Consider the following 72089-nt stretch of genomic DNA (forward strand, 5'->3'; position numbering starts at 1 on the left):
GTGCAGATGATGTCTACTAGGTTGAACAACTAAAGCACAATATTTTGAGTGTGGCACAACTCAATGACAAAGGATACCCACTAGAGTTTAAAAATGGTATGTGCAAAATCTTTGACAACAAAGGTGAATTGATTACAACCGGGAAACAAACTAAAGGTAACCTGTTTCACCTTAATTCTAAAGTTAGCAACTATTTTATTGCTAAAATAGATGATAGTTGTCTTTGGCATAGGATATTTTGTCATATAAACTTTGATAACATTGTTAAAGTGAGTAAGTCCAAGACAGTGAGAGGTTTGCCTCAGTTAGACAAACCGGTTAATGCTCTTTGCAAAGAATGACAGTTAGGAAAGATGAATTCTTCAAATTTCAAAAGCAAATCCTTTTCAGTAGAGCACTTGTTAGATTTGGCTCATATAGATCTTTGTGGACCAATAAGAACAAAAAGCAGTCAATGCGACAAATATTTTATTATTCTCATTGATGATTGCTCAAGGATGATGTGGGTCACATTCTTGAAAGATCAGACTGTGTTGGTAAACAGATTTGTCCTTTTCCTAAAATTGTAATATTTGTTCTCTCTGAACAAAAATATAACTCTTGTACGCCCCTTTATGAAAGGAAACAAATTACCAACAGTTGGATGAATTAATTAAAATCCATCCTCTGCATTAGAGGGTAGCTCCCTATATGATTTGCAATGAATTTAATACACAAATGAAATGTTGACACTTTTTACCAGAAAGTGTGGAAAGGCTTTAGCATTCATCCATCAACACAAAAGAATGCCTTCAAACTGAAACAAAGAAAATATTCTGAAAATTAAATAAGAGCTCACAGACTCTGATTCACACACATGTTCACTTTATAAATTCAGAGCATAGCAAATGCACAGTAGTATTGATGTCTAATTGATACTCTCTCATGCCTCACAGGACAAGGGGGATCAGCACAACTCAATCCATAATGAATCTGCGAACAATTAATGGTAACCATGCATTCTAAAAAACATAGAAATAACTGATCATAAAATGATATCATGCCCATAGCATATTTCTCAAGAAAGATTGCTAATCTTTAAACACACAGATTCAAAGACTGCACATCATAACATTTTATTGATAAATCAGTCATTCCAATCTAAAGCAATTCATAGAAGAAAAAAAATGGATATTGTCTGCTGCTCCAAAAAATCACAGTTTTTTGAACCTTAACATAAACAAGCTTTCCCACTTAAGTAGCCTCCAGGCTCATAGTTTTTACATAACAAATTTAAACTTTACTTTAACCAAAGGTTAAAGAAACCGTTTGCTACAATAGGAAAGAAAAACTAAAACAACAGCCACTGTGAGGCTGACAGCTCATTCTTGGATTAATCATGCTTCCTCTGTGGCATAAGAAGTTACTCATCTGTCCTGCTTTGCCGCAGAACCATGCATTCCACACCATTCCAAGTGTGCCGCCAAGAAGTTCAAGATGACCTAATAATAAGGAAGTTTGAAGTGCTGAATTGCTTGCTTCCACACCTCCTTGTCCATGTTCACTTGTACCACCCTTGCCTTGTGTGCCTCCAAATGATCACAATAGACCGTGAGCATTGATTCAATCCTAGCCACCTTTGAGAAGTCCTCTGTGGTCAAGGATTTTCTCATCTAGATAAATTGTACTCTTTCCTAAAATATTTTGGTCATATCTCTAACTGCTTCAATTGTCTTAGCATCATCTTTCATGAGCTGGATGTCAATGCACTTGAGATCCTTCTGCATTGTATCAATTAAGTCTATCAATCCTTTAAGAAGTTTAGTGGACTCTTCATGGTCATGTTTAATGATTGAGTTACGTCACTCCACATTCTTCTTTGATACATACAATATATTATCATCTAGATTTTCTACTTGTTTTTCGGCTAAGAACTTCATCACTCCATATTTTTGTATGTCATTCATCTGTGCAAGGACTGCCACCCATTTGATCCTTCCTTTCTCCCAAGCCACAATCTCTAGCTATAATTCCTTGATCACGGTCTCGGAATCCTTATAAACCTTCACCAGATTGATGATGTAGTCCGATCCCTATTGCATTATAAGATCCAACCATTTATTGAACATCTCCATGACTATTATGTTCCTTTGAACCTGGTCCAACATTTTCTGATTGGCCAGAGATTTGGGATCAAATGATCTAGGTACTTGTGAAAAAGGTTGGGGATTTGGATTATGAATGGCATTGATATACTCAGCCATCTGAGTGACGACTTGCTTCAATTCCCTTTTATCTTTCTCGTCTTTCCATGTTCTAGAAATTATCCTTTTTGTGGATGACTCCAAATGCTTAACATCTACAGCACGCAAAGCAACTCCCAGGTCTATCTTTTCAACTGTAAAGTCCTCCTCAGTGGCTTTGTTTGCATCTCTCTCTAGAATTGGTTTGGCCATCTCAGTCGTCTAGTGACCTATTGCTTCATCCACTTCAAGCATTGTCTAAGTCTTGAGTTTTTTCAGCTTTGATGCCTTTCCCAAACATTTGTTGACCATGTCTTCCATAGGGATTGTAATCGGCACTACACTTCATTTCTTTCAGCTTCCAACCATCGTGGTGTGTTCGCAGGCTCTTTAGGTGGAGGAGTTGTCTGTATATCCGGTGAATTGACAATAACCAGGGTGTTCATGGGGTCTTGTTTGCTCTCCACTTCTTTACCCATGTCCATTTTCTGCATCACAGGTTCATCCAAATCATGTTGATCCATTGTTGCCTCTATCTCTTCACTAGGGTCTAGGTCCACAACAATCTATTTCAAAATGGGCGACCGAGTTACTCGAGCGGCTGTGGAACTTGATGGTGACCTCTTTGATCTCCTAGGTTGGATTTTCTCAATAATAGGACTTGAAACACCTGCAACATTAACAATTTCATTAGTGGAAGAAATGGAAGATTGAGTCACAATGTGTGAATCAACTCTTAGTTCATGTGAGGATATGAGCGATCCCTTCTTAAACTTTTGATTTCTCAACCATCTATCTATTATTCTCACAAAATTGAAAGTTCTAGCTTGAACATTGTCATCCTCCTTTTTATTCCAATCAATCTCTAGAATTGGCTTTCTTTGAACCTCTATGTCGAACTCAAGGTCTAAAATATCTTCCCCTGTATCCTCCTATACTCCAGATATATTGATTGAAAGCTTCATGGTGATTATTTGTTGCAAAGTGAACCTTGACCACAGTCTTCTTCTTACCTCATATTCGTCACTGCAATTCTCCCAGTAATCCTCCAACTAAGGTTCATGACAAAAATGGTTGTCCACATTTAGATTTTTAATGGCATAACCTCTGCTATCAAACTTACATCTTGCCACATATGGCTACAGGTTCATCCTCTTGAATTCCAATTCCAGGTTTAGAGCGTCAGCTATGGATTTACAGTTGTAGTATCCAAGTTCAACAGGGAATGCAACTCCAGACTCACCCTTTGCCCCCAATCTCTTATCAATGTAAGCTAATTGCCTACTCACCTCTATAAGTACATAGTTGTCGAAGGCATACCTAGGCATCTTGAATGGTTGACCCTCAAAACCACCTACCCGTAGGTAAGTGAACCTAAGAAATTGAATAAAGAAGCTACCATATATGCTTATGAACTCCATTGCTTCAACAGACATTCTCCTGTTCACATCCCCCTAGAGCTCAAAAGCAAGTCTTCCCGTGAAGACACCATTCCATCTATCAATGTTCTCCACATGTTTTTGCTTCTATAACAGAGGGTAATAATTATACACCTTCATCCCATCTACCCAAGGTTCATTAAGCAAACCAAGCCAGTCCCTTGTACAAGATAGTATGTAGAAAAGGTAAGAAGACATATAAAAACCAGACATTCCCACATAGTTACTCAAGCCTTCATGAAGCCTTTCCGGAATTACCTGAGCCCAATCAAGATACATATCACCTGATAGCAACACCTAAATGTAAAAGTACATCCAATCTTCCCAGTAGAAAGAATGAGTTTCCCTTCACCCTATTCAGAAGTATTACAATATCTCGTACTTATGTGATGAAGTGCTCTCTAGTCAGGGGCTTTGGTAGCCATGACCCTCCTTTCTAAACTTTTAGGAGCCAATTCCTAGCAATCACACTCCTATACATACTTTTCTTCTCTGAGAAATGGGCATACGAGTTCCCAATGGTCCAATCCTCATATAACTCCTTGTGCGAGATTCCCATTGCCGCCATTACTGTTTCTCTATTGATACTGACTAGAATCTCACCATTACTAGTTCTGATGCATCTATTCTCGGTATCATACCTATTCATGCAAGCAATCACCAAATTTGGACATGGTGCAACAAGCGGAAATGCAGTAGCTTCAACAAGACCGCTTTTCACTATTTTCTCCATCATTGAACCAGTTTAAGGGTTCTTGGCTCTCTCTAAGAAATTTCCTAAATCAACATGAGCCAAGGAAGTATCTTCTAGCTCTAGTAATATGCTCACCAGACATGAGGTCTGACCAAGCTTCAGCAATATCAACCCCATACTTCTTATCTATACTTCTAACCAAGAAATTCTAAAACATGGCAGAATTCTACTCTAACAATTTAAAGATTTTCTTCCTATACTGATAAATCTTCAGAACTTAAAGAAACACAGCGTAGGAGGAATCATCTAAACTTACCCGTTACCACCATGAAAAACTGGAAACCTTCTCAGAAAATCAGAGCTGATTTTACCTTCAGGGCCTCTAATTTGCTCAAGTATAGGGGTTGCAACCCTTACAAACTATGGAAATGAATTCATACATTCCTTTTGAATAGATGGGAAAATATCAAGAAAGCCACACAAGCTTCATAATGATTCACTTAAGCGTGCAAAGTGAAATGACTAAAAATCTGACACCTTCTTAATTACCCATCACTTCCGCACAAATAGTTGATGCACTCATGATTACTTTCCATATCTAGAATTTTAAACTGTTGAATACTGGGAATATTCCTTCTTGCCACACCACTTTCATTATCAAAAAAAGCCTTAGAATTAGTTTTGAAGTGAACTTATGAACCTTGAACCATTTCACAAAGAGTTCAATGCTTCAAGTTCATTTAGGAATACAACAATGAACAAGCGGCACAAAACAATACCGGGAATGAGCAACAACAATGATTATTAAGTAGGAGCCTTGAACCATTGAACCATTTGAACTGTTGAAAATTGGTTCAAAGTTCAAGTTCGTAAACTGACTTAAAACATATAGACATCCGCTCGTTATACAACAATACATTTCCGCGACTCACAAAAGACATTTTGAACCTTGAACCAAAAAAAAAAGGTTCACAGGTTCAAATTTCAAAACGTATAACAATAACGCGCTTGCTTTTGTGAAGACAAAGACCACTAATGACTTTTTTCTAAAATGCGCTTTGAGCCTTTAACCTATTGAACTTTTTTTTTTTAGAAAGAGTTCAATGACTTAGGTTCAAAGACGAAGGAGAACAAAGAACCCGACAGAAATAAAGGCACAATAAAGCAACCCGCAAGTATGAACATTCAAAATGGAAAATTGTAGGGGAGGATAACAGAGTGAAGCTTTTGGTAAGCTCAAGGCATTCAGGGCCTTAGCTGAGAAAGAGAGTGATAAGAAGAAAATGTCGAGGACAGATCAAGGTGGTGAATTTACTTCTGAATAATTCACTAGGTATTGTGAAGAGAATGGTATCAAACGGCAGCTTTCTGCACCGAGGACACCACAGTCAAATGGTATCGCAAAAAAAAATAGCTGATCAGTTGTTGAAGCTGCTAGGACAATATTGATACAAGGAGGTGTAGAGAAAACCTTTTGGAGAGAAGTTGTCAGCACAGCTGTCTACACTATGAACCGGGTTCTAATAAAGAGAGGTAAGGAAAAGATTTCTTATGAATATTGGTATGGAATATCACTTGATGTTAGCTATTTTAAGATATTTGGAAGCAAATGTTTTATTAAGAGAGGTGATTACATTAGCAAATTTGAGGCTAAGAGTGATGAAGGCATATTTCTTGGCTATTCCATCAAGAGAAAGGCCTACAAATATTTTAACAACCGGACACAAAGAATTGTTGAGAGTGTTGATGTTCCAGTGGATGAATTTCCTGAAGTCTCAGAAGGAACCAGTTCAGAGAAAAAGGATGGAGATCCTTGCATTTTGTTTTTGGAACCAGAAACTATGAAATCTGAAACTGGCAAAGCAAATTATGATGCACCAGTCCAACCAGAATAGATAAATTCAGAAGAAGATGTTGACAATGAAGAAGCTAAACCTAATTGTTATTCCTAGATATGTGAGACTGAATCATAATCCTAAGTAGATTATTGGAGATAAGGATGTTGGAGAGTGCTAACCAGAAGAAGAATGAAAGAGAATTCTTGCATGATCTCCACCATTGAACCAAGAACTGCTAAGGAGGCATTTGGTGATGATTATTGGGTTAAATCTATGGAGGAGGAATTGGATCAAATTGAGAAAAATAACACTTGGACCCTAGTACCCCGACCGGTAAATAAGAATGTTATAGGTACTAAATGGGTATACAGGAACAAGTTGAATGAAGATGGTGTTGTAGTTCGCAACAAGGCAAGATTAGTTTGCAAGGGTTATGCGACAAGAAGAAGGAGAAGATTATGGCAAAAATTTTGTACTAGTAGCAAGACTAGAAGGTGTCAGAACTTTACTTGCATTTGCAGCCCATAAAAAGTTCAAGGTATATCAAATGGATGTTAAGTTTGCATTTTCGAATGGGATATTGGAAGAAGAGGTATACATAGAGCATCCAGATGGTTATGCTTTGACTGATGAGAAAGACATGGTATGCAAATTGCATAAGGCTTTATATGGATTAAACTAGGCACCTAGAGCAAGGTATGAATGGCTTCATACACATCTAATGAAGATAGGCTTTCTGGGAACCAGTGATGATAGTAACATATATCTCAAGTCTGAAGGAGATGAAATACTGGTCAGTGAAGTATTTGTTGATGATATTATATTTGGAGGTAATGATGTCATGAGCAACAATTTTGCAGATGAAATGAAAAATGAGTTTGAAATTTCTTTAGTAGGGGAAATAAAAAATTTCATAGGCTTGCAGATACAGCAAATGAAGAATGGTATTTTCATTACACAGTCTAAGTATGTGAAAGAGGTTTTGAAGACATTTGGCATGAGTGACTGTAAATTAAAATTGGGACACCAATGGTTATATGTTGTAAGTTGTCCAAGGAAGATGAATCTAATTCTGTTGATGAGAAGGAATACAGGTCAATGATTGGCAAATTGCTAGGGCAACCACCTCTACCTAAAGATGACCACAAACTGGTCCCACGTTAGGCTCAAGTAACTTAGTCCTATCTTTGCCTTTTTGTTCATCCATCAAGTGAATGCTTCACCCACCAACTAGTAGGCTCCCCACACCACCTTATTCACCTCTAACTAGTTCCTAATCTCAAATAAGTATTTCTCCATTTCAGTTAATCAGGCCTATATAGCATCTCCTGACACTATACCATAAAATTTGAGAGGTGTCACTTTCTTCATATCTCTAGAAAATTATAATGCAAGCTAGTGCATCATTTCATTGTGTGCCTTAGCATCTGATTGGTCTTCCCTATGCTCACTTTGTGTACTATGTTCATGTCTACTTTCATCCCCTCACTCTTGAGTTTCTTCTTCATTATCCCCATGTCTACTCTAACCCTAACTTTTTGTTCTAATATCACCAGTCTATCAATAATTGAACATTAACATGGTCAATTTCTAATTCATCTTAGCCATAGGGTTTTTCAAAGGGAATGGATTCTACCTAACTCCCTCCAGCACTAACCATAGTGTTAACCATGTCGTTTAATCTCAGCACCTGATTGCAAATTAAATATTTATTAGCCACAAAATTTAACTTTGCATTTTAACTCATACATAATTTATAACATTTACAAGGTAATACACATATTTTTACAAAAATGGAACACTTTTATTATAGTTTATTCTATAACATTTGCATCATTACTTTGTACATAGTTTTCATAATTCAAAAGTTTACATATCACTATCACTAAAGGTCTTTGGGAACTTATTGCACATCAAAGTCGGATATTATAAAATACGATGTTGGACGTACAAATGGATACTCTTATTTTCCCTTTGGAAGGGGTTTCACAATCATGCTCCACTAGCATGTCATGATGAACAATTAGTTTGATTAGAAAAAGTGGGATCCGATATTTTCTTTGTTTCCATAGGTCATTTCTTCCTTTCACTCTTCAGACATTTTATGACATTAGTAAGGATATTAGTATTGGATATGAGGGCACATTTTGAATAATCATAAATGGTAGTGCGTTTCTTGTTTATCACAATCTTAGATAAATTCTTACTGTAAGAATTTGTTGAAAATAGCCAAGATCAAGAGCACATTGAATAGCACAAAAGAGAGACAAAATATTTGATAAGAATAAATTGTATTTTAATCAAGAGAAAAATATGATCATCTAGATCATTAAGAATTACATACAATGTAGATGAGCCTGCTTATAAAAGTAAGACTAAGAGACAAGAGAGAGTACAATGATGACATGTGGCTCAATGTGAAACAAGGGTAGGTAGGGGTAGGTAGGAGAAATAGTAAAATAATCCACATGAGGTGGATCACCCACCGAAGGTGGAATTATCACTCCACAATAAGTGGATATGATAAAGTAACAACTTGATCACACCATAAAAGGTGGAAATTCTCCTACATACACACTCCCAATGTATGCACATCTCCCTAAGTGTCTCATATGTAAACTACAATGTTATGCATGTACCTAAGTAAACTTAAGTAAAGTGTAATTATATCCAACATGAATAAATAATTACACCAACACCCCCCCTTAAGTGCAACTTAGGGGAATGCACTTAAGTCTACAATGAAACTAAGCAATGCAAGATGGGTTCCGGCTACACGGCCATGTTAGGTACCCATGTACAAATGCAAATGCACATAAACCAATGCAATCTCTCACAAACGGAGAAACATAGAAAAATCCAATGGTAAAAAACCCTCCCCAAAAAGAGAGATAAAAACTATACAAAGAACTCGCAAAGAAGTATGTGAAGGACAAAACCCCATGTGAGGAAAAAGTCCCCCCCCCCCATATGAGAGAAGAAGAGAGACCAAATAGCCCCCCCTCAATGTAGAATCTGTACCAAAGGTATAAGCTTGAAACTGAATGAAGAAATTGCTCCACGATCGTCGAACAACGTTCCTCCCCTTGGGAAGAAACAAAACCAAAGGTGTATCCATAAAGTCTCCCAAATCATGAAGGGAAGTTGTAGGACAAAAAACTCAAGATGAATGAAGTCTTTGAAAACTGCTCAAGTGTCCCCATGTCAATTATGAAAGTTACCCCCTCCAAAGGTGGTGTACTAATTTACACTGTTGAAAAAGGCACTCCAAGATCTAGTGGGGATAAATGTAGAACAAGATCCAAAGACTCACATGTCTCCTCTAAGGATAAAGACACATCCTCCAACTGTTGTACATAAGAATCCACAATTATGACAACCTTGAAAGAATGATCATGTAGAGAGTGCACAAGAGGGTCAGGGTGTTCCCTCGCAACAATCGAAGAAGGATCATCTTCATTGAAGAGAAGATGAATGTCATCAATGGTGTCTCCCAAATCTGCAATGTATGACTCCACAAACAAACTTGCAATGTCTGTCAAATAGGCATCCTAATGAATTGAAGCTAGAAGCCAAGATATAACCTGCTGCACTGAATCACAAGAAAAAATTGTCGCATCATCTACATCATCAGGTGCAATAGGTGATGTGATATCAAGAGGAGGAGATGAAATTCAAGGCTCAAGAACAAGGTCACATGTGAGAATCCCCGAGTTCAAGTACCCGAATTTCTCCTTGAAATTTGAATCATCACAATAAGTGTGATCATCATGTGAAGAATCATCCTCATCAATAGGAACAAAATATGCAAAGGAATACAATCAAGATGCATGATCAATCACCCCTGTAGCAATGATAGCTCTAATCTTCAAGTCTCTAATGATAACTAAATCAAGTGTGAACTCTACAGGTTTCTTTGTCGCCCCATGAGTGATTTGATAGACAGAAAGAAGATTGTTTGTCAAATGGGGTACACACAACACATCATTGAAGGAGTTATCCCCAATGGAAATAGATCCTTTCCCAATCACATCCATATATTTATGATTTCCCATCAAAATAGGGGGCATGTGACAAGGCTCAAATGAAGAGAACATATACTGTGAAGATGCCATATGATGAGAAGCCCCTGAATCTAGAAGCCATCTCTCTGAATCATGACTTGTAGTAGCACAAAGAGCTTGTCCCTTACCTTTTGACTATGAGGAAGGGGGAGGAGATGAATCCTTCTTGTAGTCACATAAATCTGTCCAATTTAATTAAATAAATATTTTCTATTTATTTGATTAAAAAGCCCGCTAGCCATCAGTTAATTAAATTAACATTTAATTAATTCATCTTCAAACATTCTCCTATTAATTAAATAAATTATTCAATTTATTTTAATTAATTCATTAAACTAAATTCACAATCAATTAAATGAATAAATCCTATTTATTTCATTTAAACCCCTTTCTTCTTTTAAATAAATTAAATAAAACATTTATTTAAATCACTAAATCCCCCCCCCCCCCCCCACTTCCATTTTCCTAAAAATGCAACTTGCACCTATTTGTTGAAATAAATTAATTTTATTTTAATAAAAATCCTATTTTCCCTCACCCACCAAACCCACTTGCAAACCTAATCCCCTTCTAGATTCTTCTAACCCCTTCCTAATTAGCCTAATCCATCCCCTAATTATTGTCACATTCCTAAGCAACTTGGAGTCACTTCTCAAAGACTCCAAAGTCTTTGAAAAGCATTTAATGCTTTATGTGTCCAACAAGCTAACCTCTAAAGTCTTCCAAACCACTAATGGCTCTTACATGACCATTTATGGTTAAATCCACTTGCACCCATGGTTAGGGACTTTGACCCCTAACTCAACCCTCATGTAACCCATGTGTCCCCTCAAGCATTTATTGCTAACTCTTGCACAAGAGTTTATCCATTAGATAAAAGCATTATTCTTCGGATAATGAATTTATTCACTCAACCCAACCTTAACCTTACCTCCCAAGTTAACCCTCGGGTCATGTCAAGCATTTAATGCTTATTCCCTCTCCTCAACCCATCTCATGTTGACACTTGTCAACATGGGATTGGTTTGAAAGCCCTCTCATGGATTGAATATCATTCAATCTTGACCCTTGTTGAGATTACTCAATCTCAACCATCCATTGCTCCATTTTTTTATAAATAGAGCCCATTTTTTCATAATCCAGATCCTGAAAACTTGTATGCATTTACATTATAGTCATTTTTAGAGAGCATTTAGCATAAATCATTGATATGTTGTTATTTTAGATTAAAATAAACCATTTTCATTCCATACCATCTAATATTAGCTTTTGTTTACACTTGCATTGCATAAGTAAATCATTTTCATCTTGAACCTCCATAAGGCATCCATAGTGCAAAAAGATGTTGAGAGCTAAACTTATTTGGAACTTGGAGAGGAGAGGAACAAGAGAGGAGGAGCTACAAGCATGGTGGAAGACATTTAGAGATGTCTTCTTGCATTTATTTTCATAGTTAAATGCTTCATTATGTTTTTAGTGTCTCTCTTGGTGTGCCTGCTTAGACTAGTTTTTGGTTGGTTAACACTAACATTTCTCTTGATTTCTTGTGTTTTCTTGTGTTATACGACAACAGGTTCTTGTCTAACATCTCCCATTTTGCAGAGCATCATCTGGTGAACCCGACATGAACCGAAGACTAACCTCTTTTGGAAACTTAACTTTTTGATTGTTTTACTTGACACACAGGTCGCACTACGACGCTTTTGTTCGCACTTTAGCGCTATCACAAATTTGGTCTTTTAGCGCTATTGTCTCTACAATAGCGCTATTGTCCCAAATTTAGCGTTGTTGGCTATAGTATAGCGCTATTGACCCTTAAGTAGTGCTTTTGTTCCCGTATTAGCATGTTTGTCTGTCTGTATAATATTGTCTTTTAGCGCTTTTGTCCTTATAATCGCGCTTTTGTGTTAAGTAGCGCTTTTGTTCTTATACAGAGTAGCACTATTGTAACAAAGCGTTGTAAAAAATGTCTTGTAACCAATAAATTAGTTTTTCTTAGGCTTGTGGAAGGCCACCATGTGTTCGGATTTTACTGACTTTTCATTTCTTGTGCAGGTTTTAACTAACCCATTGTATTGCTTAAAATTTTAGAAATTTCTTTTTCTTGATTTTATTGCAAAGTTAAAACAAATTTGAAACACTTCATTTGGTGCTTAAAAATAAAACTTCAAACACTTCATTTTGGTGCATTAAAACTCACAACAAACTTGGTTTTTCATGCAAGATAATCAAACTTCAAACACTTCATTTTGGTGCCTAAAACTCAACAAAACAACTTTTGATTTCCTTGCATCAACTCAAGTTAAAAATTCACAATCCACACTTTGTTTGGGCAAATAAAAAGAACAATCAACTTGTTTTGTTTTTGCAAAGTGATTTACTTCAAGCAAAATGTGTTTTTCATTAAGTTGACCAGGATTTCATTTTTCCTAGTTTACTCAACATATTGCCTTTGAAGGATAAAAAGAACACCATGGTTGATGGAGCAACATCTCCAAATAGTTAGATCATCATTGCAATGATAAGTTAAAAAGAACAAGTGTCTTTTATGTTTGGCACGCTTGTGCAAAGTTTGTCGAGTGGTCCTACTTCTAACACACACTATCCTCTCCCTTGACTTTCGTGGTCCTAGGTGCAAGAGAAAAGTGTTAGTAACACTCAAAGTTTATCTTTTTAAGAGAGGCATGCCAAGAGACACATCACTCTTGGGGACGACCTTGCGCAGTAAATCCTTCGAGCCGCTATAGAAATCAAGTGTGAGCGAAAGTTGTAGCCTTGGGTATAGTTGTTTCTACAGTGTAACTTGTCGAAAGGACAAATGGGCCCCACCACAAGTTACAAGGCTCTTAAGTGAGTCACTGCAGAATGAACTTATGTCCAAAGACATCGAAAATTACTAAACACCTTTATGTAGTAGCCCACCCGTTCTATTGATTGAGGATATTTGTGATAAATTCAGTGCAAGAGCACAGAAGGTTTTGCTCCCAAGATACTCACCATACATATTTCCTTGAGTAGAAACATAGCTTTTTGAAAGGTTACGTGTAGCCTGATAAAAGTGGTGACTCCCCCATCATAGGGATTATCTATTTGTTATGCTCGTGCAAGACTTAGTATATCACATCCTTACCTACCACGACGGGATTCATAAGGTATGTAGTACCAAAGTTGAAGAAATATCAAGATGTGGGCTGAAATTATTGCAACTAGCCATTTGACCTTAGGGATAAAGTGTGTTTGAAGTGTCTTCGTTTTGAGTCAAGACTAGTGATAAACTGAGCCGACTTCAGGATTTTTGGAAAAACATACTGAAAAAACATTTGGAAAGAAAGGGTCATAAAAAGTCCAAAAATTGGGTTGATAGACCCATACTTACTTGTGCCTTTTGAGGCAACATTCTTGTGTTTGTGTGCTTGCTTTGTTTTCTTGTCAAAGAAAAAATCAAAAATCAGTTCCAAAAACAAGTATTCATCCAACATAAATATTTTCAAAAACCAAAGATCAAAAGCAAAAAGCAAACAATAAAAGTATCAAACTATAAGATCATTCTTCACATCTTGAGAAAGAAGAATCTTCATCAACACATCAATTTGAAGAAAAGACCATTGAGCTCAAAAGCTTTCATCAAAAGAAGGAAATCCTTCTATCTTAATAGAGAAATCTTTGTCTCACATAGAACCTTTTTACGTCACATGCGTCTATACCTTCAAGGAAAATCTAACGAGTTTGATCAAAAGTCATTAAACTACAGAGCTTTTACTCAATATAGAGCTTTGAGGTATCATTAAAACAAGGGAGGCAAAATCAATCCTACCTTCTTTCCAAACATTTGCATCACATATAACTCAACTAGGGAAGAACCACCAACCCCTGAAAGAGAAAAGGAAGAATTTGTTCTTTTTGTGACACAGAGTTTCTATTGAAGTTAACATTTCATCCATTATCACATTCACATATCATCAAATCCATTCCAACTCTCAAAACATCAAGAGGTTTTTGTCCTAAGTTCTATTTTGATATTGCTTGAATCAAACATAATACATCACTTTTTAGAGTGTCTCTACATCTAGGATAAACTCATCCTAAGAGGCATTTCTACGCAAGTTAAAACTAGTCTATGAGTGAATCCTCTCATTACTAGGTAGTTGGGTCTATAATACATCTCGGATCTCTCTAAACCTTATCATATCAAAACATTGTCAACAAAACACAACAAGCAATTCATAGAAGGACTTTGGTAACATCTACCTTTAGTGCTAGAGATCTGTATGCAAAACACTTCACCAAAAATCAATCTTTCATTTTATCACCAACTCATCATCATTTTAACAAAACTTCAACAAAAACTTGTAAACCAAATGGTTCAAACCAGATCAAGGTCTAGACAACAAGAAATTAAAGAGGAAGAGGAGGAAAATCTCAATGAATTCCAAGAAGCCCTTGGAAGAAACGCAAATGATGAAAATCTAAGTACTCCTACTCCTACAGCAATAGAAAGGGCACAACACAACCCTCTCTTTAATTGACTTTTTGACGAAATACTCGGGAGAAATGTTGATGCTCACTTTTTAAGACTTGCCCAAGAGGGAGCCAAACTACCCTCTGATTTTTGATATTGCACAACTAAGGCAAGAATCAGAACATCAAAGTCATAATGAGGATGAAACAGGTCGAGATCCCATTAGATACAACTTTCATCAAGAAAATCCCCCACCTCCACCTCCTCCAAATACTACAAGTGATCTAAACTGAGATCCAAGCAAAATACAAGTACCAAATAGGCCAAAAATGACCAAATACTGAAAGTACAATTTCTACTCAAAATCACTGCAAAGTAATGGTAGATTATGAAAGTAGACGAAAAATTATGCACTTTCCAGAAAAAAACGGCACCTAAAAAAGAAGTCGTATGATCCCGAACGAAGTCTTTGAAGTTGCAAAACTGAGGATTACTCAGCTACAACGATGAAAATCTGCATTTTCTAAAAAACTAATTACACCACTGCGAAGAGCACAAAATTTCACCTCATATCAAAAAAAATTGCACTGAAAAATGATATCATATACCTAAAATATCACCATTTGAAGTTCGCCTATCAAACTAAAAAGCTTGATGAGAGGGGATCAAAACTCCATGACGTCAGCATAGAATATTCTTTGATCTAAACATATACATGATAATAATAAAAGAACTCTTCCTTTTTCAAAAAGTTTGTTTGAAAAAAATTCCATCAAAATAAAAGTTTACAAGTGGAGGGCCCACATGTGGCCTCCTCACCCCACACTCCACATGCTACACAAGTGGGAACACACTTTGGGTCTGCAAATAAATGAATTTAAGCTGATTCAAAATCATCCAATAAAATTCCACTGAACACAAGTTAATAGCTTGTCCAACATAAGCCACCAAATAATGATAAAGCCACGGGTGCCAAAATGCAGTCCACAAAGAACACTAACCGCCTGGCCAAGAAGGGGTCGATCCAATAAAGAAGCCGCTCTGTCCCACAAGATCTTGGACAACAAAACACCACGTTGCTCCTTCTTAATGCCTGGTAATGTCAATCACAAAACACAAAAGAAAATATACGCTCCACAAAATGCTGATCAAGCCACAAAGGCCAATTTTGGAATGAAGCCAGAAAAATATTAATTAGATCTGCTAAACAAAAGATGATTTCTGCAACAGAGAATTAAACAAAATGACCACTGATGAACCAGACTTTCAAATCTGCAAGTCGAAGCTGGTGCAATTCAATGGAAAATCAAAATGATTTGGCCGAGTGAGTAGTCATGCTAATGCAAAGTGCCTGCAACCGTTGTGAAAACCTGCAGTCAAAAATAATGAGATCGCCTGCAATTAAAAGGATAATGCCTGATCCCACAGGTCGATCCATATATGCATTGATCACGCAAGGCAATAAAGCCTCAGCAGTGATGGTGTACCGTCAAAATCTCACGGTCAGACACAAGCAAACTGTACGATCTACAACACGGAGAGATGTTATATACATCTTGCAGATACAATTGCATGCAAATCAGATAAGGCTTCGGCTTTGACTGTAATAAATTTGTTCAGAAATCATGTTCAAAGTGAAACAAGGGTAGGTAGGAGAAATAGTAAAATATTCTACATGACATGGATCACCTATTGAAGGTGGAATTCACTCCACGATAAGTGGATATGATAAAGTAACAACTTGATCACACCACATCTCCCTAAGTGTTTCATATGTAAACTACAATGTTATGCATGTACCTAAGTAAACTTAAATAAAGTGTAATTATATCGAACATGAATAAATAATTATACCAACACTTACGAACAAATTTTTGTGATATCCTGGTTCTCATCGATGTCAAACTAGAACAAGAATATTTTGGTTTTCATTAGCTAATTGTTAGGTTTTGAGAAAAAAATTGTGATAGTGAGATCCTATGTATAAGTACTAAACCCGGTAGTTCTAATACCATGTGTAACATGCGCTTTACTACTATACTTGAGAAAGTAATTGAATTCATCAAAAGGTAAAGTATTAACATGCAAGTAATAATACATAGGATAAATTTTCAACTTTTAAATTTACTTTTTCAACACATATCAATGTAAATCATTGCATTACATAAGAAGCACTGAAATAGCTTACAATTTATCATCAAATGAATAAATAATACTATTTTTCTTCAAGTACTAACATACTTTCAATTAAACAATTAAATTTAAATTACATAAGATAGAGTTAACAAACTACTGAATTTTGATAATTTGATTTGCATCGCAAGCCTCGATGAGTTATCTACAGGAGGGAGAGCATCGCCCTAGTGATTTTCCTCCAACCACAAATTGGTGGTCCGCCACACACCTTCCAACTAGAAGTGGCCCTACCCTTCACAAGGGTATAGATAAGGGAACTATCAAAGAATGTCATTTGATTTATGGTGTGGTGTCATAAATAATCCCAATTGACCTTACAACTATAGATGTGCTTCTCACTATGTATGACCATCATGACTGGACTATGTAACTAGAACACGATGAATCGACTGGATGCAAGCATACTATTGCATCACTTTGGCCTAAGTTTCATATTAATGACACTTACAAAGAAGTGTCGTCAAATGTTCACACACCTCTACTCAACTTGCATTACTACAATTATCCTATAGCTACTACTTAGTTAACTCAAGACCGTTCAAGATATGACATGGAACTTCTCATTATGCATTCTCACATTTTACAAACTTTGGGCAACTGCCACATGTTTACATATCAAATGGAACAGGTGCGTTTCAATATGTCTCATATCAAGATAACGTAATCTTCAATTGGTTAAGGAACATGCAAGAAATATCACCCTTCACATACCCATGACTTGGTGAGTATCATTGCGACTGGTAAGAGTAGAAGAATTATTGTCTAAGGAAAACAACTTCTCCTAAGTTCCTAGTTTGACTAGTTTTTAAACTACTCTTAAAATATGTTTTCAGCTTTTAATGTTCCAAAAAGACTCTTTTAAAGTTCATACTCTTTTAAAAACCAAAAAAGGTTAAATAAATGAGTTCATTGTTACTAGTGAAACCAGAATAATGAATAGCTTATTCACTGTCATAGAAACAATCAAAAAATCAAACTTCACATGCTTTATCATTCAAAATATATTTATTGATAAACTTCATAGTATCCATACATTCATTTGTATATAGGTATATACCTATACACATATATATACATATTTAACAAATGAAAACTAACCTAATTCTTTATTTATAAAAAATAAAATATAATTATTACTCATTCCAAATCATCTGAGTAAATGAAACAATAGGTTCATTTCTGTTGTTCTATATGAAATTCATTCACTGTTTAAGTCAAGACTATCTCAAGATTAAGTCTATTTTTAAGGAAGAACTATATACTCTTGCATGCATGTGTACTTCCATTTGTAATAAAGGCCTAAGTTTATAAATACACAAATAACCATAGCTATTGAGTATAAAAGACTCGTATCTCTCTCAACACACAGCTACATATTGCTATCATATAAACTCAAAGAAACAAGCAAGCAAACTGAGTAGTCTACGTACAAAGAACAGTCCTTTCTTGAACAGAGATTAGGAAACCGAAATATAAAGCTTTTGTTCATATAATGTCAACATATCACATGCCTTGACTATAACTCAAATTTAATAACCATTGCAATAACAAAATACCTACATACCCAATAAGACTGTAGAATCAGGCTTTTAAGTTCTTTTCTCTTCTACGAAACAACTCCTCTTTTCAGGATAGAAATCCTATTCAAACTTATACGCAGCTAAGCTTCTCTCTGCTAAAGAATCTTCCAAAGCTCACGTAGATCTATGAGAATTAGCTCTAAAGTTACCCACAAGCTAATTACTCCATAAGATTTCTCCACCGGAGCCAAAGCAACAATATTGTGCTGCGTGCAGTTGGTTTTTCTTTTCAGGTAGCTTTTCTTTTTCCGTCTTGTTTTGGTTCTTTTTGTCTTGTTTTGCTTCTGTTTCGTTTTGTGAATTTGATTGAATATCTTATGTGATGGGTTGTAAGAGTCCCTTTTAAAACCTGTTGTGTATAAAATTTCAGATCCCTTAAAAATCTATTTTTGCTTAATCAAACAATATTAATCAAACAATATTGTTCTAGAACAAACTCAAGTTTACGCAATGCCAGAAACTCTAAGTGTTTAATACTCTTCCAACTCTCATGTTATTCGAAGAGTAATCTCCTTTCTTTTCTCTAATGTATTGACTATACGAGTCTCTAACTCCTCTCAGTATTGTCCTATCCAAACAGAAAACTTAGAAAAGAAAACTCAGAAGAATCTCTCCTTTCTCGTCAACTTTATTCACGAGCTTTCACTCATTTCTTCTACGCAAAGATCCTATTAGTATCTCCCACGTTGTTGTATGTAGAGTGAGCTTCTTCCTAAAATGAGTTACTCTCCTCTGATCGACTCCCTTACAGTTTTCAACCGGTAAGTCATATCCCCTAAATGAATTTCAATTTCCCTATTTTGAAGATAGCCACAAAAAAAAAACAAGAACAGTTACAAAGACTTGAAACCATGAAAAAAACAAGAAACAGTTGCAAAGACTACCCCTTGATTGTTCAGGCATGGAGATATTAGGCTATTTTCTATACAAAATAGCATCTGATTAAAACATAAATTTGCATAATACAATTGTTTTTAGTAATTTTTTTGCATTTTTATAACATTGAAAAGACAGATTAATAAGATTGACCAGTAGAAATTGCATAAAAATCTGTTAAGATTTGCAGATTTTGTGTTCTCAATCAGATGCTATTTTGTATAAAAAAATAGACAACTCCATCAATCACTCCCTCATCGTGCCAAACATAAAAGCCAGTTTGCAAAAGATCCTGGCACTTTTCTCAATCTGCATCCAATGATAATTACTTTACCATCATATAATAAATGAAAAGGGTTAGGGTAAGATGTTACTTTTCCCAAAACTGGAAACAGAATAAAAAATATCTGGTTAGCTATCTTCATTGTTTTATGTCATGATGGACACTTATCCACTTTACTTAAACAAACAAAAATATATTTTATGTCTTCCATTAAGCTTGAATGGCACCAAATATAACATATACATACACACACACACACATATAGCTATCATAAGGCTAGCAAATCGGTAATTTGTACCACGGCTATACTCATTAAAATTCTCCCCTCAAGATAGAACTTCTTTAAGTTATTAAAGCTTGGTATGTAAGTCATATGGGATAATGCAATCCCATTAATTTCAAAATACAAAACGTTGGCATAATCTAATATTAACCTATACATATACATATATGTATGTATGTATGTACATTATGTGTGTATATACATGTATGTGTATGTGTATGTGTATGTGTATGTGTATGTGTATGTATGCATTGATGAATTCAAAATAAGAATATAAGCATTAATTATAGATATATGTATATGTATGTATGACGAATTAGACTTGGGTTCCATTCAATTGAAACATAGTACTAAGTTTGCACAACTTAGACAAATGTAGGTTCAAAACAACACTATACTTGAAGTGACACAAGATACTCCAAAACAATAAACTCAACCGCATACCAATGGTGACATGAAATCCACGTGACGGTGTGTGATAGAACTTGAAATGGCATTACTCGATTTTCACCAAGTCTATAATCCTCTCTCTAATGATACTCTCCCTCTCCATCTTGGAGAGCAAGGTAACTCATACATCCATCTTAATAATCACAATGGTAGTTAGCCATCACTTTCATAATATAACATTTTAACAAATTGTGATAATCATATTTCTATAAGCATTAATAAAAAGCATTTAAATCACATTATGCTCATTTCAAAACATCTATTTGATACAAATTCATTCTCATGTGCCTTATTTACCTACACATTAACATGAAAGTTAAAAGTATTTGCAATGTCATAAAAGTAAAACGAGGTGCAACATAGACCTTAGCAATATACCTTCTATTCAAAAATTTCAATTAGGGAACCTACTACACCAAATAGCAAGGGAGGAAATTTTCAAGCAACATATGGATAGTACTGAATAATTAGAAGATATTGTCAATGATATTCAAGGGAAATTCACTCACCTACAAGGGGATTGGAAATTCGCTCACCTACAAGGGGATTCTTCCCAACCCCTTGCGACACAAATTAAGACATTGGTAGATGGGGTACTCCAAGAGATGCAATTGCTGAAAACCACAATGCAAAAAAACATACTTGCAGAGCTACATAAGATAAGAATGGATGAAGAAAGAAATAATATCAATGTCTTATATCAATTTCGTCTTCAGTGCCTCACTGTTACAGCACATATTAATACTCAAATTGATCAAATGGAGTTGCATATCCTCCAAGTGCCATTTCTTATGATGCTTTACAAGATTTAGATTGGCAAACTAGGGTGCAAATGGAAGACCTGTATGCACAATTTCAACAATTGTGGGATTAGAGGGTATAGACAAGGCATAAGTTCCAGCAACTTAGAGAAGTGGTTAATCTACGGTTGGCCCACATCACCGGCCTTCTCAAGGATGCACAACAAATTAGCACAACAAATTCAAATCCCTTCATCACTTCAAGAAGCAAAATGCCTCCTCATGCATATCAATGTCCAAAACCAATTATTACAGCAAGCCAAGACACAATGGGATAGCACTTTTGCTAACATCAAGGAGAATTACAAAGTTATTCTTCCAACACAATAGGAATAGAGTTAAGGACAGCATTTTGGAAGGGTAGATGATGTTGGAAGGGAAAAGGTGAAGGTAACACAACGACACATCCTACTACAAACTATTGCAAGAAGGTTGGGGAGCTCCTAATTGAAGAGGCATCATTCTTATTAGTAATAGCATGTAAGGGGCATGTCCCACTAGCTAGATATTTATATAAGAGAAGATACAATATAACAAAGCATGAGAAGAATGTATGGATGTAGCAAATAAGAAATAATAGAGAAGATAGAAAGGAAGATATAGAAGAGATGGAAGAGTATCATAAGAGATCCCTAAACATATGTACGCACGCACACACACATATATGTATATGTATATGTATATGTATATGTACATGTACATGTATTATGGTTTATGGCTTTTTTTTTTGTTTATTCTCATTCTATTAATTAGTTAATGCACAATCCGAACTAACTCCTTACTCCTCTTGCATGATTATGTTTAAGGTATAAATACAACACAGATATTACTTGGGGCTCAATACTTCAGTGTTCCCTATTTTCTTGCTAACAATAGCACGAGTCTAATTTATTTAGCCATTGTGAATACTAATCGTGGTTTTTAATATAGTTTTTACAAGTTTGTCTATATTTAAAAACTAAGTGAATGCAAAAATTCTAATAACTAAATTGTTGGAAATTTCTAAGCATTTGTGTAAGTTACATGTATGTCACAAGTTCTAATAGCTTTGATCAAATATTTGGAAAAAAAAAAAAGAGAACCTAACAAGTCGGGTACATCTCAGGTACAAATATTTGAACAGAATGTTCCTTAGTTTAAGTCCATTGTCTTCCTATACAAAATTTAGCCCGTAGGTAATAATTTGTAAGGACAAAATGAATTTGGTTCTCGTTATTTCAAAAATATTATAAGGAAAATAACCAAAGCAATGAATGCATTCAGCAATCCTTTCTCCACTAACAAATTCTTAAGCATACTTGCGTGCTAAGTGAGTCCACTTGCATTGTAATTATTACCAACATAAATGAGGAAAAATGTTACGTGTAAGGACTACTTAAAATCATCTTAAGATTACTAAACTGGATTTGTCATATTTCACGCGTAAGTCTTGATTGAAGTTGCGTATGACAGCCTTCACCTCCTTGCAATCGAAGGACCTAATTATATAGGGGTACCAAGTCTTAGGTTAAAGCTCCTAGAGGCCAGCTTTGCCATTCATGGACAATGTAATCATTGTCATTTCATCCTAAGGAGGAAACAATATTTCTTTTGTACACCAACCATGCCTAATGGTGTCAACCCCATTCCAAGTAGTACACAAACCTAGAAAAGTTGAAAGGATCTATAAGAGGCCTAGGAGGGAAACCAATTGAAGAAACAAAGTTGTCTTGATGTCCACAAGTGTCCTAAGGCCCGCATTACCATCCTTCAATGGTGCAATCATTTTGCCATTTCATCCTACAACAAATTTTAGTACACCAACCATGGCCATTGGAATCAACCTCTTAATGGTCCAAATAGTACACAAACCTAGAAGAGGTGAAAGGATCTATAAGAGGGCCAAGAGGAAGGCCAAGTGAAAGAACTAAGCCAATGTAATGTTGATAAGGTGTCCTAAGTTTTAGAGACTCCACATGCTGAAAACGAAATTAGGCTTATGGACACAATTGTTCTTCTCGCTTAAATCACTAATACGTCAATGTTGGGAGATGCAAAGCGCCAACACATTCCTTGACAAAAGAAATGTCAATGAAGCAATTTTAGAGTGTTTATAACGGCCAACTGCTATCCACTTCTCAACCTTCACATCTTAACACACTTAAAGATATAAAAAATTAGCAGCAGCCATATTAAATTCTCTATCCATCAGAAGTCTCTCATGGTGTTATCATTTATATGATCCTTTACCAGATTTGTTCTTCATGTTCTTAGCCTTCTCTGCCTAATAAAAGGATCTAAAGGAAGCAAACAACAATCATCATTTCTCATTGGCTTCAAAACACCATAACTTATGGCATGTTACATGCCGCCATCCAACCACTATGGTTCATCCTTTGCTAGGCGTCGACAGTATCTTGTTCTTGAAAAGCCTTGGAATAAACATTTAGAACATTAATTCCCTGTCCCAAAAAAGACATATATAACATTTCATTCCAAAAACCCGTTTAGTTTTTATCTACAAAAACATATCTAGAATAGCTATGATGAACTTAATGAGAAACCTTTATAAATGAGACCATATTGTAATGGGATGCTTACGAGGATAATATCCCTCGAAATTATTTTACACAATCTTTTAAGTAATCAAACGAATCTGATAAAGGACATCACGATGACCAAAGAATCAAGATATGAAATTGCTGAGAAGAAAGAATAGAATGACTCAGTAACAATTGCTCAAAAATCCAAAATCACATGGTTAAACTCCAGTTGATAACTCTGATGCCTCTGTCATGAATTATTTTGCCCTCCACGGATAAAATGAGCTTAAACCACCATGAAAAAAATCTCGCAAAAACTCCTCAGATAGGATCCAGACTAGTAAATTGAAGCATCAATTCAGCAGCCCCTGTATCTTTTCATGTCTTGTTTAATCCAAATCCAGAAAAACAAAAGTACACCAGACACAGTAAATAGTAACTTTCCCAAAGTAAGAGTCTTTGGTTGAAGAATGTTCCCCAAAGCAGGAATTTGAAACCAACTATCGTAAAACACCTAGCTCAAATCTTAGTTGTAGTGTTAGATCACAAGGTAAGCGAGGCAGCCTCTCAATATTGGCTCCAAGAGCACGAAGTTTGGCATCAATATTTTCATAACCTCTGTCAATATGGCTCACTCCATTAATATGTGTAGTGCCCTCCCCAGCCATACCAGCAAGGATTAGTGCAGCACCAGCTCTGAGATCAGTAGCTTCTACTGGAACACCATATAATGAACTGCAGCAAGTAGCCTGATAGTCATTTCATGAAGAGCTATAGAAAATACCAAGACATCATATGCAAAAACAGACACAGCCAAAAAGAAATGCAGAGAACTTACCTCCCCTGGTCATTCCCACTTACGATGGCAATATTTCTACTAACCCTTATTTTTGCTCCAAGTTTCTGCAGCTCTTCCACTAAATTAAGAAATTTGGTTAGGATTATGTCAAAACCAATTATAGTCGAACAAGAAAATCAACTCAAACTTTCTGATTTCCTTGAAGTAAAACCTTTTCACTAGCAGTGAATCACAAACCATGTCGCATGCGCCCTTCAAAGACTGTTTCTTCTACAACACTTTGGCCACTGCAAGTAGCCAAAAGTGTCATAAACTGAGGCTGTAAATCAGTAGGGAATCCAGGATATGGAAGCGTTGTCATATCCACACCTCTACAGCACTCCGATGGTATAATCTGGTAGAACACGCATGATATTCAGTTATAATTAATCTAGCTAAGTAGGGTTAGCAGTAACAGCTAACTCAAAATGTATTTACCTGTAAGCTATCAGGCCCTGTGTGTTGAATTTTGCAGCCCATGTATTCAAGCTTGCCTATCACTGATGATAAATGCCTTGGAACAACAGGAGACATTGAAAGTGATGAGCGGGTAATAGCTGCAGCAATAAAAAATGTACCGGCCTCTATACGATCAGGTATGATAGTGAAATCAGCACCATACAGCTTTTTCATACCCTTAATAGTAAGAGTACTTGTTCCTGCTCCATGGATGCAAGCCCCGCATGCAATCAAGTACTCTGCAAGATCAACAACTTCTGGCTCCTGCATTAAAATTAAAACCAAATTTTGAAATCTGACCCTCTGTAGGTTCACAATACTAGTTTTTTAAATCAGACATTTCAATAGCAGTTATTTGCTTTTAGTTGACCGTCCTGTTTAGCATAATGGGAACATAAAGAAGAAACAAAGCAGCATCCTTGGCCAATGTCAGATTTCATCATGAATCAGGCATGTGAAAGAAATGGATGGCAGAATAGAAAAGTAAACATAACAAAGCTGTTGGAATGGCTTCATTCCCATACTATTTGTATAAAGATACTTCACTAAGTTATGGGACTACAATTAAACTCTACCATATGTCCAGTGCTTTCTCAACTCAAATTCTACCATTATTAGGTTCTTAAATGAAAACCTTGAGTTTGCCTTCTGGTGACACAGGGCTTGAATAGTAGTTTGCTGATGACTCCATCCTTTTTGTTTTTTGTGGATTTGGATAAACAGAACTTTATATATTTGAGTAAAAGATTTGATGTTTACTACATTGCATTTGGCTCTAAAATTGCATTACATAAATCAAGTGCTTTAAGCTGGTTGAATGAGTTCCCTAATTGGTTGTTACAATATTGGCTGTAAGTGTTTAGAACCCAATGAAGTTATCAGGTACCTTGGTATTCTTTTTCTTTATGTCCCTTCTTAAAATAAATGTGGAATTGGGTGATGGTCAAAGTTGACAGTAAAATTGTTAATGGAATATAATCGACTTTCTTTGGCTGGGAAATTTCAGGTTTATCAGAAGGTTTTTTGTTCCTATTCCTTCTATTTTTCATCCTATTGGCTGGTGTCTTCTGCCCAGATTAATCAGTTGAACAAGCATAGTAAGAGTTTTCTTTGGTCGGATCAGAAGAGGAGAAAAAAGAGGACATGCCATTTCATGGAAACAGTGTATTAAGCCTAGGAGGCTGCAAGGAATGGGGTTAAATAATTTCTTTTTGTAAGGTGTGCTTCTTTTTGTAAGTTGTGCTTCTTGTTGTCAAATGGACTATAAAGGCTATTAATAATAATGAGCTTTGGAAACAGATTATGAGGCTTAACTTATCCAATGATTTCCCTGAAAGAATTCCTAGTTGGAATGGTTGCATTTGTCAGTTATATTTTTGGAAAGAGTTTAAACCATTTGGTTCCAATGTTCTTTTCTTCTATTTGGAAAGCTTGGGAGCATGTAAAAGATTTACTAGAGGTCAAGGTAAATCTAACAAAAGATCACTGGCTTTAGGTCCTCATGATAGTCTCTCAGTGGCAAAAATTCTCTCCTTGCTACTATAGGGGATTGCTTTGCTAAATGGTAGAATAGCCAGGGTATCAATTCTATTGATTGTTTGTTTGGCAATGGGAAACTGTAAAATAATTTTGGTATTCCTAAAAGTCAAAAAAAAAACCTTTTGCTATGACCAAAAATACTGATTTGAATGGCAGCCTTGAGGTTATACATTGGAATTATAGCTTGTAGGAGAATATTAAATGGGTTGTTGGCAAGAAATTCTTTCAAGTTACTCTTAAATATGTGTAAGCTTAACTGTCCTCTAATGATTGGTGCAATAAATTGAACCTCCTGTGGGGCCTTCATGATTCTAGAAATATTGGGACTAAGAGACAAGAATTTGGTCTAATTATCTTTCGCCTAAAAAGGCTTTTTTCAGATAGTTATTGTTGTTTAATAAATTGGTTGTGGGGGCTAACTCTTGTATGTCGTGATCTAAGTCTTGTCTAGTTTGTGGTTGTGTTGAATCTGTTGTTCTTTTTTTCTAATGAATGTCCCTATGCTAAAGCTCATTTGGAAATGTTTTTACCATCTTGGTCATCCAATGTGATTAATGATGTGATTTTATAGTCTGATATTCTATTTGATTTCATGCTTTGTGCTCCCTATTTTCTAAATGCTTTGATAAGTTATGATTGATTACTTCCTCTAAGGTTCTGTGGTATATTTGGACTGTTAGGAACAATGATGTTTCCTAGAACTATAAAAGACTGCTTACTGAACTCTATCTAGAAGTCACATTATCTGATGTTGTGGATAATGTGGCAATGCAGGTTCACAAAGTTAAGGATGATGTTAAGAGGCTCTGTCTACGTGGGACTTCTATTCTAGAGTCCAAAAGCTTGGACAAGGGGTCAGAATTCTGTTTGGCCTTACAGGTTAATGTTGAGTAGCTGACAAAGGAATATTGAGATTATTTCTGTCCATGACAAGGCTCCTGGGAATGTTGATGCTCACCCAAATAGTGATTCTCTTGGTTGTCAGAATAATGTCGATGCAATGCCAGATTGTAGTTCTCATGTCCCTATAGATGCAGTACCAAGAAGCCATGTCCCCATTTTTGCTGCAGATAAAGGGAAGAACGTCATTGTTCTGTTTAAGTGCATGATGGTGTATGTTCTGATGATAGCTCTTCTGATAATTATAGTGATGTTGTTCATTCTCCTTAACCTGCTGTGCCTGTTATGTGCTATCCAGACTATTGGCTTCAAAAACCTGTGGATTTTAGGTACCAAGCTCTAAAGAAGAAGGTTGAAGGTTTCATTGATCATTTCAATTGGAAGGGAAAAAAAAGGTTAATGTGGTCTTTGGTGATTTGGCTTTACTCCTGTTATTTTGGATGCTGGTCATGCTGATGGTTGCTTTTGATTACTTATATGGATGGTTAAACTTAAAACGGATGGTTCCTTTCTCACTTTTTGGTGACATGTGACCATAAGGACTGCTGTTTGATAGTGCTTCTTTAGATCTATCTTGGACATGGCTGGGAGTCATTGAAATGGGTGTAGATTTGATCTGGCTGAGCTACTCAGTTTTGTGTTTTGGTGCATCTTCCATGTATCCTATCAAGTGTGTTATCTCTATGATTAGTTGGTTGTAAGATCTCTATCATTTGTCCCTGGGTTCAAAGTGAGAAGTGCTTAAGGTTACTATTTCTATGGCTGGGTTATGTGCTGTCTGATGGTTGACTTCATGTGGGATAGGGATTCTGGTGTTTTGGTGCCAGTTTTCTGTGATTATAAGTTGATCAGTTCTTTGTAAGCTTTTGGTGATCATTCAAGCTATATTTGTGTGCTATTTCCAATATAAAATAAATTAATATTACTAACCTGGGCTACATTTGAAAGTGTTGTTTCTCCATCTGCCAATGAAGCAGCCATCATTAGAGTTTCTGTAGCTCCAACACTTGGATAATCAAGATAAAATGTACCCCCAACTAGCCTCCTTCCATTGGCTGCATAGGCATGTACTTTACCTTTCCTAAAAGATTAAATCATCACACTGTTAGGTAGGTGAATTCAAAAGCAAGATGATGATAGCTAGATAATCCTGCAAAAGAGTGTTCCAGTGGAGTCAATCGGTAGTCATGGAGAATGGTTAGACATCATTACTTGGAGTATTTCTTTTGCAAATATAACAACAGCCCAACTCAGGTTAGGATCATCAAACAAAAAAGTGGTGGAACTGGCCAGAACTCCCAAAATTTGGAAACACACAGCAACATTGTTGAACTTCTTAAAATATTCACAAGAAGCAAGAATCATTTTAATTTGCAAGCTAAATTTGATGTTTGCGATAGCAATGGAGGAAAGGTTAAGGAGAATGCTAACAAGTTAACAACACATTAATTGAAGATATTTCATTTGCGAAAACAGCAGTACCTCAACCCAGGGTAGGAGTGTCAAACAAATCAGTGGCTGAGCTAAGTTGCTAACCATGGCCCCTTACAGTTGGAAGCAATCAGCAATCGTGTTTAATTCTATTAAATATTTAAGAAGCAAGAAGCAAGCATTGATTTTGTTTGCATGCTGAATTTGGTGATTGTAGTTACAGTGGAAGCAAGGTAAGCAATTCCACAAATGATCAAAACACGTTACTATTTCATCTGCAGAAACGTCATCACTTCAACCCAGAGTAGGAATGCCACATAAAATAGCGGTTGACCTAGCCTGAACTCCCCACAGTTGGAAGTAACCAGCAAGCTTTTCAATTTCTTAAAATATTCAATAATTCAATTTAATCTGCACTGATTTTGATGCCTGCAGTTAGAGTGGAGGCAAGGTTAGCAGTTGTGTATAACGGTCACAACAACACATTACTTGTGGCAATTACATTTATGAAAACAGAATCACCTGGACCCAGGGTAGGAGAATCAAACAAAATAGATATTTTGCTAATCAGGGCTATTTACAATTGAAAGAAACCGGCAATGACATTCAATTTCTTAAAATACTCGACAATCAAGAAAACACTGAATCATTTTAATTTGCCTGTTGAATTTGGTGTTTGTCACTTATGTGTGATCCCAAGTTCAAGTTCTGTGGTCATTCACTTGCACGTAGTGTATTTAACTCCTATACAAAGCACCACAACTATTAGCATCAGACAGTGCAATAGCACAATGAATATGTAAGACTTTCTAAAATGATCAAAGTTGAGAAAGAAATTATATGACGAAGGACCATGTAATGGCCAATTTTTAAATTTTTTGTTATTTCCTGATTTTCCTAGAGCACACGACTGCAACTTGTAATACAAATACTGATTGCAACTACCAAGTTGGAATCTTCATAAAAAACTTTGAATAACTTTAAATCATACTCATATCTTATTAGAAATCAATATGACAGTACCAACAACATTGATCTTGTTTAATTGCAAGATGGGAAAAATGATAACAACACTGATAAGCAAACTGGAAAATGAATTTTCAGAATCACCACTGTCCCCAATCAACTCACAAGTGAACAATTACAAATGTTGTGCTATATGACCACTGATAAGGCACTCCAATTGATTTACTAATTGTCTCAAAACCAAAGTACAGCACTATTAAATTATTAATGTCAGCACTATTTAATTATTAATGTCTGAGATAACCTTTTGTTAACTAGGACAGAACCTTATATGACTGATGTAACTTACCAGCAAGGTTGCATGGGTACTCGTACCCAGCCCCTGGGTACGAGTACCGGAGACTCGGACGCATATCCCGCACCGGAAACTTGGTTGGAAACGTCTCCATAGAGAGGAGACTTCCCACTAACGTATCCGCCCGTCTCCCACCGTCTCCAAGCCAAACAAAAAAAAAGGAAACCTTAAAATGTTAAAAAACAAACAAACACAGGCAACAAAATAATCAAAATGTAGTACAAACGGAAGAAAAACAATGCTCAAAACAAATGCAGGTCACAAGGATTTCTTAAAACGTTGCAACAACCATTACTAAATTATTATATTATATTTAATGTTCAATGTCATTATATTTTCAGAATTTCTATAAATTATTAAATTATATTTAAAAGAAATTGGGTCTCCAAGTACCCACGTCTCCTATTTTGAAAAAATAGCTGTACCAGTACCAACACCAGTCTCCAAAGTCTCCAAGTACCCCCATACCCGTGCAACCTTGCTTACCAGAATGCTGGAACAGCACCTTATATGACTGGTATAACCTTCTGATGACTGGTACAGCACCTAAGATGACTGATGCAGCATTTCAGAATGTTGGAACAGTTCCTTGTATGACTGATATAACCTTCTAATGATTGGAACAGCACCCTTATATGACTGATATAATACTAAGGATGATTATTGGTTGCTGGAGTGTAAACCAACAATTGTATGACTGATCTCAGGAATAGGATTTAGTGATTTTGCTCCTCAAAAGGTAGTGTGCTTAGCTAGGGTTGACTGGAAATGTTAGAAACAATTCAGATCCAACACTTTGATGCACAATAACTCCCCAAAGTCATGAAAACCAATGTAGAAACCCTCAAATATGATGGACTACACTGTAGCAACAAATAACCCTCAAAAGGATAAAATCTTCACCAAATCACTGTAGCAGCAACATGCAAACTTGAAAAATGTCTTCAAACCCTCAACAAATCAACACATTTGCAATCCCCCGATGGAATCACCCAATATGGGAGACAAAGGTTTCCATCCTTGATCCCAAATGTGAAATCCAAGAGGGCTTTTGCCCTTTCAAACCCTAAACAATCCAAAGGTTTTCGTCCTTGGATGCCAAAACTCAAATAGCAAAGCTCACAATGAAAAATGCCAAAATGAAATAAAGACACCAAATGACACTAAGCACCTCTTTTTATACTTCTTCCACCTGTCCTACTGCAAGAGCTTGTTGCCCTATTCATCAAACTTCAAGTCGACATTGGTGAAGGTAATGTTGAGAGTTTCGATGAAGTGCTCATAGGATCGTGGTAAGCTTTTCGACGTGATAACCACCATATCCTCTTCTTCCATCTTGCAACCAACTGTCTCCAGTTGATCGCAAATGTCTTTGATCTTCATGAGATGATCCTGCAAAGACATCTTGTCGTCCATCATGATCAAGAACAACATATAGTTAAGGAAGAATGCTTTGCCCTTGCTCGACATCTCGTGCAAAATCTTTAGGTGTGTCCAAATCTTTGCAGCAATCTTGCCACATGGCACTTTTGGAAGCATCTCGTCAACGACTAATAACTTGATAAACAAGGCAACTTCTCGATTTCGCTCATCGAACTTGACCTGGTCTTTACCTGCAACAGTTGAACGAGTGTATGCACTAAGGATAATCTGGTCAAGGCACCGATACTCAAAAATGGTGAGCATTCATTGTTTCCAAGTGTTGTAGTTCTTGCCATTAAATCATTGATTCCCTTCCAACATGATGTTGGTCAAAGACGCCATCCCTCTCATTTTCCAATGACACGAAAAACAAGGTCAAAACCAGCTACAGCAACAAACTTTGATTTTTTTTAAAACTGAATTTTTTTTGTCAAAATCAGTCAAACCCTTCAATGAGCACTTGGCACAAATCACTAGGCACTGCTCGGAAAATTAACACCCCTGATTTTATTTAAAAAATCAGAACCCACGATTTTTAAAAAAATCATCAAAAAAATTGAAACCCTTGGACCATCACAAAAAACCCACAATTTTTATCAAAAAAAAAACAATTTCTGAAAATGCTTGCTGCTGCAACTACAAACCCTTTTCACATCACACAAGGAAACCACAATTTTTCTCAGTCGTGAAAATCTTGTCTGCATTGTAGAAAAACCCTAGATCATGGAGAAAAATGCAAAGTCGGCATCCAAAAACCCTCAATCTGCAAAATAAAATGTCCCATCACAAAGAAAAATTGCTGAATTGGCCACAACTTCTTTAAAAAAATGTGCAAAAAAAACCATGAACATATAGAGTCTAGACAATCCACGATAAATGAAAAAAGCAAACCCACGATTTTTCTCCTCAGAAGCTCACAATTTTCCACCTCTAACAGGTCCATGATTTCGAAGAAGAAACCCATGCAATGAAAAACTCAGAGAGCCCACAAATTTAAACCAAAAAAATCCTTTGATATTTACTAAAAAAAAATCAAACAAAAACTTATAAAAATGACTTTCAAGTTACCCACAAATTTTTCAGAAAATTTGTCGAAAAAATTACTTAGCTTTGATACCATGAAATGGTAATTGATTGAATGAATTAAAAGGAGATGAAAGCTCCTTAAATAAGCAATTACAAATGATGTTTCTAAACCAGAAACGATCATGAATGAAAATAAGAATAGAAAGTTACCAAAACTAACTAAACTAACTAAAATACATAAATGACCATTAAATGCTAAATATTAATAATATTGCTTTAATACATTTGGTGGGTGGAAGGCAAAACCCAATGGAATATCTAAGGCCAAGGACGCCATCCAACATTTCTATGGGTTCAACAAAAGAAAAATATGAACCCACTGGCTTATTGTTGATTGGATGTGGAACAATGTAATGTCTCCTCCTTGAAATTAGAACAAAATTAACCGAATGCTCCCTCCCTCATACATCTCCCATGGGTCTTAGGAAAAACAAAAGCACACTATTACAACATGAATTTAATCCAGCCACAAGAAAGGAATTCACTAAGGAAAACAAAAGAAATTAAATAAGGTGCCAAATAAGACAAACCAGCTCAGCCATAATAAAGACAAAGGTAAACATTTTCTAGGTGCTAGAAGAAAAAAAATATAGCAAATGAAGAGAGATCAGGTCATTTAGAAAAAAGTGCTTCGAAGAAGATCGCAAGATAGAAGATATTTAAGGAAGCACTCACTAAACGATTAATGAGTGCTAACTAAAGTCAAGTTATGACTGGTCAAAAGACCCATGTAGGGTTGTGTCCTATGATAAAAGGAAAGTTATATAAGGAAGGTGAATCAAGGAGAAAGAGGAATCAATTTTAGGAATGAATATTATATGACTTATTGCAAGTGAATGTTACAGCCAAAGCGAACAAAACCCTTCGAAAGTAAATTGAGAGATTTAAGGATGAAACCCCTTAATTTCTCTTAGCAAGTTGATGGATGAAAACCTATATTGGGGACAATCATTCAAGGAGAATAAATATATATTGGAAGGAGATGAGTTCGATTTTCAGAACTATGTCATAAGCTATGAATCTGAATATTATAATAATCCTAATGTTAGATAAACTCATATTTATAAATATTATGCAACCATTGTTTTGAGTTATTGTTTATAGGCAAAAATAAAAAATGTTCTAGAACAGGACATTAAAAATGGTATCAGAGAAGCCATCCTGCTAGCCTGCGGGGTAAAGCTAAAATGACAGATGCATTCCAGTCAAAGAGACTTGAAGGTTGACAAAGGCAAGAAGATTTGGACCTTATTCAAGAGTTAAGGTACAAACTTGAGGCCCCCAAAATTGTAGACAAATGTCAAAGTTTGTCAGATCATGCAAAATCTTTGTTCCCCTCAAGTCAGGTACCAATATCCCAACAAAAGTGGTCTATATGAATACATAAGAAAAATGGCCAAGGAGGAGATCAAGGAGCAAGATCCAAGAGAATCATTAATTACAGCAGAAGTTAGAATCAGAATCACAAGAAGTTGCTAAAACCAAAGAAGAAGAGCCAATATTGTGTGTCGAAGACATGTAAATAATTGCAAATGATGTCCAAGAAACATCCATCTAATTTTCAGATGTGGAAGTAATTGATCCATATAAAAATGATTTGCAAGATATGGAAATGATTGGACCACATCATGATGATGTGCAAGATATTAGTTATGCTGTTGTGAGGAATGATTCGTCTGAGATTGACCCCCATGAGGAGGAATTGCAAGTTTATCAAGAAAACTCCATGATGATACATACTGACTACATGGAAGTTGACCAAGGGACATTTGTACTCCATTGTTCCAAGACCGATGAGCATGTTGAAGGGTTTGTTTGTAGTCATGAGAAATCCATCCGCATACAAACGGATCCTTATGTTCTCTTATGTTCTCTAAATGCATTAATTTCTTTATGTTTTTTTGTAAAACTACAGGTTTGTTTTTTCCCAAGTCCTTGTCGAGTCTTTCGCAAGTCTTTCATGAGTCCGAGTCCGAGTCCAAATTTTTGGTTTGCCGAGTCCGTGGCAAGTCCGAGTTTTTAAACTTTGGTTGCAACATTTAAGTAACAACAATTACTTACAAAATTATAAGTGTTGTCCTTGCAGAATTCTATTAGGAAGATTCTAGTGCAAAAACACCAAATCTCGAAGTCCCTACCTGTTGATGTGTTTTTCATGCACATGCGAACACAGAATAAAATACCAAGGTATCTTATCCTCTCTTGAACAAAGTTTCCCCGAATGCTGAAGATTTCGCCTAAGGATCAATCGAGGCAACTCCAAGGTTCTTATATGTAGGGTCTCTACGTATGGATAAGCTCTTGTGGTATGATGTGATTATGCTGGAATCACAAGGGGACTTATGTTTGTTTGCCTGAGCGCTTAATTAGCTGGAACCTGAATCCTAACTACTCACAGAGATAATAAAGAAATAACCAAAAGGTGAAGGGCTCAGAAAGTCTACTCTAAGACCTAGAATACAAGAAGATGGATGAATGACTAGTTGGAGTCCTACAGGGCTAGGTCTCACCATCAAACTGAACCATTCAACACCAGCTCAGTGCGATCTTCTAAGGGATGCTTCGAATATTTTCAAATCGTTACACCATCTGACATTGATCACCATTCAAGTTAATGCATGAACAATAGACGCGTAACGACTCGAGATTAAGCTCATTCAATGCCAGTTGACCACGCAGGGTGCCCTTACAATCAACAAGAGGCTAGTGGTTTGGACTAGGCGGATTCCACGCGAGTGCATTCAGTAACTTCTTTCATTCAATCTAATTATCTATCATCTAAAATGAAGATTCAACAAGAGACCATGATATTGCAAAGAAACAACACATTTCACCATAACTTCAATGAAAATGGAGTTCATTTACAATTTAGGCAACAATTTCTTGCCTTTTCCTCCTATTCTATTCTAATTGCTATTCTATTCACTATTCTAGCTACTAACTCTTAGCTATTAGCTATTCTAACCTCTATTAACTAACTATTAACCTTTACAAATGAAGAGCCAGAGCCTTATATAGGGAGCTCTTTACATTTAAATGGCTCTGATTGATTTAGAATGAATGGCTAGGATTTTAAGATGAAAACCCTAATTAGGGTTTGTTACAACAAACTCCCTTAGCCAATAAGAAAATTACATTCAATATTTGAGAACCAATAGGAAATAGGGGTAGGTACATTGGAGTTTGTGCCATCACTGGTGAGTTAGGTACATTGAATCTAGACATGCTGATGTGGACCTATCTGACTGGAGGAACAGTGACTGGGGATGCCACCTTGTCCTACACTTGCTTAATCAAGGAACATCGTATCTCTTTTGATACTCAATGTGGTGATGATGAGAAGCTAACTTTGATCAACTCTTCTGAAACTATCTGCTTCTTCAAAGTACCCTTTCACTGACCTTGATTGATCCTCCTTCGTCTTTGATGTACTCGATAAATGATGTACCTCCTTGACTCTCATGTGCTTGATGAAGCCTCCTTGATTTTGCATTATGGTGATAGGAAGTCATGGTCAAGTCACCTTCTCTAGTAGCTCACTTCGCCTTGAAGTGTTTGTAAGATCTTCCTTTTGACATCCTGTGATTTCTCCATGTGGTAGAATAAGGTCCATGAGGATGGTCAGCTCCATTGCTTGCAATTTCTTGAACACTTGAAGTCCTCCAACTTGGAAGCACTTCGAGTCCTCTCTCAGGCATTTGAAGTGTCCTTGATGATGATGAAACTTGAAGAGATCGCCCTTGTCCTGGCCTGATCTTCCTCCAACTTGGTCTCGTTGATCTGCAAAACAAGCAAAAGATGATTAAGTATACATAATATATTCATTCTAACATAGCATTTCTTACCTTAAATCATCAACAAGAAGGCATTAGGATCAATTTGCTCTGGACCCTTTGGAAGGACAGGCCCTATAATGAAATTCGCTCTGGATCCTTTCCAAGGACAAGCCCTATAATGAAATTCGCACTGGATCCTCTCCAAGGATAGGCCCTATAATGAAATTCACTCTGGATCCTCTCCAAGGACAGGCCCTATAATGAAATTCGCTCTGGATCCTCTCCAAGGACAGGCCCTATAATGAAATTCGCTCTGGATCATCTGGAAGGGTCAAGAGCGAAATTGACATTTTGCTTGATTTTCCTTCATAAAACTCCATTTCTCATCCTTTTTTCATCAAAAACAAGTCTTTTGCCCTCGAAAATGCTTAGGAATAGGTTAGTTCAAAGGCTTAGGCAAGGTACAAGACTTCCTAAAGAAATTCGCTCAGGACCCTTTGGAAGGGTCAGGAGCTTAGGTGAATTTTGCTCTGTACACTTTGGAAGGGTGAGGAGCGAAATTTGTCTTTAAGCCTCAAATTCATCATCTCTTTGCCTCAAATTCATTCTCAAGGCAAGCGTACATCAATCTCTTCTCAACCATGCCTTAGGAACCAAGATTTTGATTTGAACAAGGAAGAAATAGAGGTTTTAGGAAATTTTGCTCTCGACCCTTTGGAAGGGTTAGGAGCAAAATTTGTCTTTTGACACCATTCATCTTCCATTCATCATCATTATGCCTTGAACTTAACTTATCAAACCTCCTCCTATCATGATCAAGTCAATTTGCCATCAATTTAGCTTAAAACAAGGTTCTTTTAGTGCATTAGGCAAAATAGAGAGTCTTTCTAGGAATTTCGCTCTGGACCCTTTGGAAGGGTCAGGAGCGAAATTTGCATTTCTAGACTCTATCCACACTCAACTTGCCTAGGACTTGTCCTTTCATCCTCATCTTATCATACTCAAGCCAACTTGCTCTCAAAGTGATGTCCATTCAATGCTTATGTTGAGGAAATAAGTCTTTAGAAGGATTTTGCTCTGGACCCTTTGGAAAGGTCGGGAGCTTGTAAAGAATTTCACTCTGGACCCTTTGGAAGGGTTAGGAGCAAAATTGATGTTTTAGGCTCAATTTTCCATCATTGACTTCATTTTCAACCTTTCCTCATCAAAAACAAGTGTTTTTCCTTCAAAGTTGCTTGGGAATGGATTAGTTCAAAGGTTTGAGCAAGGTATAATGCTTTTTGAAGAAATTCACTCTGGACCCTTTGGAAGGGTCAAGAGCGAAATTTGCTCTTTTTGGCTCAATTCACATCCGTTTTCACTTAGCTTTGCTTTAGACTTGACTTTTGAATCTCTTCCTTGCCATGCATGACCACCATTCAATGTCTCTAGTGAAGAATTAGGTCTTTTGGGGAATTTCGCTTTGGACCCTTTGAGAGGGTCAGGAGCTTAATAAATTTTGCTCTGGACCCTTTGGAAGGGTCAAGAGCGAAATTTGCAATTATGCCCAAATTATTGACCTTCTCATTACTTGACTTTGTTGTACACATCAATACTCTCTCAATCATGCCATAGGTACAAGGTTTATGATGCAAATTAGGACCAGGAAGGGAGATATAAGGAAATTTGCTCTGGACCCTTTAGAAGGGTCAGGAGTGAAATTCATGTTTCCACTCAATTTATCCTTCATTTTACTTATGTTTTGACCTTGGTCCATGCTAGGAAGGCATCCTAAGGGTTTACTTTGCTCAAATTTTGGATCAAAAGGCAACTATTGACAAGTTCGCTTGTGTACCCTTGGAAGGACAGGACCTCTCTAGGAATTTCGCTCTAGACCCTTTGGAAGGGTCAAGAGCGAAATTCATGTTTTAGGCTCAAATTCTTCATAGAACTTCATCTTACTTGGTTGCAACTCACTCCAAAGGTATGCATGAATCAACCTTGCCTCAATCACGCCAAATATTTTGACCTAAACAAGGAGATCAAAGGAAATTCGCTCTGGAGCCTTTGGAAGGGTCAGGAGCGAAATTGGCCAAGATGGCCAAGTTCCTAACATTTTCTCCAAATTTCCATGTCTAAGTTTGTCCAAGGCGTCTCCAAGGGTGAACTCAAGCTTATTTCCCCCCAATCCATGCCTTAGGATGAAGGTTTTGTCCAAAATAGGAGTCAAAAGGGGGCTAAGGAGGAATTCACTCCTGTTCCTTTGGAAGGGTCAGGAGTGAATTTGACAATCTAGCTTAAATTCCTCATTCGACTCTCAAGCTTTCAAGTTTAAGCTTGGTCATTAGGCAAATAGGTCAATTTAATGCCTAGAGTACAAGAACATCATTCATCAACTGAACCAATCTCAAACCCTCAAAGGGAAGAATCCTTGAGAACACATACTCACAGACCACCATTCACTTCCTTAACTCAATGACACATGCCCCAAAAGGCAAGATTCCTAGCATGATACAAAGACTTTCTCAAACTCAATCAAGACTCAACCCTAGAAGCAAGACCCAAGCCTAACTAAGAGGAAACTTTCAATAGAGACCCTAACCTGAACCACCTACTGACCAATTTGAGCCTAAGTAGACCATCCTATCCTAACGAGCCCTCTGGCGACCCTTCAATGCAAAGACTAATAGCCAAGAACCTAAAAGACCAAGAAAACTAACCCTAGAAAGCAAAAAGTAGGGGTCCCCATTTGCAATGGGGCGATGTGTGAATACGTCACAACACTACCATCCAAACTTTGTGCCAGCCCTATAGCACTTCTAGATGTGAGTGCAAATGGAGCACATTTAAGATATTGACTCAAAAGAGCTTGAATGACATCATTTTTGTACTATACAACCTTCATTTTCATGTCAAAAATGTGGCAGGAAAGAAAATTTACAAAGCAATTGACTTGGATGACATTAATCTATATTTAAAATGAATTATAAAGGACATGGAACCCATGTTTTTATGGATAAGCTAGCTGATTTTGAAAGGGAAGCAGCATACATAAAAGTGTAGGCACAAGCTAGGCAGAAGCATCAGTAGGGGCTTCATTGGATGACCATGATATGCTTGGGGGTATATTGCTCCTCAAGACGATATTCAGGATCCAATTTGAGGGCACCTACACAGCCAATAAGAAACTTTAGTTGGAGGAAAAATTGTATAACATTTACAGGGATTTTTACAATTTAACAACACTATGATGTACATTGTACTCTTTTTTTGGTCTATAAATGAAGGAAAAACTACCTATGAGTTCTCTAAGTTCAGTTTTTTTGCATGTTTTTTAAGTTTATTTTACACATTTGTGTATTTTTTTAATATGCTGAGTTTTTGGGAAGTTTTCAAAGAGTTGCCAAGATTTTCTCAAATCCTAGTTTTTGAACTATGGCACAAGCCCTTGTCTGAGCTATAAACTCTGTGCCATAGATATGGTGACTTCTCAGATCTTCAAGTTGCAGCAACTGCTGATTTGCACCCATACCTAAAATTTGCCAACAACCACTATTAAGAGAAATACACTGTCTGAAGCACAGGTCTTTTTAGGCAATTTTGAACATGTATGCTACAGCTTCTAGTCGAGAGATTATTTGAGATTACTCACAATTGTACTGTCTGAATACAGCATTACAATGGCAAAAGGTAATCTATCACCTCTTTGTATTTCAACTTACAAATTTACCTCTGCAAGATTTACACATTCTATTTACACAGGGTTTGCATGAGGTAGAACCCTGGAATCATGTTCCCAGCATGAGAATGGGAAAATCATAAATGAAAAGTGAAAACCTATGAGCTTTGGAATAATCTCTGTACAGATATACTATACCAAGAAGGAGGTTGCTTGTTCTGTTTGGGAAAAAATTTACCATGGTACAATCTACTATGGCTCTAACTAGCATGCTAATTTTTGGAAAAATTCAACTTCTGAAGATAGTTTGTATTATGGCTATTTACAAATTCCCCTGCCAGTATTCCATGAAACAGATTCCACCTGTTATTTATGATCTATATATACAGTTTAGCTTTTGCCACTAATTAAAGTGAAAATTATTCACTTTAAAGGGAAAAATGTCACTCAAGGAACAAGAAACAGTCATATTCCAGTGAATGTGTGTAAAATCTTTCACAGGGAGAAGTCAAACCCCAGAATCTCTTAGATGGTATGAAATTGATTCTTTGCCTGCAAATCAAAAATAAAAAGTAAGAGAGACGCCTTCTATTCACACAAAGCTCAAATCATATTTCTACAAAAGTAAAAATTCAACTTGGCATTGACTTTGAAGCGAAATATATGTTACAGTCATGTTATAATTTATAATAGGACAGAAAATTCTGTACCACTCAATAACCCTCAAAGAATGTCAAATTACAACATACAATCTAATAAATAAAAATGAAAATTAATGTGTGCTGAAATCTAATCATAATGTAGCTAAAAATAGGAAATCCCACATAGAGAGGTTTGAGCTTACAATGGATTTTCTATAATTTATTTTATGGACTGATTATTAGTGGTCATGGAATATGGGACCTATATAGGATTCCACAATAAATGATAGAATTCCATGTTAAATGCATGCATACTAAGACAAAGTTTAATCACTGGAAAAAACATCAGACAAATTACATGTTGCCCACGTTTTTTACTTCAACCAATTTTAAACTTTTCCATGTTGGTTAATCAGCATCTGTCGCCAAGTTGATTCCTTGTGTGTTGTGTTGATTCTTTGAGTCGCATGTGAGGTCTTCCTCTCGTCTCAGCTTACTCAAATTGAAAACACCAATATTTGCATCATTAAGTTTCATTCGCAAATGTTCTCAATTGTTTCAAAATGTCGACTCGCTTAACAAATCACGTTCATCAATTGTGGCCATCGTTGTGGATGCTTTATACTCAAATTTATTATCCTCAAAGTGTCAACAGACAAAAATGAAGAGATCAAAAGGCCCTAGGGATTGTATAGAAGGGCTCCAAAACTTTTGGGCGTTTGGTGCATCTTCTCAGATTTCTGCATCTATATTTCCTACAAGTTGTGGGCCTCGTGATGATTTCTACTTTGATCAATAACACAGGTAAACATTACTTGCGAAAATCATATTATCCAATATCAATATGTGAATTCTTGGTTTAAGACAGTGGACAAAGATTATTCATTATGTAAATAAAGATGGCCATGTCAAGGCTTAATACTCAACACCATCTATTTATGCTGATTTGAAGCATGCAGCAAATGAATCGTGGCCTCTTAAACTTGATGACCTTTTTCCATTTTGAAAATGCTTATTGGACTGGACAGTTTACAAGTAGGCCAGCTCTTAATGAATAACATTTGAAAGCTGAGTGAATACTGCTTAGCTGCAAGGCAACTTAAATTTCTTGTTGGAAGAATCAAACTTGGACAAAAAAACAGGAATTCTCAGAGATGCTTCTGCCATTGCACAACATCATTATGTGCTTCTGGAACTGCAAAAATACATGCGGCAAACAATCATGTCAAATGCCAATTCAATGGAGCTACTATTTATTGGCATATTTTTAGGTGTACCACAAATAAAATGCCAATGTTTTGGCTTGCATTCACTATTTCAAGTACATGAGTACCAGCAGTAGCCAAGAATGAGACTATAGAGGTTAGGCAAGGTAATTTGAGACTGACACTTCCTACTACAACAGGATTGTTTCCTCATCTACAAAACCATGGGACAGGAATTACAAAAAACACCAATACAATAATCTTATCTCTGGTAAGAGTCAGACACCAGGTGTAATACAGATAACCAACAATCTGCAGCGGCTGGATGAGATACATCAAGAATTCAACTCTCAGATTTATCAGATAACTAGCATCTACAAGGACATGAAACATGTTGAAATGGAGTTCAATGTTAGTCCCTTCCATATTTACCAATTCTAATGACAGGGATTTCCTCAAGAAAATTCGGATTATAGATCTAGAATCTTTCAAGTTTAATGCAATTCACAAGTGCAAAAATAAAATTCACAACCTTCATCAGCACCTTCCATGGCCTGAACCGTAAATAAGATTTTATAGGAAAACATAGAAGTTATAACACTGGTGAAGCATTCGATCACAAAGAAGAAACAGCATTTCATAGAACATGATTATTTCTGTGTACTAAAGAGTACAGACATTGAATTGGCTGCTCGTGTAGTTCATGGCACCTCGTCTTCGGTTGACAAGGCAGTTCCACAAACCCTACTGGTTACCAAAGAGATAGACTTTGCTGAAACAGAATGATCAAAGACCATTCACTGGCATTTTAGTGTTTCCTAAGCAGCTCTTCGGCACCAAAGTGAGGCACCTCTTTGGCACCAAAGTGAGTATTGAGAACCTTTTTAGTTCCTGCCCATAACAAGACCATCAAATAACATAAAGTGAATTTGTTTGAAAATATTTTAGAAACTTTAAAAATTACATATTTCAGTGTTTTGTCAGTTTCAAGCACCTTCCTATCAGCCAAAGACACTATTTGCAGCACCCCATGAGTCCCAAATAAGTTGTGAAAGACCTATATATACAAAAAATGTTCATTGAAAATTCTTCACACAATTGTGGGCAAGGTATAGACATCCATAAAAGCATAATGGAAGGAAATGTTGTTTGTTGCAGCCATTCAAGCCGATTTGTAAGCAGAGCACAACACGTAGAGAAGACCACATCAAAGGGATATCATGCCATGGATTGCCATAGCAACGGGATATGAGCAAAATCAATTTGTTGAAACAGTTTTAGAAACTTTCAAGCAAATTGCAATAGGTAAATGTAAAGCTAAATTGGTGGCTCGTTCTCTTACTCCTTTCACATTCACTTATTCCTTTCACAGCTTGTATAGAATAATGCTAAGTAAAATATGCATTTTTTAACTATACTAAAATGGGTAATTTTGTGTTAATTGCAGCCACTTGATAGGCATAGACTCAGAACGTGATCATTATATTAACTACTTGACAAAGTGCCTCAAGGAGGTGTTATCTCACATAATGCAATGGTTGCAAGATATACACGATTTAGATCCATTGAAAATGCTTTTGAAACCTCTATGTCAATACTTTGGCATTTTTAAAAGTTCCCAGAATCTCCTCCAGTAATGAAGCTGTTCCTAAGCACCTCTTTGGCCCTGAAAAGAGTACTTGGAACTTTGCAAGTTCCCACCAACAGACAATTTGTCAAAAACACAATGGATTTGTTGAAAGATGCTTTAGAAACTTCAAGTTTAGAACACAAAGCATGGAAGCAAAGATTAGTAACATGGTTTACTATTTTGACCATTTCTTAGAACCTCTTTGGACACTGAAGCTATTCCTATCACTTCTTTAGGTGCCAAAGCAATTCCAAGCATCCCATTTTTTACCAAAGACACTATTCTCAGCACCCCATTGATGCCCAAATAAGCCTTTAAAAACCGATTCGATATTTCAAAAGGCATTTTAATGAAAATTTTCCCATAACCCAAGTCTAATTGGAGCCTTTGAGACAAGAATAAATAACATTATTCAATGATTGAGGAAGAGTACAAGCAGTTTATTGTTCTATGTGTGGAAATCTCTAATTCTTCAGAGGAGAGGGATAGCAATAACATTTTTTAGTTCACAATATCAGAGCAATTCCAATTTCCATCAATTGCGCAAAAGTTATCTAATTGAACATTCCTTGGTTCCAAATCTACACCATGCTATCAATTCCTATGCAAGGTTCTAGTGGTTTGGACTTTGGAGAGTACATTGTTGCAGGCATCAAAATGGAGTAATACGACTATGACAACTCAAGCCTTTCACCCCATTGAACATGTCAAATTGTTGATCAAGAATCAGGATTAAATATTGAAATCTAGTTAGCTCTATGAGCCATTCGAATGTATAGGAGATTGTTTTGGCCAAACAATTAAGGACAAAGGTGTCATTTCTTTATAAAGAGGAAATACTGCTAATGTCATATGTTATTTCCCCTGTTGAGTACTCAGATTACTTTATAAGGCTATTCGATTTCATGAAGGACAAAGATGGTTAATGGAGATAGTTTACGGAAAATCTTGCTTCTATTGGTGTGATTGGTGTATCATCTCTTCTTTTTGTTTATTTCTTATGCTTGAATGAAGTTGGCTAATAATGCCAAGGCCACAAAGAAGTGAGGAGAGAAGCAATTCAATGGGCTTATTATGTCTGTTGTCAAATTCCCAAATCAAATGGTATTACCAGTCTTTAACATAAGTGCAACATATCATGTGTGAAAATTATTGTGTATCATGGTTTGTACTTGGGAATGTATGATTCTTGAAGTCAATTGTTTTGGTTAGAAATCTTCAAAATAACTTCTTTGCAAGTTTTCTTCTCAATAACTATGATGACTTATGGTGAGGCAGTAGTTGTGCTTATTTCAAAGATGCCATGTATGCACCCAAGTTTGTTTTCTTTTGAGTTGGGCTAGTGCTTTAACTTAAAACATGATTTTATAAAAGCTTAAGACAAGTGAGAAGGCCAAGTAGAAAAATTGGATTGTAGCGCATTTTGGATCGAATGTGGTCACAACAAGAACTTTTCTTTGTTACAAATAGGAAGAATGGATTCTGGAATTTGTACAAATGGATTGAATCAAAGAACAAAGTACAAACCCTGTATCCTTTAGATAAAATATTTACAAGGGCTACATGAGAATTCAGCTATAGTTTTTATGCTTTCATTAAGAACAAAGGACAATATAACTACATTGCACACATGTACAAACCTCTCTGAGAAGAGTTTTTGTGCGTCAAAATGTTTTTGCTTAAAGTTTTAAGCATCCATCATCTATAACAAAGCTAAACAGAAATAATGTGTTTTACCACCAAAATACCTAAACAGATGACATTTGCTTACCTTTATATGCCTAAGAACAACATGTACCAAGCTTCTGAAGAAGAAAATCCACCACTAACTATAAAGAGTCCTGAGGACCCAACATCTAGGTAACAAGAAGGATTGAACTTCAATGTTCAATATTGGAAAAGTAGAGGGCAGACATTTGTTGATGTCAACTATAGGAGTGCTGCTTATGGTAGGAATTTGAGAGAAGCTTATTGGTTCCTTGAAAATTCTTAATGTTGATGACTGTTGTAGCTGTGCAAAAAATTTGGTGACTACAAGACAAGAGCATCATTGTCTACTAGGAATGTATTCAAGTTGTTTGATAGTCTTCATCTTTAAGAAGAAAATCTACATAAAGACAATGTTTTGGCGGTGTCACTTTAATACCCCAGGAATGGAAATTAATAGATTCTAAAAGAAACTTTGTATCCACAATTGCAATTATAGAAAGTGTCTTACATGAAACAATCACTGACAATGCCTTAAGTAACGCTCTATCATTAATTGAGGAATTTGACAAACTGCATTTGAGATTGGACAAAGGATGCTGCTGAAAATTATCACTGATCTTGTCAGATGGGGCATAGAATTGTGCTTGATGGCAAAGTTGTAGCTTTGTGCTTCAAGCAAAGGAATTTTGACTCTGTTGCAAAGATGAAAAGATTTGTGCTCTATATGTGGGTGAAGAATGGCAGAAGTTCTTGCCAATTTAGTTGAATGTCAGAAGCAACTTGGAGACCGCATTGGGCTGTAAAAGCCTTGGTAGACATGAAGCAAACCTCACTTATAAAGTGTTTCCAAAAATGCTCCGTGAAGCAGCCTATACAGTCATGTACATGAAGTGCTTGACAAAACACTACAACAGCCACGTAACCATCAAACTTATTCAGAATATTAGCATTTGATTATAAAGTTATCATTATTAATATTTGAAAATCATTTATTTTTATGAATTAATTATTAAATATAGTAGACTCACTAGAGGGTTTTGAATATATTGTTTTAATGTTTTATAAAGTCCAAAAAGTGAAGGGAGAAACAGTGACATGGGAAAGATAACTAACTTTTCCCCTATTTATTGTATGGTCCTATCATTGTAAAGGGTTCTATACCTCTTCTTCTCTTAGGTTTGGAGGTTTTTCTCCTCTCAACACAGTTGCTATATAGGGATTGTAGAGAGAATCTGTACTCCTAAATTCACAGAAATCTAAAGAATGTTTTCTAGACTTTGTGCCATTATTTTATTTGTTGGCTGCACATTCTTCATATGTTCAACTTGTAATCCTTTCTTTGTATTTCTCTTGCACTCTGGCTATACATGAAATGGGATAGAAACTTTGTACTCTTGGGGAAATTAGAAGAGCACTACAAATTTTAGCTCATTATGTTCTTCATTTATTGCAAATTATTCATATGTTATATACACTTAAACACCTCTAATGGCTATAAATCAACATAACAGGGTGCATGTAAAGGAACATTTTATAGCATCTCAACAAATTAAAATGAGAGATAAGAATCAAACTTAACATGTGAACAATCAAATTGCACTAGATGAAAACCAGTATTGGGTCAAAACGCTTGCTCTAGAGAGCAAATGTTGATTAAAAATGCTGTTCCACTATCAAAATGTTGGTTACAAATGTTTACGTTGCCTCCACAGCATACATGAGCTTCCACAACTAATTTGAAGCTCCTAACACACCTGCAACACTACTCTCATCATGAAACTATCAACAAAACACATTTATAGCAGTCAAAAGATGGACTAAGACTGCTGTAGAATGAGAGCCAACCCTTTACAACTCATGTACAATCAATACATGACCTCCCTTGAATCTACCATTCTCAGAAAATGTGAAATCGACTAACATCAAACTATAAAAACCCTTCACGTTCCACATTCTGTCTGAGATTTGGCAAAATCACTGGCTCCACCGAGGGCAAACATGCATTTGCCATGGTATTTGGCAAATTTGCTGCCTGTATGAAGCATTAAATCTGCCAAATGAAGTTTTCTGGCTCATTCTGAGGTCTGCAACTTTTACCAAAGACTTCCAGAGATGCCCCATACCATCTCTGGTCATACGCAGCCATCTTTGCAGCTCCTTTTACAAAACAACCCACCAAGAATGACAAACTCCATCCCCTAGCTCCTCTCAACACTCCAACAAACATGAAACAATATAACACCAATGGTCCAAAAGTTTTTGACTCAATTTTTCGGATCATCTCTACGTGGCTTAGATGGTGCAGATCTAATCCATTGTGCTCAACAAAAAATGATACACATGCAATTGTGTAGGTGCCTATTCAGTTGATTCCCGTAGGCTATTGAGTTTGGGTTAGGGAGCCTTGGAAGCAGTTTGACAATATTCGATGATTAGTTGAGCTCCCATTGGAATTATTTGTGATATACCCTTTTCTGGAGTGATGTTAGGTTAGTCTTCCAATACTTACTATTTTTAGTAAGTCAATTTTGAGCATCGACTGGGCCAACTATTAGGGTTATTATTTTTAGTATAGCCGGTGGGTTCAATTTTGATGACTCAGCATTTTATATAATCCGGTGGTTTTAAATTAAATAATGATAAGTTATTAATTAATAAAGTTGAATTAAAGATTTAACTTTATTGTTATTTTCTAAGTTACCAGGTTTTGCAGGGGTACCCCCCAAGTCCTAGTCTTGGTCTAGTTCCCTCTGGGTTCCAACAGGGTCCTGGCCACAACCTATGGGTTCGGCCCTGCGAACCGGGAAAGAACCTAGGCAGAATTTTGGAGAATTTCAAGGAACCTAGGAGGAATTTGGCACTAAAGTCAATTTTTTTCTTTTTTAAGTGTTTTTTTTTGCCAAAAATGTTTGATATGTTAAATTCAATTGATGCTATGAATTGTACAGCACCCCCTCAAGGCATTCATGCTTCAAGGTACACCTCCCAAAGTCTTCAATATGCAGCAAATAGTGAGTTACAAGTCTGCAATAGGTGTTGAACACATCCAGAATCGAATAGACCCCTCCAAATGCAGGAATGGACAGCTAAAGACCAATAAAGGATAGGGAACACTCTTGTATCAAGTAGCAAAGCAAGTAAGCTCACCCAGCTAATTTCCAAATTAAGCAACAACACTCTAGAAAGCCTCAACCTGTACCAGAACCTCGAATATTAGATCCAACTCATACCAAGACTCATTTAAGGATTGAAAACATTTAGTTTGCTGCACTAAACAACCACCTACAAATCTGCTTCTGATAAATGCCTGAAACTGTACGGCCCATCAAAACATGGTTTTTCCTTGAGTTTCCCCACACAAAACCCATCAATGCTCCACCTCCAAGTCAAGGCTGCACAAGATGAAGTTAATAACATCCCCAAGAGGCAGCAACTAGACTACCATGTTCACACATCAGCACCCATCAGTTTGGTATATACATCATGACAATCGATTTTTGACTATTAATATGGTGATGTATCTTGCTATGTTATTTGACTATTAGCATAGTGGTGTATTTTGAACATAACTATTGTTGCATGTATGTAAATATATATATATTTTTTTATATGTTTTTGTACTAACAAACCCAAAACCCCAAAAAAAGAATTGACCAAACCCGCGAACCCGTATCTTGAACCCGAACCCAAGCCCCGAACCCAAGCCTGAACCAAAACCGGCAACTTAGGTTATTTTAGTTTATTTAATGAAGGGACTACAGAGGCCAGTTATTAAATTAAAAGTGATTTTTTTAATGGATGTATACCTTTATTATTTAATGCTACATTGGGAGATTAAAAAGAAAGTGATTTTTATTAAATAAAAGGAAAAGGCACATTTCCGAAAAAAGTAGCAGAAAAGCAAAAAAAGTATATTTCCACAAAAGTAGTGAAAAAGTTTTTTTTTAAAAAGTGATTTTTCAAAAAAATGACGAAAAAGCAAACAGTGTTTTTTTCAAAAAGCAACAAAAAACAAAAAATGCTTTTTCGAAAAAGTAGCCAAAACGCAGAAATGTTTTTTCCTAAAATAGCTCTCAAAAATTATAAAAGGAGGATAGGGGCTCTTGTTAATTTTAAGCAATCAGATGTTAATCTTAAATAATCAGGTTATAACAGAACAGTAACAGCAATAAAAACACAAAACAAGACGCACCAATACCTTGGGAAAACCTCCCTCTTGGAGGTGAAAAACCCAGCCACAAAGTAAAATGTGTATTATCTCAAATGTAGGCAATTACAAGGCAAGTGTGCTTATCTCAAATTGTTGTTCAACCAGCAAGATAACAGATCTGAATTCCTCTTTATATGATAATGGAGATTGCAGCCCTTATCATCAGCATCAAATTCGCTCAATGCAAGTCTTCATTAGCTTCGCAAGATCTTGATAGCATCACCTAACAGCCAGCCTTCACACAATGGATGAGGAGCAAGTTCGCACAAGAGAGAGAGAGAGAGAGAGAGATCGCCAAATGTTGGAGAGCAGATTACATGTGTTGACAACCTTAAGAATGATTCGCCTTGTATGTGAATCGATTCATTATGTTGTGCAAATGACTTGCTTATATACTTGACTTCTGGTGTCAAGTCGAAAGTCGGCCTACCTTGTTAATTTAATAATAATATTATGTAGATCGTCCAAATAGGTCTTGACCTATTAAGATGTTATTGCTTGATTGCCTTTACCACATGCTACATGAGTTTGGGCCCAACCCAATTACATAATCGCTCAAAATACATATTGGGCCTACCCTATCTACAAGTTACATTCAATATAGGACCACAAGTTACATCGCCCAATTAGAGTCGGACCAAATTACAAGTTACATTTATAGGGCATGTCCTATCCACAAGTTACATTATATATAGGTCTTGCCCAGGCAAGACATAATTACAAGTTACATGTATTTGGGCCCAGCCCTAAGTTCGATTTACATAATAGATAATACATGTGTATTTTAATTTGTCATTGACAACATTAAAATACAATAGATAGGTATCCGAGCTAGCTACTATTTCAACAGCTCTCATTTGAAAATGTTGAGTTTTAATACTGGATATTGTTATTTCTTCTAGGAAGATTGCATTCTTTGGTTTGTGAAGACAGAAAACCTTGCAGGCAACATTCTCCACATTATTGAGAGACATAATCTAGAGAATAACTTGGTGATTTGATAAATAGGTCACAGCTGAGCTTTAATTGAGTTTTGATATCTTCTTCTTCTTCAATTCTCAGGGCTTCAGAGCGTTGGATAATATTTATTGTGGCTGAACAAGGAGATTTGGTGACGTTATTGTGTGTTTGCTAGTCCCTTTTTGCTGGCCGTACTCTCCTACATCTTGCTTGTTGAGCGGCTAAGGCTTGGAAGGTGTTATTGTGGAGGTGTTTGGACCTACAACAACCTATTTTATCATCTATGAGGGTTTTAGAGAAGTCTTAGAAAAGTTGTGACCAGTTTTAGAGTGCCAAAGTGTAAATTTTGTGAACAGCTCAAGCTATCTCAATGCAGCAATTTCTGGGTATGTTTGAAAATAGATATGTGATTCTATTTAATGATATGGGTTGCTCTTATATTTAAGAAATTTTGTAATATCAGATCAGAAATAAATTCTGGAATTTTCAGCTTCATATACTTCTGAGTTTTGTTATATTTCGAGTCATTTAATTGCTGCAAGTTACTTTATTTTCTGCACTTTATTTGGTATCACAAAACCATTGCAAACACATTCAAAAAAAAAAAATCAAAGCACAAACAAGGCTGCATACTACAAGAATGAAATACACAATTTCTAGAAACTAGTCCTGCCCTTCCAAATGCCAAGCATACTCTAGCTGAAACAAGCAAGAGTATTTGAAATCTTCCCTCTATAAATCACATAACACTCTCACTTTATCCAGGAGAAAAATGGTTAGAAACCTTTTTCATTATATACCAATAAAAATGACACTATTAAGTAGTGGGTCCAACCACCCTCTTTATGTAATAAACACATATCACAGTATTGTTCTTTCAAGTTTTTAAAAGCCTGACTGATAATTAGACTTAACTATTTACAGATTTCAAATTGACATTTGATATTTTCAGATCTAAATTTTCTCTAAGGTTTATACAGCAAATTGTATTCTTGTTTGTTTTTAGAACATTCTCGGTCTTCATTTCTTCCATTATTTAATTTTTCTAGTAACCTTATTCTCAATAATATCCAACAGTTTCAGACTCAGCTCTAGTTCAGTTTCACATTACTATAAGGTTTACAGCACTTACAATTACAACAGTCTTTTTTTAAGCTGGGTTGATATCAAGTACTCAAGAAAGTGTGCCCTAGAGGCAAAGGTAATTATACCCAGCAACAATCAACTCGAAGAACTGAGGCTCGTGCTCCATAAACCATATCTCACCTATAAACCCTAAAATGTAAAACCTCATCAGACTACCATCATCTTCGAGATAAAATATGCACTCAAGCATGTCATCTTAAGACAACCAATAACCAGAAGTTGCCTACCCTCAATGATCCAGGCAAGTTCGAGCATATCCCAATGTACTTTCTGCATATTTTTGCACAGTAATTATGATTCTCCAGCCAGTGTATGCAAACATGAATGATTTTCCAGGCTCACAAATATATAGAAAATTACAAAGATCCCAGCCTTATCACAACCATATGGCATCTAGCTCTGACAAATAAAATACTTATACAACCGAAACTCATATTGCTCAACAAACTCTCATGCGCAAGTTTTTTATCTTAAATTTTTAAGCACTTATAAATATTGGCTGTCATGCTATTAAGATATACCAGACAATTTGCTAGTGTAATGTTTTGATCCTAAAAAGGATTGAACGTACACAAAAGCCCATATACACAGGAAGTTTAATCCATTGTAGAGAACCAAGATCAATACACACAATCTGAAAACAGGGTAATGTTTTTCTCCTGGGTTTACGATTACCCTTCAGAATTGGCATAATATAAATATATCTATCGATTCCTGGTGCTCTACAGGAAATAATGATATAGATATGGATTTGTGTGTCCAATTGCACTGAATGGTTCAAATAGTTGTGCCGACATATATGACGTGTGAAAAAGGAATGAGATAGTGTGCAAGTGATGAGAGAGCAGTATATTAGACCAGCATTAGGTTTAGAATCTGCATATTGTAGAGATAACATAATGATGGGAGTATAAAGATAGAGAATGTGGATAGAGGATCAAACTTCCATTCATGGGTGCGTTGGTTTTTGTAAGTGATAGGTGCAAACTTTACGTAGATGGATTTTGCAACCTAACTTGGCGGGCGGGAAGGGGGCGTTATATTTTATTTTTAACATGATTTTGATGGAAGTTCTGCATCAAAAAAATCCAGGCAACTTATGAAATAGGTTATCTTTGCCCTCGTGGAGGTTAAAACTCTTCTATTCTATCCCTTAAAGCATTCGTGGGAATAAAAGGGAAAAAAAAGCAGAAACTGACCTAATCTCAACGTGGGCACCAAGTGCTTGAAGCCCTCTCAAATGCAGGTCAATAGGCCTCGCTCCAATATTACAGCCTCCAGGAAGAGCCACGTGTGCCTCACCATGTCGAGCCAGCAGAGGACCTATGACCAAAAAACTAGCCCTCAGCTTCCTCACCGCATCTGAGCATGGCTCCACACTCTTAATACAATCTGTATTGACTACCACTTCTGAACCTGATCTTTTTACCTCCACCCCAATAGAACGAAGGATTTCCATCATGGTTCTAGTGTCATGGAGATCCGGAATCATCTGCAGAGCTGAAATACCTGCTGAACACAAGGTTCCAGCCAAAACAGCCAATGCTGAATTCTTAGCACCACTGATATGCACATGTCCTGACAATGTGGCTCCTCCACAGACCATCAGGCTGTCACGCGGTAAAACCATTGCAGAAGGCCGTAAGCTCTCTTCTGAGGAATGGTCAGTTGGGTCTCTTGTTATGCCGATGGATTTCAATGTTGTCGCCAGAACTGTGGTCAGAAGTCGTCTGTTTTTCTTCCTTTTAAGAATCCCACTAAGTTTCCATGCGGGTCTGGATTGATGACAAAACCCAGATTGAACGCCATTTGGCACCGCAGGCATGTTATTTAAATGTATTGGACATGTGGAGGACAATCCAAGGAATTGCATCTCTCTGTGTACATAGATAAAATGTGAGCTCTAGATTGATGTGCCAAGCAAAACCATTAGATAATGTGTGAATTGGGCATTGGTGTACCATGCGTAACCATCATAAAATGTGGGTTGCAGATTGATGTGCCGAGTATAACCATAATGACGGTGATTTTTTACTTCATTGCTGCGTTGCTCCAAGTGCCGTTGGATATCATCCAGGCCTTGAAGGAAGATAACGAAGTACGAGAAAAAATCGGTACAGCTTCTTGTCTTTGCCCTTAAACTTTTGCTAGGCAAGAATAGTAGCTGGTTACTGAATGCGATAAGCGTGTTTGGAGCTAAAATCCTCTGTTAAGGAGCATTAAAAGACAGAAGGGATTCTCTCCATAAAAGAAGCATTCTTTACAAAAAAAAAATTGTAGGACCCACTCGGTTGGAGCAACAATGATACTAGGACATAAATCTCTCGTTAAGAGAGAACTAGCGTAGTTATGTTGTTTCCACTGCATTTGATACCTTTCCTATGATTAAAATGGAAAAAGCTCATTACACATCATTTTCTTTCCTCCCCTCATAATTTATAGGAAAGGATATCATTAAAATTGTTGATGGGGAAAATGTGCGGAATGATGAAAGATTGAGTTGCTTTTGGATCGCATGGTAAATGTGTGAAATGATGAAAAAAAAAAAAATTTGGGGCATGGTGAGTAGATTCATCACGAGTCATAAAATACTTAAGTAGAGATTAATTATTCAAACTTTTTATATTAAAGGGTTTTTTCATTTCAATTTATTTTTATAAGAAAAAGTAGATTCATAATGGTTGTTAATTAAAATTAGAAATCTTGTAAGTTGGGATGTCATAAATGAAATAATGGAGGTGATAGACTATCATAATTGAACTTCTAATTTAGGTGAAGATGATAAAGGATTGTCATCAAATTCTTTGTAGATCAAAAAAAACCAAAAACATATTCTACATTTTTCTTTTTTGTTTTGAGCTTATTTTGATGGGATTGTTTTTAGTATAAAACTAGTGTAGAAGTGGTATCTTTCAACATAGAAGTTATTATAAAACTTAAGATTAACTTAATTTCACCTCTACACATTTATAAGGACTCGTCTTGATCCTCAACTTGTTCATATGTTGTCTTAGGTGAAATATATAGCTACAATGTAAAATTTGGCAAATAAAATAAACATAATATGATTTTATCTACGTATATCCCTTGAAATAAGTATTTGTGTGTGTTATCTTGGCTAAATTCATGGGTACATAACTGGCCCAATTCAATACCATGGATATAAAAATGACCCCTAAATATTCAAATTCGAATTTAAATTATAGGCCCTAGGCAACTTTGTCCAACTAATTGTTATTTGCCAGCTTGAAAGCAAAATTTGTTAACATGTTGGCTAGGGCAATATATAGGAGATAGGCATCCCACCTTGTATGAGTTGATTGAAGTCAATATTGACACTTAGCTCATGTAGAATTATTAAAAAGGAGTCAATTTTGGAAATTGCTAAAACGAGTGAAGTTGTGCATATAGACACTTTTTGTGCAAAGTTTGATTTCATGCATACATGTACCTTGCATGTGTTTTTTACAATTAGTAGGTTTTAGTTTGCATGTGCAGGATAAGATAGGCACCTTCCATGTTCATATTTAGTCTTGCATGTGTGTAGCGAAGAGGAGGATGACATGTGGCATTTATGGGTGTCTATTTTGTAGCTTTATAAATATGGGTATTTTTTAAGGAGTTAATGAGGAGAATTATTTATTATAGGAACCTTATAGAGTCATATTGCTACGAGTGTGGTTGTCGTTGCACCAAAAGATCGACCTGTTAATGCTCGATACAATCACTAGACTTCTAGAATCCACAGGAGGTGGTTAAGCCATGTCACAACCCAAGTGTTGTGCTACACGTGACAAGGAGACCGAGGGCGCACACCTTGCAACAATGCCCCCCCAACGCAAGCGAGGAGTTTGAACCTATGACCAAGCTATGATACCACATGTTACAAGTGTGGTTGTCGTTGCACCAAAAGATCGACCTGTTAATGCCTGATACAACCACTAGATTTATAGAATCCACATGAGGTAGTTAAGCCATGTCATAAACCTAAGTGTTGTGTTGCACAACACAAAGAGACCAAGGGCACACACCTTGCAACACATATTTTCCCCAAAAGAGTAAGATGCAATCTTCATGTTAAGGTTGTGAGCCTACAAGTGTATTGTAACATGTTTGTTGTTGTAAATTAATGCATTGGTCCATTGTTTTTGAGTGTGGGGTTTTATATTCGAAAAGATTTTTCCCACATATATTGATGTTTCTTCTCTTATGTATTTTTTTTTGTCTTTTCTTCTACTTTCATGTCTTGAAGTGTTGATTTACATGTTGTTATGTTGTCAAAATTTACTTAGATCTACAAACTATATTATCTTTCTTATGAGGATTAATGTGATGGAAAATAATTTATGTGACTTATTTTTACTTTAAAGGCATACTACTATGTGCTTATATTAATTTGTTGAATAAATAGTTATTTATTAAGGATCAAACAAGTTTTGAAGGGACTCGTGACCCAATTTACATCACGCTGCCAAAAGTATAAAACCATAAAAGAGGCAACCTACCATCAGCAAAAAAATAGACAAGAACAAAAGACAACAAGAAACAACAAGAGAGCTCAAAAGAATTATTCAAGTTTTTTTTTTAATAAATAGTTAAGAAAAAGAAATAAAGGATATTATAAGGTACATGTTGGTAGTCCTAATGGGATGTTCATCTTTTCCCTTTTAAGTGCAAGTTTATTTATTTTGTCAATTATTGTACCAAATCATTAAATCGACAAGTATTTGACTAAAGAACATTCCTAACCTAGCAAACTTCTTAAGGATATCTATCAACACCACCTCTTACCATATTATTGGATCCAAACAACAATATGAGCAAGTTCTTAACATTAATTTTTGTGTAGATAATCTCCCCATTCAAAGTCTATACTTGTGAATAGGGTTCACATTGATAAGCATGGAGATCAATTTCATAGGTACTAAAATTAAGTGAAGCAATAAACAAATAACTTGTTGACAAAGACGTTATTATCTAACATTTTGCTCTCATTGATAAATTGGTGAATCAAATAATGGCATTTGTCACAAGGAATTTACATCAAGTTTAAATTTAAGCATCATTGTTTTATTAATTTAAATTTTACTATTTGTTCTAATAACATTATTAATCCCAACTTATTAAATTCAAACGTTAATTGATTGTCTTAGTTGATTGTTTAGTTATGCCTTAATTTATTTGTAGAGGTTGTATGCATGCAAATGAAATAAACAAAGTAACATCAATATAAAAGCAAATCAAACACATGAAAGTCTATGATCAAGTGTATGTTAATCTTCTCTAATTGTGATGTAGGTGCTCAATTCTCTCACGTAACATTAGCATTCTCTAAGTGTCAAAAGGATAGAACTTGGATACAAAATGAATGCTTGTTAATTGATTAAGACATGGATTTGATTTATTGATTTGCAATAGGATTTGATTGATGGATAGGATTGGATCTAGAACCTAATATCTTGTCCTTAATTTGGATATCTATTGAGGAGATGTAGCATGCATAGAAGAGTTATGAAATATTTTAATTTTTATTACAATAATTATAACTTCTCAACTCGTGTGACTAGGGAGTTAACATATTTGATTAGTTAGTCAACACCATGTATGGATGAGTTAACTAGGTGCACGAGAGAATAGAGAGGAGTTGACTATTACATGGAATAGTTTACTAATTGCATGGATGAGTAAAAGATATTTTATTGACAAGCGGGACTAGGAGAAAGTTTGAGTAAACCGATTATACTAGGTAGTAAACTAAGATGGAATTAGTCAATTAACTGAATTATTAGTGCACATGAGTTGGAAATTAATATTAAATTAATTTTTTTATGGATAAGATGTTATAAATAACTAATTAAATGGATAAATTTGTGGATAATTAATTTATAAAATGGATGCATAATATTAGCCCAATTTAATTAAATAAATTAAAAATATATAATTAAATTATCAAGCATTAGGTGATAATATATGCCCTAGGTAAGGAGGTGATGATGTGATGAATTGGATGATGATTAGATGAAACTAAAACCTAGGTGATGATTGAATGCAATAGATGATCAATTGATCTAGTGAATGATTAGTTGTCCTAGGATATGATTGGATGAATTAGGTGACATATTAGATTAAATAGATGATTAATGGATAAGTTCCTAAGAGATGAATGAACAATAACTTCACAGGGAAAAAATGTGAATTGGATGATAACTGAATGTAGATGATCAAGTGATATAGTGAGTGATTAAATATCCTAGAGGAGATTATTAGATGAATTAGGTGGATAAGGTCTTAAGAGATGAATGAATGATAAGGTCCCAAGGGATGAATTGGGTGATGATTGAATGAAAAGGTGACACAAATAAAGGTTGGAATTTTTAGGTGTCTATATTTTACCCCTTTGAGATGATGTTAGAAGTAACATTGTTTCAAAGAAAAAAAAAATAGTTATGGTGAGATGGATGAGATATGAAGAAAGTGATAATATGCCCTAGTCATGTGGAGGGAATGATGAGAGAAGAATAAAGTGATGACATGCCCTAGTCATGTGGAGAAAGTGATGATATGCCCTAGTCATGTGAAAAAAGTGATGGTATTCACTAGTCATGTGGAGAAAGTGATCAAAGATTGAATGATGAGATGATGATACCCCCTTGAAAGGTTATCTATGCAAAAAGTGGCACAAATAAGCTCTCAAACAATGAATGATGAGATGACGATGATGAAAGAATATGAAGAGAAAGATGTAGGAAAAGTACATAAATGAAAGTGATGAGAGAAAATGAAGACAATGGATGATTAGACTTTGAGAATATTTTATTCAAATTCATTTATAATGTTGGCATATGAAGAACAACCTTTTTCTATATAGATAATGGTATACACCTAAGTATATAATATTAAGGTTACAATATATCTAATACATTTATTTATGGTCAAGCAAAAAACAACTAATATCTTATGCCCAAGCACTCACAAAGCCTTTAGCGCACTTGGTAGGTACATGTGAAGATTAAAACTAAACATGAAGAGGAGTTCTTATCACATCCAAAGATGATTGACCTCGTCAGGTCCTATGAGAGAACACCCAATAAACATGACACACGTAAAAAATTTACCATGCCCCAATATATGCCAATCAAAGTGTATCATGATATATAATGATCTTGGTGATTATGAGTAGACATATAATGGGTCAAAATACTTATCAAAAGAATAAAAAAGATAAATCAAAAGATCAAATAGATAATTCAAATATCAAAGATAAATTTTTAGGATAAGGTAACATTAACCTTATAATCCTAAGTCGTTCACAAGTCTCCATGTTCTTTGGAAAGTGTTCCTTAGGACATGTGAGAAAAATATTAAATATTTGTACTTTATGGCTATTTGTAATTGCATTTTCAAGAGGCCAACATTAAGAGGTGATAAATATAAATAAAAAATAGACAAAATACACTACTTCTCACATCCATATTGAGACATGAAGGTTCATGCATAAGGAGACCAAATTTTGGAGGAGAAAAGGTGTCCATTTGGGGGATCTAAGTAGTTATCACAAGCTACGAAGCACTTGAAACGTGTAAAGACTAAGCAGCTTTAAGTTTGGCACCCATGAGAATTCACTTGAAGAGTTATTTTATTGTGTCTATTGGCTATTAATTCTCTAAGGAATGGGTTTTTGTAAGTGGTTTTGGCCCCTTATTTTGGGAAAACAACAATGGTTTTTACTCTCCCATTTGGCTATCAATTACATCCAAGGCATAGTTGTTTAATCATCAACTGATCATAGTTTCTTTGAGGTATCCAAATAATTTTGGAATCATTTAGATAAGTTTAGTGAAGTGTATTATTGTGATGTTCTCTCTTTTGAATAATAATAATATATGTGTCCTTGTTCTTTGGTGGAGTTTTTACTAGAAAGGGTTTCTCCATGTAAATTTGGTGCCTCTTTTGGTATAATTGATTTTATATTTATGTTGAATGGTGCAATCACATGTTCATTTTGTATTTAGTTTCAAATTTGTAATCACATAAGAAAGTTAATATTCCAAGATTTCTTCACCTTATTTCTCAACATTTGGTATCGGAGCTATCAGTTCAACTAAGAGGGAGACGCTTTTCTCTTTAAAGTGTTGAAGGTTTTTTATTGCAGTGGGAGATTTTGTTGTGTGGTTGTACAGATTTGAAAAGAGGATTGAAACCAGTGGCTTCTACATATTGCATAGATATTGAGAACGACATTAGCTATGAGATGTGGAAGTTGACGATGGAAGCCCTTTTGGAGGAAAGAGATTAGTTATTGTCAATTTCACACGAAAAGAAACTAGACGACTCTACTTTGGATGGTGATGCTTGCAAGAAATTGGACAAGAAAATATGAGGAACCATTCAATTGTGTCTTACTGATTTCATCCTCTTGAATGTCTCTACAAAAGATGACTCATACAAGTTGTGGAAGAGGATTGGTGACATTTATTAATCCAAAAGTTTGCCCAATAAGTTATATCTCAAGAGAAGGTTATGTTATTTGAAAATAAAAGAGGGTGAATCTGTTATAAAACATCTGAATAATTTTAATATGATTATAAGTCAACTTGCATTGATAGATGTTAAATTAAAGCCTTTTCTCTTTGTTTGTATCTTGGGAAAATCTACTTGTTGTTATTAGCACTAGTAGTACAGAGCCAAAGATGGACAACTTGATTGTCATACTTATTTCAGAAGAGTTGAGAAGAAAATCTATGAATATTGGCTCCCAAGATGCCTTGCATATGAGAGGAAGGTCCAAAGAAAAAGGGATTGAAGGGGATTAAAAAAGGGAGAAGTACAAAGGACAATCAAAGACCCTCCAAAAGAGAAGAGTGGAGTATTGGAATTATGGGAAACGAGGGCATGTGAAGAAGAAATGTAGAGTATAATATTGATTCATCCACGAAAAAGTTCTTCAATGATGATTTTGATGTTTTTCTTATTTCTGCTAACATTGTTAGCGATGATGCTTGACTTATTAATTTAGGTGCCTCCTACCACATGAATCCTCATGAGGAGTAGGTTTCCTCTGACAAAGAATAAGATTGATTTTTTAGGATTTAAAATGAGAGAGGTGGACCTCCTTTTATAATTAACTGCCTGAAATTAAATTAATTTTTTTAAGTAGGCTGACATGAGATCAAATTTCATGTTCAAATGAAATGACCGTTGTAGGTCCCAAAAATGGGTCTTGATTAGGAGGGCCAAAAAACTAGGACTCAAGAAGGGGAAGAAGAGAAAATGACGAAAACGCAGGATCGATAGGGGGTGTAAGCAAAATCCAGACAATAATCAGGCATCGAAAGCTAGAACACCAAAGTGAGGCCTAGGTGAGGATGAAATCGTAAGTGAGTACAATTTAGGATGCTACATTTAGCCCCCACTTTAGTGGGAGTATGAGACTGATGGGGAGGAACTCACAAACGAGTTGCACCTTGATTAATAGGTAGGTAAAAGATGTTTTAGTGGGATTCCATCCGTGTTCACACCCTGCTCTTGTCCAATTTCAATTCAAACAATTGACCTCCTTTGGAGTGCTCCCTATCAACTTGTTTGCTCCTATTACTCACTAGCATAGCTGGGATTCACTAGAGTAAATCCAACCTTCAAGTTGTCAAATATCAAACATACATTTGCAGGGGTCTCAGGGAGTGTAGAGAAGGTGTTTGAATTCCATTCATGTTGTTCTTTGTTTGGTTTCTCTCTATTTTCCCATCGCTTCCTCTTGTTCCTATTTTCTAGGCCTAATAGCCCTAAGAGCTCTTATTAGCCCTACCTTCACGATTTTTGTTCAATTGCTCATAAAACTTCCAAAAGAGATCCTAAGAGCTATAATGATCCGAATAACCTTTTGGAAAAACTTTTAAATTCAGTAGGCTAGGCTGTCTGATATGTCTGTACAGGTACGAACCCCAAAATGGCTCTTTTTTTAGGGTTTAAGGTTTAATAGTCTTCTCCAATAGGGTTTATTGGTTTCTACATCCAATCACACCTCCTTGATTCTACTAAGACTCCAATAGGATTCTTTCTTTCATGCCAAACACTTGGCACATCCACATTTTATCTTCCCTACAAGCAATGACAAAAATGACAATCATATCCCTAGTCAAGCTATGGTAGAGCTCGCCTAGGATATGATGGAAAATGGCTTCCAAGCAACCTCCAGGACATTAAAAATAATATTTACACTATAGAGAGGCTCCATGACTTTAATCCCAAGGGCAACTGAATAAACACAATGGGATTTCGAGTTGGAACCATGTCTAGGGTCTTAAAGCCTTGCTCGAACCGAGAGCAGTGCAAAAGAAGACAATTTGTAATCAAACACTAAACCTACACCAATAAAGAATAAAATAATTTCCTAAGAACCATGACAATATATACTAAACCACCATGAAAGGACAATACCAAGATCAGATCATCTGGTACAGATTGCTATAGCCAAAATTACAAATCTTTTTGCAAAAACCTGAAATTGCCTTCAAATATTATTCAAAATTTCATCATGGAACTTCCAACCCATTTACAATCATAGAAAAATAATTTTATATGCCTCCTTTCTCATAACCAACCTCCCATTGGTTTCCTAACCACCGATTTGATTAGTTTTGAAAAGTTGCTCAAAAAGTTGCAAAAAGTTGTCAAGCAACAATGACAACTTTTGCTCCATTTTGCATTTTTGCAACTTATGCATTTCTACTCACTCTAAACCCCCTAGGATGATTCCCTAACCTCAAACTAACATTACCAAATGCCTAATGAGGCCTTACAAATATTTTTACACTATTTTGCAAAATAATGCCATTTTTGGCTTGCAAGGGCACATTGGCCAAAACTGAGAAAACAAACAAACCTTGTTGACAAACACACTTCAAATAACTCCAAAACACACTTGCAGACCTATTAAAAGTCCATTATTTATTTATTGATCTCAAACATGATCACTCACTCCAAAATTTTGAAAAATGCATCAATAAAACTAGGTAAAACTAGGTGCTCCTGCACCAGAGGCTGAGTATATTCAAGGTAAAGTACAAAGTTGCATAGAAAATCTTTCACCAAGATATCAAAGAGATAAGACAAACTAAGCCTCCGGGGACTTTAGGATCTTGATACTCTAATATCGAGATAAAAGTGACAACATAAGAAAAAGAAAGAGAGAGAACATGATTGTGCTAGCCTAGTAATATTTTCATATTATGAGTCATGAAAAAGAAAAATACCAAATTACAAAGAACAAGGCTCAATTTGCAAACTAACTTCGGTATCGAAAACATGACACCATCTATGCAAAAAGTGTACATTGAACGGAGTGTATGTCCCCACATTAAAGGGATTGCAAACACCTTTTCTGGAGCAATTGCTTTAAGGTAGCATTCGTCTAAAAGACAAGCAAAGTACCACAATGAGATGCCCCCAAGAAAGGACAAATCAAAGGATAATGGTCACTAAACAAATATGAAAAGGCACATGAGGGATCCACTAATTATGAGGTCAGTATGCTCTTGTGATAAAAAATGTATATCAAGAATATTTGTATTGAATTGACCTCATCCTCCAAAGGTAGTGGAACTAAGAACACAATAGAAGAAGAGCACAAGTGTCTTTTTTATTCAACATAGAAATACCAAAAAGAGTTCATGATGGTTTGCATCATCCCCAAGTAGACTATACAAGGCACAACATATAGAATAATTGAGATACAAATAGAAGAAGATCACAACAAATTCAACCTCTTTATTACCTTGCACCAATGGAGTAACAAGGGTCATCCAAAGAGAACCTAACATAACACAAAAAACATATCAAGCAACGCATCACAAGGGAATCACATTACGAACAAGCAAACACACAAAAGAGAATCTATGGCACAAATGGAGCTAGTCAAGCAAATCATTTGCCTCCCAATAATGTTGAACATCATCTAGGGATGGTGGAAAAGATCCAAGAGGATCCACTTCGAGCACAACAGATGAAGCTACTATAAGTTCCAAACAAGGACCATGTTGTAATGATGAGGAGCTAGGGTTAATGATTTTTAAAAATGTTAAGATAAATCATGATTAACATCAATAAGCTCATGCATATCATTTAAATCATTGTTAGCACAAAACACTCATCATCCATATCATCATCTAGATTAATAAAAATACAATATTTAATACGAAAAAGAACTTGAACCATCATTTTTTCTTGAGCATTTTTAATCTTGGTGATTTGAGTTGAACTTCCTCCCTAGGGTTAGGTGAAGGCTAGATAAATGGGATTGTAGATCAAGAAAATTGGGTTAATCATGAAAACAATGCATAATCAAAGTGAATAACAAACTCCTTAAACAATTATGCTAAATTATCCCAATCTAACCAATAGAGACATTGAAATTAAATGCAAATAACATGAAAACTAAATAACAGATATCTTTATTCCTTCAATGCGGCTCCATTGTCCTTCCTTTCTACTCTAATTTGATGTTGCTCTCATTGTGTAGATGCAAATATGAAATGAAAACAAGGATGATATCAAGGTAACTCGAAATGTGATTCTAAGATTAAATAATTTCAACAAAATAAAAATATTAAAGCTAGATGATAGCTAAACATTTTGACAGAGTAATAGTGCATGAAAGTTAGAAGACTTAAACAAAGAATGAGGTCCCAATTAATAGAAAACTCGACACTCAGCGGACAAGCATGATTGAAATAAGTTTTGGTTAATCAAATGTACCTAATTGAGTGCATGACAAAGTTATCATTCAAGGAAGGATGAAGATGGTGAAGATAAAGCAGAGGAGATGGAAGAAAAAAGGATATTCAAATGTGCATATCTCAAAATTTAAATTAAAATAAATGGGATATTACCAAAAAGATTGATTTTTGACAATTAAGGAAAGATATTACTTTCCCAAATTTAAAAATTAGGACGATATTATGGAGAATTAAAAACTTAGGAAAAAACATATATTATCCTCATATGAAAGGATAAATAGAGATAATTAATAAACAAAATTAATTAAATATCTTACCATTAAAAAATTAGATAAAGATGAATTAATAAATAAAATTTATTAATTACCTTTATTTTAGAAGAATATAAATATAATTTATTATTCACATTTATGACTAAATTAATTAAATAAGATGAATTTATTTAATTAATAGACAAAGGGGGACAAATAAATAATTTATTAAATTTATTTATTTAACTTTAGAACAAATGTCAGTAAGGGGAGCTTTAATTAATTAACTAGTTAATAAAATCTAAAAGGGCAAATGAGTCAAACTGACATCCAGAGACCTAATTAGGTCAAATTAAGTCAAAGCAGGTCAAATTAGATAAAATTGGGAATAATTGGGAATGTTTAGATAGAAAATGGGAAGAATTGAGCCAAAATGAGAAAATTAAGTCAAACTGAGTAAATCAAGTCAAAGCAGGTCAAAGGACTGAAATGGGACCGATGTAATGCCATGGGGCAATAAAAGAGGTCAAAATGATGTCATAAACTCTAAATTGGGATAAAATGATGTGATCTAGACACGAAAATGGGAAAGGGGAAATGACAAGATCAAAACAGGAGCAAATTGACCTAATTGAGATAGGTTTTGGGATGAATTGATGTTTCAGGATCGAAATGGGGATGAATTTAGGGTCAAAATGATAACCCACTCAAATGAAATTCAAAAAGTTTTATTTATTTGCATTCTAACTACTACAATAAATGCATTTACCGACAAAACCCTAAAATGCCTTAGACAACTCTAAAGCATATTACCGATAGAAAAAACATAATGATATTTACCAGTTATGAACCACAAATACATCAAAACATCAAAATGCATCCAAATATGCAAATTTAACTTATAGTACATCATCCAAGGGTTCAACTCAATATTTTACAATAAGCTCGCCCCAAGTTGTAGAAACAACTTAGTTTGTCGGAGATGGATTCTCCACATTAGGTGAAGAATCTGATTCCTCATATGGTTTGTCATCACTCTTCTTCATCCAGGTCTTATCCATCTCAGCTCTGGTTTCTTCAATATCAACCTTTTGCTTTCCTTTCTGGTCTGTAGGATGATTCACTAGTTGGTTCTTCTGTGTTATGTAAAACTTGGCAATGTGTGCTAGTTTATTGCAATGATAGCATGCCATTCGAGATGCTCTCCAAGGTCTTGCATTGCCTCTCCATGTTTTCTTTTGTAGTTCATAGACACATGTCCATAGTTGTTGCAGATTGAGCAAGTCACATTGACTCTCTTTTCCATCTCATAAGGACTAGACCGGTTAACATAGGGTCTTTCCAATTTGTGTTCCTCCGGTTAGTTAAATTCCTCCTCCAATCACCAATAAGTCTTGGATTCATGTGAGGTGCAGGATTGTTTGCTCCATGTATGCATTCAACTAATTTATGCCCATACATGTTGCATGTATAACAATAACCTTCAAATCTCCTAGGCACATATCTAGCATTAGGTCTATAACCAATATTAGCATCAGATCTTCTTCTACAAACATTAGTAGTATGTCCTGGTTTATGACAATTAAAGCAAACAGGTTTGTAAGCTTTCTTACTGGTAGGCTTTTGAGCCTTAGGAGAAGTTTTACCTTCATGCATGTCGCTCTTGGTACCAGAAGGTTCACCTTTCTCAGATGTGCTGTATCCTAACCCGGATGTGTCACCTTTCATCCTCTAAGATCGGATCTGTTCATCCAGCATAGAGGAGCTCTTATTGAATGTAGCAAGCTTCTCATTGGCCTCAACAAGTTCCTTTGTAAGATCTTGATTTCTTTCCATGAGGGTCTCTCTAAGAGACATTGTCTGTTGGCTTTTGCATGAAGATTGCATTGATGATATGTGATGTTGTCATTAATGTCAATTAACCGGTAATGTTATTGTTGCAATAATTTCTTGTAACCGGTAGGAAGAGATAAGTGAAAGAAAACTGTAATCGGTAGGAAAGTTTGTGGAGTGAACCAGTATTACTAAGTTTTGAGAGTTGAACCGGTAAACCCTACTTGTTGTTTTGATAAACCCTAACCGATCAAGTTTGGTGAATTTGATATATTTGTTTTTGATCTGGTAATGAGTGGAAATGATTATGACACGTATGCATATTGTATGAAGAGAGTTTCAAAGAGTTTTTGGCGCATTGAGTTAAAGGTTTTTGTTTAGGGAATGAGCAAGTATATTTCATCTAATGCAAAGCGCATGATGAGTTACTAAGTTCGATGAAGCAGTAATCAAGGAGCGATTGAGACTTTCTTAAATGATGTGTAGAGATTATTATGTAACCCAACAGTCATACTTGAACCAATTTGTTTGTAATCTCTATGAGAATTAAGTTTTTGTTGTGTTACCGACCTAATTGATTTGTATATAAGGTCGATGAGTTGTTTTAGTTTATGTGTTGGCAAAGTTGAAGTGAGTGTGCGATTTTCGAACCAGGATGACATGTGTGCAATCTGAATAAAGGAAGGTAGGAGCATGAAAAGGATTTGAACAAGCAAGTGAAGTGCTATTCAAATAGATCAGCAAACTCTTGTTGTTTTCTAACAATTACAACAGTTAAATCCCCTAACCGGGTAAGCTCTAACAAGCTTGGTGTTATTCAAATCCTCTAGCAAGCCGATTCATTAGTTTGAATTCTAAATCCTGTACAAAGGTTACTCTTCATAGGGTATTGCTTCTAACAAGGCATTGTATTCAATCCCTTAACCGAGTGGTCCCTAACAGGATCTGTTCTTAACAGGACTTTTTGTAAAAGCTTTAACAGGCTTGGCTCCTGACGGGGCGAACTTCAGAAGAGTTCAGATATTTATCTTGTGAGTCTCATCTCACCGTGGTTTTTCCCAATTGGGTTTCCACGTCAAAAATATGGTGTCAAGTGGTGAATGTTTTTGTGGTTATGTTTCTATGATTGAATTTCTTAACGACTTATTTCACTTTGATAAGTTATGATAACCGGTAACAACAATATGGAATTAAGTTTTACTTATGTCGGTAAAAGTATTTGGAAGTTTGTGAGTTACAAGTTATTTATTGTTATCTGTTGTAAATAGTCAACTGATTTATCTTGACAGAGTTATTGCATTGATAGTTCTAAGTTTACTTGAGAGGTTATTTCTGAGATTGGTGAAGTTAATATCAGTTTTTCTATCTACTGATTCACCCCCCCTCTCAGTAGTTGACCAGATCCTTGTTCTTTCATCATACCTTCAATTAGTATCAGAGCAACTTCTCAGGTCCTCTAAGGTCTAAGCCTAACAGCTTTAGGTAAAGATCTTGTAGATCATGATGAAGAAGGAAGGTCTGAAGTCTAATAGAGAGAACTATAGGATATGGAGTGACATAATAAAAATTTACATCAAGAATCTTGGAAATCAATATTGGGAACATGTTAATACTCAATATGTTGCACCTAGTGGGACTATGATTGATGATCAGAAGAAAGAGCAATCAGAGAACAACCTAGAACTGGAGGCCATTATCAGTTCTTTGTCTGATGTTGAATATGTTGATGTTCATGGTTTGGAAACTGCACATGAGGTATGGAAGAAACTTGAAGAGATTTACAACAGTGATGAACATGTGAATATTGCCAAGGAAGAGAGTCTAAGAGGGAAGTTTGATGACACGCGGATGGTTGAAGGTGAGAATATCTAGCAGTATGGTCAGAGGACAAAAGAGATAGTGGGCAAGATTAAGAGTGTTGTGGTAAAATGGATGATGCCACAATAGTTAGTAAAGTTTTGAGAACCCTGTTACCAGTCTACGCTATTCAAGTTGCAGCTATTCAGGAGCTGAAATCTATCGACAAAACTAAGGTAACTCTTGACTCCATTATTGGTAAGCTTACTGCTTTTGAACTAAATAGTTATGATGACAGTGTTCAGAAATCTGAATCAACATTTAGAGCTTTTGTTTCTAACCCATCTATAAGGAAAAGCAGAGATGTTAGTCACTGTCATGAATCTAGATCTAGTAGAGAAATTGATGATGAAGATAGTTTAGTCGAGCTTGAAGCATTATTGGCTAAGCAGTTGCCCAGAGGTACTGGTAAATATAGAGGTAAATTACCTTTGAAATGTTTTGCTTGCAACAAGATTTGACACATAGCTGCTAACTGTCCTAATGGTGATAATGAGTACAAGCAAGACAAGTTCAAGAAGTACAAGGGAAAAGGAAAAAGAGATTGTCTTATTGTTGTTGATGGTGGTGTCACTGATGATGAATCTGATGGTGATGCTAATGAAGACATTGTGTTTGTAGTCATCAAAGAGGAGACATCTGATGAGAAAGCTTGAGTTTCTCGCATGGACAATTCTGATGAGTGGATCATTGATAGTGGTTGTTCACATCACATGACTGGTGATCGGAGCAAATTTATTTCTTTGAAGGAATTTGATGGCGGAGTTGTAAGATTTGGTAATGACTCACCCTGCATGGTTAAAGGTAAGGGAACTATTTCTCTTAATTGAAAGAACAATGCAAATGATGTCTACTGGGTTGAAGGTCTAAAGCACAATCTTTTGAGTGTTGCCCAACTCAATGACAGAGGGTACCCATTGGAGTTCAAAAATGGTATGTGCAAAATCTATGGGAGAAAAGGTGAATTGATCACAATCGGTAAACAGACTAAAGGTAACCTATTTCACTTGAATCCTAAAGTCAACAACTGTTTAATTGCTAAAATAGATGATAGTTGGCTTTGGCATAGGAGATTTTGTCATATCAATTTTGATAACATTGTTAAAGTGAGCAAGTCCAAGTCAGTGAGAGGTTTGCCTCATTTGGACAAACTGGTTAATGCTTTGTGTAAGGAATGTCAATTGGGAAAGATGACATTCTCAACTTTCAAGAGCAAATCTTTTTCAGCAGAGCATCTGTTAGATTTGGTTCATACTGATCTATGTGGACCAATAAGGACTAAAAGTATTCATGGTGATAGATATTTCATGATCTTCATTGATGATTGCTCAAGGATGATGTGGGTCACATTCTTGAAAGATAAGACAGAGGCATTTAGTAAGTTCAAGGCATTCAGGGCCTTAGCTGATGTAAAGCGGAAAAATCGCGATCGAACCCTAGTTGTTCTCCCCTCTTCCGACTCCGAGGAAAAAGAAGGGAGGTTCGCTAGGATTCGATGGTTTTTCACTTAGGGGAGAGACTTTACATTCAAAAGAGGGGTTGAAACTCATAAGATCCAATCCCATGCAATGCAAGATTGGATGCTAAATGAATTTCAAGGGTTAGGAAAGCAAGGCTACCCTCTTTTGTAAAGAATGTTGTTAAGGAAATTAAGCTAAGCATGCATAGAAAGTCATAAAGATTCGCTTATAAACTGAGTTCGGGTTATAGGATGAAGCTGCGGACCTGGAATTAGCAGTAAAATGTCGATACGGCGTTGTCCTGCAAATTTGAGCAAAAGTTGTCGGGACGATGGCGCCCGGCGCCACGGTCCTCCGAAAAATCCGCGAAACGAAGGGGGATCTGTTCGTCTCTTGTTCTAAGGATGTTTGTATCCTTATGTGCGAAGGTTTAGATGTTGTATGTTGTATGTTGTATATTGTAGCATGTAGTATGTGATCTCCTCTTCAATGGTTGAATCCTTGTCTTGAATGCAACACTTAGCCTTGAATGGAGACTTGAAATGATCAATTGCTTGAAGGAATGCTTGAATGCTTGAATGCTTGAATGCTTGAGTATAATTTCCACGCCTTGTACACATATCCTCTTCATATCAAATGAGAGAGAAAAATGTAGTTTATATACTTGTCATTTAGGGCTGACAGACTGATTTTCCCGACCTTAGGCCGACTAGGAAAGTTAATTTCCAAATTGCAAACAAAAAGACCCGAGCCCCTTAGGAGACCGGGCCCAAAATAGGACCCAGGGACCAGGGCGCTGGGCACTCTGGTCCCACCTCCCGGGATAGCAGGGTGCAAGGAGGTTCAGGCCAGGGTGCTTGAAAAATGCAGTTTTCAGTGTCGTGAGCAAGTTTCAGGGTCTCCATTCAGGTTGCAGGTTGCGTCGCCATCGTGAAGACCGAAATGCAGTCGAAATTGCAAGTGTCACAATTTTAGGAAGCTACATTTAGCCCCCACTTTAGCGGGAGTATAAGCGTATGCTCATACTTCCGGTAAAGTACAAGGAAACAACATTGAAAGACTTTCACCACGTCAAGGAGGCAAGACACACCAAGCCCCCAGTGGACTAAGGATCTTACGACTTCGATTGACAAAGTAAAAGGGAAGATCACGAGGGAGAGCCATGACTGTCAGTAGTAAGGTTCCCTCACTATGAGTCATGCAAGAAAGATATCAAAAATTTTCAAGGCAAGGTTAAATTTACCAAGAAATTTTCAAGTATCTTGAAAAGATATGAACGGGATGTATGCCCCCCTACGTTAAAGCGATCGCACACGCCTCACCGGGGGTGATTGTTTTAACGTAGTGATACATATAAGAAATGAGAAAGGAGCACGTTATCGCAAGGATTTAGCCCCCAAGTGTGAGATAAACCCAAGGATAATAGACACAAAACACAAAGCACGAGGTGACTTCACTTTCCTCGAGGTCAGTATGCTATATGATAATTCATGTATATATATCATATGTATGTATGCATAATTGTTCTTCATTCCCCAATCAAGGAAGGTCACCTAGAAGAAGGGAACACATGTGTCTTTTGAGTCAACATGAGAGAGATCGAGAGATCTCAATGCTTTGCATCGTCCTCAAGTAGACAACACCAAGGACAACAAATAGAAGAATGAGAATAACATATAGAAGAAGTAACAAAAGAGAGGGGGAGAGAGTCTACTATGCTAATGTAACTAGTCTAGCACGTCATCTACCCCCCGATCTTGCTGATCAATGTTTCGGGAAGGCAGGGAACACGCTAGAGGAGGAACATCCAACACAGCAGATGGAGCTATCACAAGATCCAAACAAGGGCTATGTTCATGTTCCGAGCCACATTGTTCTTGTCTAGGAGCTAGGATAAGTGCTTTAGAAAATTCGTTAGATAAATGGTTATCAACATCAACAAGTTCATATTCACTATCAGAAGCAAGAGGAGTAACATTTTCATCTATATCATCATCAAGATTTATAAAAATAGGATCTTTAACTCGCACAGGATCAAGACCATCATGCATCTTATGTTTAGGAGATTTAGGCTCAATGTCCGGCTGAGGAGAAAATGGAATAATGCTTGTTGAAGGTGTTTTTGGAGATTGCAAAGTTTGAGCTCTAAGACGACGCTTTCGCCGGCGTTCACGTGCAGAACGATTTCGTCTAGTCTTAGTAGGAAGTAGAGAAGACTGAGGAGGAGGAATGTTCTCATCCTTAGCACTTGGGTGTTTAGGTTGTGGTCTCTTAGGCTGGATAATAGGAGAAGAAGAAGGTCTCTTCTCTCTATAA

General features: G+C 36.0%; 1 protein-coding gene across 3 annotated transcripts; it reads right to left on the reverse strand.

Moving 5' to 3' along the window:
* Window positions 1–23710: 23710 nt before the first annotated feature.
* On the reverse strand, window positions 23711–54010 carry LOC131048326 (uncharacterized). Of its 3 annotated transcripts, none has more exons than XM_057982243.2 (7): window positions 52838–54006; window positions 30189–30332; window positions 28373–28523; window positions 24983–25267; window positions 24743–24899; window positions 24545–24623; window positions 23711–24441 (listed from the first exon to the last, which is right to left on the reverse strand). In XM_057982243.2, the coding sequence occupies exons 1-7, from the start codon at window positions 53509–53511 to the stop codon at window positions 24207–24209; spliced, it is 1725 nt and encodes a 574-aa protein (XP_057838226.2). In that variant the 5' UTR covers window positions 53512–54006; the 3' UTR covers window positions 23711–24206. The 3 variants fall into 3 exon arrangements, 2 of the variants coding, with proteins under 2 accessions (XP_057838226.2, XP_057838234.2); XR_009106394.2 differs by having other exon boundaries at window positions 24425–24441; window positions 24717–24899; window positions 52838–54010; XM_057982251.2 differs by lacking the exon at window positions 30189–30332 and having other exon boundaries at window positions 52838–53999.
* Between the last annotated feature and the right edge of the window lie 18079 nt (window positions 54011–72089).

Source organism: Cryptomeria japonica, chromosome 7, assembly GCF_030272615.1.
Source record: "Cryptomeria japonica chromosome 7, Sugi_1.0, whole genome shotgun sequence".
Lineage (NCBI taxonomy): Eukaryota > Viridiplantae > Streptophyta > Pinopsida > Cupressales > Cupressaceae > Cryptomeria > Cryptomeria japonica.

Coding starts and splice junctions, on each gene's coding strand:
- LOC131048326 (XM_057982243.2), bottom strand. CDS start 53,511: ATGCAATTCCTTGGATTGTCCTCCACATGTCCAATACATTTAAATAAC. Junction 30,333..52,837: donor GGTGCCCACGTTGAGATTAG/GTCAGTTTCTGC, acceptor TTTGGCTTGGAG/ACGGTGGGAGACGGGCGGAT. Junction 28,524..30,188: donor GTACCCATGCAACCTTGCTG/GTAAGTTACATC, acceptor TTAATCTTTTAG/GAAAGGTAAAGTACATGCCT.